We start from the raw sequence: 72,089 nt of genomic DNA, 5'->3' as shown, positions 1-72,089 counted from the left end.
GATAGGTGGACAGTTGGACTGGATGATCTCAGAGGTCTTTTCTAACCTTGGTGGTTCTATGAATATTTGCTGAAACTATTTCCACCACTGTTTTCTGGCCATCATATGCAGCCCAGTCCTGCTGATACTTCCTGTATGGTTTTTCTAAGGCCAACATAGCTGAGATAAAGTTCAGTGCAGAGTTTTCTGAAAAGCTACCTCCATCTCTCCCAGAGTAAAAATAAATAAATAAATAAAATCCTCCAATGGTTGAGTGCCAGGTTCAGCAATACCACTCTAACAAGGTCAAGCAGGCTGCTGCAAGGTCTTCCACAAGGGTCAGCTGAGAACTGCTGCTTCCCTTAAGAAAATCTTCTATCTAGCATTCAATCCAGAAAATCAAGGGTTTGGAGGAGAAAAGCGAAAGGACAAGCTAAGACTCCTTGGTGTTTTATAGTGGAATTATTCTGTAGAGAAGACCAACAACATTCTCCCTCCAGTTATGTATGTAGAGTTTCTATTCATCTTTTCAACCAACCTGACAATGATACTGTAAAGCAAAATGAGAGCTAACACACACAGAACAGGGAGTTGAACAGCTATGAGAAGACTTTCACATCACACATTTGAACATGCATTCCACGAGCATGCACCAAGAAAGGCCAGGAATTAATAATCTTCATTCAAGCTGGCTGTTCTCCAATGAAAGCCACCTGGAAGAATAGTAAAGGAGCAGCCCAGACAGAATATGCAGCATCATACTTGGGAGAACCCTGCTGTCACAAAATGCTGCTTATGGCCTCAGAGTGTCTGCAAGAAATTCAAGTGTTGAATACAAACAGAATTTGATTTCTGATTCACTATATGTGGTTTTGGATGCCATGCTAATACATACTGGAAAAACTTCTTCCCAGAAAGAGTGGTAGTGCATTGGAATGGGCTACCCATGGCTAGTGGAGTCACCATCCCTGGACGTGTTTAAAGAAAAGGATGCACTGAGGGACACATTTTAGATCAGTACCAGACATGGGTTGATGGTTGGACAGCACGATCTTAGTGGTCTTTTTAACCTTAATGAATCTATAATTCTGTAAATGTAGCAGTAAGACTCATGATGGTTGTGGCTTTGAGCTCCTCTATCTGGGAACTTGAGAAAAGCATTGCTTTTGAAGAGTAGATGGGCAAGAGGATGCCCAGAAGAACGGGGTCTCTCAAGCTGTTCTGATGCTGCATCAATATAGAAGGGAGATTTTTTTCCCCACCAATTTGATCTGAGTAGAAATCCAGTAATCTGAAAGGAATCACTGAAGATACATGGTTACTGAATGACAGTGGCTAGTAACAGATACAGAGCATCCTTCTGCGTCCAAGCAACTACGGTTAAAGGTAATAACATTCAATAAAAGATTCTTATAAAAAAAAGACTATTGCTTGTTCTGCATAACCACCATGTGTAGAACAGAAAGAAAAAATAAAAAAAACTGCAACAGAAAGGCTTTGAGGAAATGTCTGGGAAAAGCATATAGAAATATATATTTTAAAAAATGAATTTATACCTGGAGAACAAACTTACATGTTTTGCTCTTGTTCAGCAAGTTATTTTTCTGCAGCATTCCCTCCCCTGCTCTTCACAAGGAGGCCTGTAATTGCAGGGTAGGAATTTTTTTGCTGGGTTTTCTATTCACCAAGGCAAGATACTGTTCAAGCACAGCACCCTGACAGACAAATCTTTTCACTGAAGAGATGAGGAAGAGCAGAAGCTGCTGGTCTTTCCTTTACTCAGTGCTGCACTTTCTGGGGAGGCCAGGAGCAAGCCAGGATCAGAAGAGAGGAGGTGCGGTCATTGCAGGTCATGGGTGTGCTTGGTTTCTGGCTTCCTCCCAGAGTAATACCTTTTCTTGGACGAGAGTTTATTTTGCATTCTGAAAATATCCTCAACAACACCATTTCCTTTTTAGAGTTATTTTTTGCACAGCCCTTTGGGAAATACTGTAGCATGCTGGCCAGCATGTGTGCGTGAGCGCGTGCATGGCTGGTTCTCACTCCACTGCCAGGACAGCCGCAGAGCTTTCCCAACAGCTTCTGATCTCTGCAACCACTGTTAAGTCTTGAATGGTTGCCCAGTGTCTAGGCAGCTGCAGGCATTACAAGTGGTAACAGAGATAACTCCCGGCTTAGCAGGCCTAGGGCAAAACTCTCTTGCCCTCTCACTCAAAACCGTGTTGTTTGTTGGTTGTTTTTTTTCAAACGCTGCATGCAGCTCATTACACTGTAAGTTTAAATCAAGCATAATGATGGAAAGAAGAGGAGCCACACTGCCAGTACCCTGCTGAAGGCCTGCCTTGCTTCTCTGCTTTGCTGTGTGATCATGGAGACCACATACATGAAGAGAAACAGTCCTACTGCAGGAGGCCACAGATATCATGCAGGGAGAGGTGAAGAGCTATGTTCCCATCTGACATCTTTGATAGAGAAGCTGCAGCTCTAATGTCATAACTCCACTCATGCTTAAGCAGATTCAGTTTGCACCAGATGTGATAATTGGATCCAACATCTTTCCATTCCAGTTCAGACACCAGACTTATTAAATAGTTTCAAATCTTCCAGATGACAATAATGTTGGGTCACAAGTGACCACTCCTCCAATTTAGGAAACAGTAGATTGGATAGATGAAGTGGGAAAAATACAATTTCAGAAAACCAGCCTTCAAGGACCACTGCAGAATCCGTGATCCACTGAGCTTTCTGAACTGAAAGCATTCCACAACACGATGCATGTTTTACAGAAAAAGTTTCCACCACCAAGCAGACTGTAAATGCTGTGATTCATTCAGTTCCTATCCTACCTATCTGCATCCACACTGCTGCACAAGGAGCCAGGGAATGGCCATTACATGAAAGTAAGGGTCATGCTTCTACTCATGGACCCTCCTGAAATGGCTGGCATTTCTAAATATCTGAGGAACAGTGAATTCTTCCTTCTTGATATCTATTTCTTTAGCAATTGCTTTACTCATATGCTCAAGTGCACAGTAGAAGGTGGCTTTAATTTAATACTTTCTCACAGCACTCTCAAAGTTTTTCTGACCAGATTTATGTTTCTTCTGTTAAATAAGTGCAACCCACACCTCTAATCGTTGCTTTGTGTTTCAGTAAAGGTTTAGTTCTCCACAAATGTAGGTAATCAGACTATTACATATCTGGTATGATCCAGAGAGCAATGCAATGCTAAATGGCTTAATGATCTGGCAGAAAGCAAGCTTTGCTTAACCATTGTTTTTGCAGGTCTGCTAAAAGTATAATTCACCCACATAACTGGCAGATAAAGTACAGCAGCCAAGTAATTCTGCCCATTCCCACCAGAGTAGTAAAAAAAGCCAAAAATCTGTATGTATTTGTAGATAGCAATGAATTTATCTTCTGTGTTGATACAGGATCTGAATCATGGAGATCAAGGACACTCTACACTGGGTAGATCTCACTAGGGCAATCTGTGGTTGGGCTGGCAGGTGAAGTAGCTACAACCAAACCCTCAGGAAAGAGTAGGTGGCAGAAAATAAAACAACAGCCTTAAAGAGATTGTCTCACACCCTTGCTTTTACACAGTTGTAATCAAGGTAGGGTTGTGTAGGTTCCTCAGACTGACTGTGTACACTATCATGTGAAGTTCTGTCAAAATTGAACTTTATGGAAAGAAGGACATGCCCCACAGCCAGCTTTTAGTGACAGAAGCTTTTACACCCTTTTGAATAATGTATGAGAAAGAAATATGCCAGAGAAAAATAAAACTGCCCTCAGTTTAGTGAAGCTTTTTTCTTACGACTACCACCCACTCAGCTTCAAAGAAATAAACACTGCAAAGTGGACACACAGCCTCCAGTGCCCAGAGACTGATGGGGTGCTCTGGGATGCATAAAACTTCCTGACAAAGAACAGCAGCACCAGCAAACGAGCAAGGTAACAGCAAAAATACACAGAGCTAAGCACTTGTTGTATGTGCTGTTAAGAGAACCAGGGCTGGGGGTTCCCTTGCTGGCACTGATCCAATACTTAGAAAAATGCTGTTGTTAGATGCAACCCCAAGACAGCTGTTAACACCATCCAGCTTCTGGACTTACACGCTGTTGCTAACATCTGCCTCTGAACAGATGACTCTGGTGAATCTACATACTGACCAACTTTCTGTCTCAGACCAATCTGCAGTTACAGTTAACAGTTAACAGAAGCATTAATGTGTCTACTGTGCTAAGAGTTTGCAGAGTTTGCCATAACCAAGGCTCCATACTTCAGATTCTTTCAGGACAGATGATTGATGTTTCCTACCGTGGAAATCACAACAGGAACAAGGCATAACACTGAAGAGAACTTCTCCTCAATTATCTTGTATTCTTGATCTTTGAATAATTCCAATTACCTCTAGATTATCACTAGGAAACTGGGAGTAAGTGAACCTTTTGGGCAGGTAAACAGGTAAACCAACATCCTGGAGAAATGGGAGAAGAGAAATGGAGAAGAGAAGCAATTTTATTTCAGTGTGATCTATTACATCTACAAGCAAATGGAAACTGGACTATTCATCTGTGTTCTTCTTCTGAGCTTTTCAGTTGACAAAGATTATAAGAACAAGAAACAAAATCTTGTACAGCTCAAGATATCCTTGATAAGCATTTTTCTTATCAGCCATTGGGAAAAAAAAAAAAAAAGAAGAAGAAAAAAAAAAGGGCAACCTCATAACACTCTCTAGAGAAGCCTATTTCAGAGAAATAATGGTGCAACCCAGCCATCTTTATTTGCTCCCACACTTGTTGATCAAAGCGATGCTGCTCCCTGTTCTCAGCAGCTTTCTCACTGGAAGGAAAAAGCATCATGGATTTGATGCACACTCTCACAGAATCATAGAACGGCCAGGGTTGGAAGGGACCTCAAGGATCATGAATCTCCAACCCCCCTGCCACATGCAGGGCCACCAACCTTCACGTTTAATACTAGACCAGGCTGCCCAGGGCCCTGTACAATCTGGCCTTGAACATCTCCAGGGAAGGGGCATCCACAACCTCTCTGGGCAGCCTGTTCCAGCACCTCACCATTCTCTCTGAAAAGAATTTCCCCCTGACATCCAACCTAAATCTCCCCTCTCTCAACTTAAAACCATTTCCCCTTGTCTTGCAGTTATCAACCCTTTCAAAGAGTTGATTCCCCTCCTGTTTGTAGGCTCCCTTTAGGTACTGAAATGCTGCAATGAGGTCACCCCACAGCCTTCTTTTCTCTAGGCTGAACAAGCCCAGCTCCCTCAGCCTGTCTTCATAAGGGAGGTGCTCCAGTCCCATGATCATCAACGTATTATTACTTGTTTTGAAGAAAAATTTCCAAATGAAACTTCAGACACTTCCTAAATAAGTTGCGATTCTTTTTTCTCGCATCTGGTTTACACCTGCTTTCATTCCAATAGATTTCAAGCTAAGCCTCCTGGTTATTAACTGGAACAAATTGCTCTCATTACTTTCAGTTTGGTAATCAGAGGAAGATTTCATACCTATAAAAATACATTAGATTGTGGTGATAATACTTTGGGGGGTGGGGGAGGGAAGTGAAGTTAACAAGAAATTCCTGCTAGCTTTAACATGGACACTTTCTCTTGAGCTAATGTGGGAGGATGTTCTCCTCACCTCCATTAGAGTGACTCAAGCCAGCGCTGTCCACGTAAACCACTGATACAGCCCGAGAAAACCTCCTGTCATACTTCCTAGCTTTGCATTAAACAGGTCCTTCTGACAAGGAAAAGTAAAGGAAGGAAGTTTCAGCTCACATACTCTTGATCATAAGTAAATCAAGAGGCAGCTGGGAAGTTATTCTCAGCTGTAGCATTTGCAGAGTATTGTCTTTGATGCAGCACATTACTCTCTGTGACATACTGCCTTCCTGTAAGCAGCTGTGAGTCCTGCCTTCCTAAGGGTGAAGTACACAGACAACAGGTAGCTATTTGAAGCACATATTTCTATGTTTAACTCTGAGGAGGCAACAAAACTTGTGCCTGTGTTGTATTACATAGCCACATGTACAAGTGGAGACCAGAGATTGCTCCTGTGGCAGTCAGGTAGAATTTTGCTGTCAAATTCAGGATGAGCACAATAGGGTTCCTGGAGGCTCCAGCTGCTGTTCCCTGAGCAGCTTAATTGAGCTTCAGGCTCACTGATGCTAAAGGAGTTAAAGGGTCTTGCTGGCCCTCTCTCAGATAATTTTCACATACTTCAGTGAACTGAATGTTGATGCTAATGGACCCAGTAAACATCTGTGTTAGTAGTACAAGGAAGACAGGATGATGCAACCGGGCACAGGGACAGGAGATGCACAATAGCTCTCAGCAAAAAGATGTTAACCAAAATACTTTCATAGAGCACTTCACAAAATCTGTCAAAGTGAGGAACAGTTGCACAGCAGCCAGTGTAATCTCAGACTGCTGAATCAAAATAAAAAAAATTTAAAAAAAGAAAAAAAGGCACATACTGTAAAAAGTACTCTTTGTATTCATCCTTAGGCCAGACAGCTGGGTGGCTGTGGGACAGACCAGATCAGCTTGCTGATCTAGCAAGTCTGCATCTAGCTGACCCACCTCAGCCACAGCTCCCTTAAGGAGGGGAAACCTCTATCTCAGATGCAAGGTCCAAAGTGCAAGGAAGGGACTATTTCTGTTTTGATTTACCTACCACCTGTTGTGTGAGTTAGTCACAATCTGATAATCTAAAGCCTTCAGTAAGTTTAAGAGCATGCTTTGTTCTTATTTGGCACTATATTTAAGAATGTGCTCTGTTCCTGTTTGGTAGTGTTATGCCATTGGGTTATCATTTAAGCTTTACATGTTGTCAGGCTGCCAGCAGTATGCTGTATGTGGGGGATGGTGTTTTCTGCTTAACTGCCATTTGAATAAAATCTTAATTGCAATTGGAAAAAGGTCTGCCTAATTTATCAGGCCAGGTCTGCCCTGAATAACTTCTGAAGCCTGTTTGGAGTTCTGTAATTGGGTAGTTCAACCCAGTTCAGAAACAAAATTACCGCAGTCAAATACATGAAAGCATTTATTTCCAACTGTTCCCAAACTTCTAATTCAAGCCAGAAAATCAAGTGGAGAGCACCATCTATTGGCCTGAAAAGTTCCTGTAATTTTCCTTTGCAAAACTCAGAACTAAAGGTACCTCTGCCATCTGAAGCCCTGGCCTGCCTCATGCAGTTCCCCAGTTTGGCACTGCTATGTGATGCAGCCCTGCAGGCAGCAAGCAGGCAGAAGGGTCATCACACCTATAGGCTTGCACAGAGTAGCTCATTTGCACTCAGGGAAGAGATTTTGGCTTCCATGTATTTGACCCCAAAGGCCTGTGAGGAGAACAGTTCAAATGGTGTGGTCCTAGTGGTTCATTTCTATGTTACTTTTAGGTTCTGCTGATGATATAAGCTTTAATTGGCTTTGTGGCGCAACTAATCCGCTGTTTTCTGGCATTAGACAGCTGCTGAGCACTCACCAAGGGGCCTATCCCAGCAAGCATCACAGACCAGTATAGCAATGACAAACTGCCACCTGGACACTATCTCCATATGGCACTGAGCCAGTTCATCAGCCCTCTGTGTCCTTCTCCACCATGCACACAACAGCATTTTCCTACTAGTCTCAGTACAGAACAGGGAAGTGCAAGCTGTTACATATCAGTATCCATATTTTTGTGACACTCTATGAAAGCTCCATAAGGATGGCTTGCTTTTCCAGAAAGTTTATTTTTGATCCCAGACTTCTGTTTCTAAGAATTCCTACTCCAAACTGTTCAACTTAAGACTACCTCTATTTAGATGCCTAATTTTAGATTGCAAGCATTGGCCTATGAATCTTACTTTTAACTGTGAAACACAATACCCTCCGGAACACTTTTATTAACGCAGGCTAACACTGTTAGCCATGAAAACAGGAAATAAATATGAATTAGTCTTTCACTACATTTTGTCTAATTGCAAATTGAGTTTATTAGATGTGCCATAAAGGCACTAAAATGAAACTAATACTGTCTTGCACCCAGGGAGGCTGTCCCAGGCAAACTGGTGCCATACTCAGCAGCACTGGCACTTTCCCTGCAATAGCTCCATAGAAGTCAAATAGGACAAAAGGACTCCTTCAGCCTCCAGCTCCAACAAGATTAGAAGAACCTGGCTGAGGTACAAACACAACAGGGGTGCAGAGCCCTGCAGCAAAAAGGCACGGCAGGCAGCTTGAGTTCAATGCAACAGCCCAGGTTCAGATGCCGAACACTTCCAGCAGGGCTCGTAACTCCCAAGGCAGTGAGTCAGAGGGATGCTCCATACCACATGCATGTCTCTTTGGAGCACATCCAGCTCCAGTAGTTTTCCAGAGACTTTTTGCAGAAGTTGTACGGAATAAAGTAGGATAAATAAAACGTAAGAGTTATTTTAAAAGCCAATCCATGCTTTGTTTCGGTCAAAACTGAATGTTTCATACATACATTTTAGAGAAAGAAAATCTATTAGGGCTTTTATTTTTATTTTATTTTTATTTTAAAGTGGGGAGATAAATCATGGCTTAATTCTGAGTGGATACAAACATTTAACTTCAGAGCAACAAAAATCTGAAGTAAAACGCTTCAGCTCAAACCACACAGCAGCTCAGAAAGTCAACTGAACAGTGGCAATGGCAACAGCTACAGCCTCATCTCAGGAAAGATCTGCCCAGCAGAGCAAATTTCCTGATCTAAAAATGTAGGGTGGAACAGTACAAAACTAACTGGATTCCAGGATTGGGCTCCTCTTCTCTCACAGCTCATCTTCATAGTCAAAGAATGTATAGTATTCATTCAAAGAGTGTATAGAAAGAGGTGCAGCAGTGCAGACATGGAGAGAAGGTTGGCAGTAAACTGAAACAAGCGCTTAAATAAGTTCCAGCCTATAAGCTCAACTCTACTACTACACATTTCTGTAGTAGGAGATGAATCAGAAACAAAATTTATGGCTGACAAATAGCTTGATCCAATTAGAAGAAACATAAATCAACCTGTCTGTTAATCCCAAAGAGGCAGGTGAGGGGATGTTGGGCAGAAAGCACCCTGTTTCAGCTGCTTAAGTGGAGTTCTCCTGAGAGAAGACAGGCAGATCTGAGGTCTTAGATTCCAGTGCACAGATTGGAAAATAATGAAGCTGGACCACTGCGATTGCTTGGGAGGTGACAGCACTGAAAAACAAAGAGATCTTAGAGCCTGAATTAGGGCAGTGGGAAAGATCAGCTTGCACATACGGCAAGGGGTTGGGTTACATGTAATTGCTCCTGTGAAGAGTGGGTGGTTTGCAAGTGTTATGACAGCTGCAGAGCAGAGGATGTCTCAAATATGAGACAACACAAAGCTGGACCAGAAAGCAGGGAGGCACAAGTCACTGAACTTGCTAATGCAGGGCAAGTACTTGGTCCCAAGGCACTTGTGCTGTGCTGGGACTCCAGAAGCAGTTACTTTTATCAGCACTTAGGCTCGTCCATTCATTCCCTCCTCACAGGGAGGGAATACGCCCATTCACTGCATTGATCTGTGCATTAGCCATATCAGTGGGACCTTCTCACATCTAGCAGCTCTGGACTAGAGGATGGTGGTTTCTGAATATCTGTATTTATTGTTTTAACAGTTTTCATCCTCATCACCTGAAGGCAGAAAAGCTTTGATTGCATGTTCTTAACATGACAGCTTGTTTTGACAATATAATCAGTGTTCAAAGTTTCCTGCAAGTGCACAGTTCATTACAGTATGATTTTAACCTTTAAGTGACTGATACACAACCTCACCTTTAATTTCATCTTTACATTGTTTATCTAGCAATGTATTTGTCAACCAGTTCTGTCCTTAACTTGTCCACATTTTGTATCCCCGCTCAGTTTAGCTCAGGCTGGACAGGCATAATTGCTTTCAGTACAGGAGGCCTCTCATTTTAGTCCTGGGGGAACCTGATTCTAGGCAGGTGTATGGTAACTGTTGAGTCGTAGCCTGAATCACTGATTGAGCACCTGAGGAAAGAACTGAGTCAGCCTGTGAGCACAGGTGGAGGCAGTTCTGTTGTGTGATCAGAAGCCTGGCTGCACTCCGTCCTATACCCCATTTAAGGGCTGACTGCCACTGGGGAAACTTTTTATCTGGAGATCTCTTTCTTGTGAGTTTCCCTTACGAGATTTTCAGAGTTTGGTGAGCAGTCCTTTCTTTCTTCCCTTGTAATATCTCTCTATTGCCCCTTTGTCATTGCACTTCCTGTATCACTATTTCATCATGTTTATCTTTCTGATTGTTACAGCAGGATTCTACAACCATTACCACAAAATGAAAAGAGCTAGATTGTGCCTTCAAGATTTGGAGCCATTTGGAGCATCAGTGTGCTACTTGTCCTGAGCAGAAGTTCAAAATGTGATTCTCCAAAGTGAGAGAAGATACTGCCCTTCCATCAGCCAAGAGGTAAAGGGTCTGTGTATCTGCCCTGCTCTAACACACGTTTCCTTACAAAACTAAGGTTAGATATCTCTGCCCCCACATCCTGAAACAATAGCTTCTGGTTCTGCTGATCTTCCTTCTCCTGGACTCTGTGGAGAGCCATCTTTGATGCAGAGCAAAGCTGTGCCCAATGTATCACAAACTTCCAACTATATCAAGAGATCTAGAGCTGATGTCACAAAAACCCAGCATCTCTCACTCCATGCCTCTCTGCCTTTGTGGAAAGGGCAAGTAGCTGGCACAGCGATTTTCTGCAAAGGGAGGCAAAGAAGTGTAGAGTAAGCCATCACTGCTCACTGATTGGAGAGATCTAGTACTTTCAGCACAGACATTCATGCTATTTGTCCACCTTATCCTTCCATTTAGTTCTCTAAGAGTTTACCTGACTGGAGACTGAGAAATTAAGTCCTTCCACTGTAACTTCATGAGTACAAACTCCTGACTCCTAAGAGCCATGGGAGCATTGTTACTGATTTTTCTCAGGCCATCATTCCACACTTTTCTACTGACAGAATAAAGCCCTCACTTTGTACCCTGCCCCCATTCTTACTAGTGCTCACACGTTCTCCAAATCTACAGCACAATTTGCACGGGAAATTCTTTGGTTTTTTCTCCTTTCCCATAGTAGCACAAAATTGGCATTTGACAATCTTGGTGTTTTTGATGTCAGATATAACTCATGAGATAGACACTGGCTTTACTGATTAATCTTACTTATGCACATGTCTTATTTCTCCCTTATGACTTGCCAAGAGCATTTATTTCTGCTGCACTAGGAACAAAATCTCATCTATGTCTCTGGAGCATTACATATTGCAGACTCTGTCTCTTTGGCCCTCTGCATTAATTTTCTTCAAATGACACCAAGGGGCCAATATGTTAAGTTTGCACTATTGGTCTGACAAAATTTTGGCTTCTATTTATAATCATTTGTGTAACATGCATCAGTTTGGGTTAGCTTAGACCTATTGTGGAGGGAATTGCTCTAGCACAGATCATTCCAAAACTGCTTTCACTTTCTGTACTTGCTGAGGCTTGTATTTTTGATAGAGTGTAAATTGTATCAGGGATACTGACAACTCTGTAATGTAAAATTAGAGGTGTATGCTGGAAGGCTCTATTTTTAACACAAGCTTTTTTCTCTTATTCTTCTTAAGAAGATTTCTTTGTAGAATTAGGTATTGATCCCACCCTATTTATTGGACTTCATTCACAATTGCATGACACCATGGCCTACTGGCATAAGCAGTCTAAAATCATATGAATATTATGAGCAACAGTACAAAAGATGCAACAGGGGCAATTCCAATTACATAGCAGGAGAAAAAATTATGTTCAGTAGAGTCAAACACTGTGGCAGGGCTCTATGAGATGTTCAGGAGTCTCTGTCCCTGGGGATATTCAGTGTTTGACTGGACACAGCCCTGATATAATCATCTGCTTTAAGTGGAGATAACTTTCAGAAGTCTCTTCCAGCCTTGGCTATTCTATGCTATGAGAAGGGTCCCTTAGTTGAATACAGACATAAGTGCATTAGATGCTGTGTAACATCTCTGTTTCTCAAGCATGCTCACTCATCTCACAGGAAGGTCCATCAGATGTCCAATCTTTATAAACATGTCCTGTAATACAGAACAGGGAAGATCCAGCCTCCTATATCTGCAAGTTGCATGCCAATATATATGGCAATTCCCATTCCCAAGAGCCACAGGATATGCACTACACAGAGGTGAGAGAAGAGCATTAGCTCATCTGCAGCGAAAGGCAACATCCTATCAAGTATACTTCTCCATCAGTGCTATATAATGCTGGGCTGAGTGACCAGTGAATACAAGAGCACCCTTCTGCATTATGAGTCCCTACTGCTTCCCTTCCTTCAACAGACGATGTGTTTAGGTACCAGAACAGCCCTGTATCTAGTCACCCCAACACTAACCCCAGCACAGGAGCCAGGCTTGAAGTACTGGCACACTGCACAGGGTCTGGTATTCCCCACCACACAATTGTTCTGGAGTAAAAAAAGTATCAGGATTTATTCAAATTGTACAAAATATGGGATAAAAAACCAGATTTGGCAAATATATTGTATTTAAAGATAATATTCGTTCTTTTTTTTTTCTTTATCATCTGGACGCAAAAGTCTAACATTGCTCCTTATGCAGTATTCTCCAGGATTTAGGAATATTATAGTTGTATGCGACCCATGCGACAGGGCTTCTGATGTTTCTTTAGGCTGACTAAACTAATGAATTTATCTGTCATAAAGTTCTTTGATATTTAGTCTAAAATTTGATGGGTTTTGTTTAATTTTATCATAACATTTCTGGTTATAAATGAATGCTGTCCCAAGATACTCTACAGGGAAAAGGACTGTAAAGCAATGTACCTTTATTCAAAACATTTGAAAAACACCAAGCTTCCATAGCAGAGAACCAAGGTCACTCCTATTCAATAAAAGGAAAAATTCCTTTCTCCCTACATGGTTGACTTTGGATATGCTGAAATAACATAAGATTCCTCTAGCTGCAGGAGCTGGGAGGATGTGCAATCTAACAGATCAGGCTGCTCATCTTGGGGGCTCTTCCAGGAGAATTTACTTGAACGTTCCTGGGAGTAATTTGGAAGCAACAAGATGCAGGAATGTGAAAGAGTTGTGCTGCAGTCCTGAATGGACTGAACATAGACTTATATTTTATTACAGGGCTTAATAGTTCAGTTCAATACGCACAGAAGGAACAGTAATACCTTTTGTATATACCTAATCAAAGGTGTTGCTCTGCTTTGCTATAGCTAAGCAAATGTCAAAATACAAATCAAAGTTCCTACCTCCTAGATATATAATATTGTATCAGGAATTAACATACATCTAAATTGAAAACACAGGACTCTTCAGTAAGGAATCTAGATCTACAGTTCCAGGAGTTGATTACAAGCAACTAAGAAAATAAACTGAAGAGGTAACTGATTAATCCATGCTTGAAAAAGCCCAATAAATTTTTGTAATCTTAACTGCCATAATGAAAAACTCCTCAGCAGAGGCTCTATAGAACCTGGATCTGCTCCAGTGAAATCTATGGAAGGTTGCTTATGGATTTTAACCACCCAAGATCAAATCTAAAAAGATTCATTCACACAAAGAGCCTCACTGAAGCCAAATAACTGGGCTTAATCTAGGCTGCCCTGAGATATTTCATTACAGATGTAACTGATGCTCTTTGAAGATAAGGGGTTACTTAAGTCATTGGACTCTTTTTTGCTTTTGACTGTATCTGCATAAATCTGGAGTAATGACATTGACTTCATAACAACCTCAACCCAGATTTACAGTGATGTCAGCAGGAGTAGCACGCAGGACCTGCTTGATTGCAAATGAGTACTGAACCATTTAATTGAAATGGAATCATAAAGTAACAATTGGGAAGATATTTTCTCAATTGCACTTGAGATTATTTTTAATTTGTGGTTATTTATTAATGTAGCCACTACAGTCTAGGAATTCATATAAATCAGCATAACTTATGTGAGGAACTGACCATGCGTAATTAAATCCAATTGTTGCTTTGTTGTTTTTTTTGTTTTTTTTTCTTTCTGGGAAACCAAGGCCCCTAATTCTATAGGGTAAGCCAGAAAGTCCAGTCTGCTTTGAGAATGTATAGATATCCAGGATTTATAGCACACTGAAATTTTCTTCATCATAAATCCTTCCAACTCAAACACATCAAAAAATGAAGTGTAAGGAAAATTGTTTTTTCTTAGGTAGATTCTCAATGCTTTATTTCAAAAATATTAGAATTTTTTATTAAAAAAATATATTAGAATTATTTATTTAGAATTAGAATTAGAATATTAGAAACAACAAAAAAAGCCAAAATATATATGGGAAGAGAAAATCCTAGGTGTAAAAACTCCATGTACTTAATAAGTCCTTTCTTCTGAGAAGGAGCATTTTTGAGATAACTTTTTTCCATCAGATTCGTAATACCAAAGCATAAGCTAACAGCAAATATGTTAGGGTTATGCCGTACTTTTAAAAGTTATTTAATGTAACATTAAGAAATCACTTGAGTTCCTGGCAAACTCTACTCATTTCTTTATAAATGTTTAAGGCCTTGAGGGCCCATTATCATCATCTAGTCTGATCTTCCACTAAACAGCAAGCCAAGAATTGACTCTCATTAGCAGTGAGTCTCTATATACCCAGGCTGGACACTGAAGACTGCATGGTGCCATTTTGGGATTGTGCTGTTCTTCTATTCCAACTCTACCAAACTAAATTGGTGGAAATTCTTAAAATAAATTTATTTGCTCCGTCATCTTAGGGAATTACACAATATAGAGCTAGGATTTTACAACAGAATAGCCACTTACCTCATAGACAATCTTCACCTTTTTCACCCCACTCCAACTTGCATCTAATACTGTCTACCATTATTACTGCCTCCAGAGACACTTGATGGAGGTATGGTACCTTTTAAACCTCCCAACACATGCAGTTAAACCTCTAGACTAAGGTCCCTCACTGAGGCTCACGTTGGGTCATTATGTCACAGAAGACAATGCAGGGGCGTTATTTCATCAGTGATGTCAGTAGCAAGGACAACTAGCCAGATCCTATTTCATCCTCCAACAGGCTCTTTGCCTCAGATGTTATGGTGTTAGGAGATCCAGGGAAAAATCCAGAATGCCAGCCTTAGATCAGATCACATAGAGGTAGTATCAAACATGTTCTACCACAAGCAAAAACATTAACAAGCCACTGCAATGCAGCAAGATGGAAAATGCTTCCCTATTCTTCCTACAACTGATACTCTGGGCCTAAACTGCAGTCTTGAGCTTCACAATGGTTTGATGAGCCTTTTGGCCTCAAGTTTCTAATTCCAAATTCAGGACCTCGGATCAATATAAAACAGTCCAGCTGAAATTATTTTCTTGGCCTGTTATTTGACCATGTCACATACATTAAATCTGAGCCAAAGACAAATCAAGTTCAGGCTGTGGTTCAGGTTTAGTTTTAGGTCCAACGGATGCCTGTGCTTTGATTAGATAGAACATTAACAAGTAATAACAATATAATAATTGTAAAAAATACAGTCACAGATGAGTCAAAAGAAGAAACGAATCCTCTTGCTGATATTGGCTTAGAATAAAAATGGTATGAAAACTTTTGGATCTTCAGAGACATGGAAAGTGATCCAAAATGCAGCAGGATTTGTTTGGCATCAAGCTTCCAACTCTGTCTTCTTCCTAATGAAAATCAGCATTGTATATACTTCAGCATCTTTCCCTAACTTACATAAACTGACTTCAACCAATTTAAAAAGCAAAACCCTCCCAAACTACCCAACTTGAGGGGCCTCCGTTTTTGTAGTTCCAATATTTTTGCTAAGACATCTACTTCGTGACATTTTAATTATTCTCAGCGCCAGGGCTTTGCAAGTGGAACACGCAGTGTATTCTCCATTCACTCATTCATTAGTTTTAATTAAAGCTTTAATTTTATTTATGCTGTCATGGACTGATTAACAATTTGCAGCACAAACCAGGAAGTCTTAAACAGCACCTTGAGAAATCTTCCTTGGTCTAAACAGAGATCTGCTATAATAAATACAGATCTGCAGGATTATGTTCGCAAGGCAAAAGGAACCACATCAGCAGCTTTCCCAATGCAATTTTCTTGTAGCTCTCTAACAAAACATATCTTAAGGCCTTAGGTGAGAATCACAAATGATGAGGTGTCCAAGGGATACAGCAGAATGAAACTGCAGGCAGACACTGTGCAAGCTCCTTTCTTAGAAGCAGCATATGGCCGAGCTGGCACAGCACGATGCATTAGGAACAGGGGATAAAGTCTCACTTCAGCAGAGACTCAGGACATTTTAAGTGCTGCCAAAAGGACAAAAAGCACTGCCTGGAACTTGTTAAAGAATAAATTCAAACAGCACAAATGACTCTAAACAGGGCCATGATAGCCGTAACTTACACTTTTTATTATTCTTTTAAATTCTTGCCATCCATTTGAAGTGTCTGTAACTTGCACCTTCTGACAGCAGACCTTCTGTCTCTTAGAACCTTCATCATAGTGATCTGAGAGCACCTGGGGCCATCAGCCTGTATGTTATCGCACACTAAAATTCAAATAAGTGAATCTAATGAAAAGAGCCACCTCTGTACCCCTGCATCACCTTGCTCAGCAAAAAATTCTGCTCCCCAGATCTTGCAATAGCCCTTCTCCCAGTCTTCTTATCTGTTCTTTCCTCTCTGCCTCCTGCCCTACTTTTCCTTCATACATCTATTTCTATTCTCAGCTGCTCCCCTCATCTCTGCCTCTCTTGATTCCTCAGCAGTGTTTCACCTCTGCTACATGCATGAAAAAGATAATTTTGCAGCACTTCCTTTCTCTGCAATGTGTGGCTGTGTTCTTCAGCTGAGGCAAAGGGCATGTGAGTGAAGGAGAAGTAAGAAGCATCTCCACTGAACAGCACAGTATGGACAGATTAGCTCCTGGGATCTTCTTATGACACTGCTTCCCTTCTCCATGTGCTACCTTTACTCCTGAGAATAAGGAGCAGGGGCAAAAATATACAATCACAACCATAATCCCTCCCCACTTTAGTGTAATTAACTTGCGGGATTCTTAGCTAGCTGGTCTGTTACTTTAGAAATGTATCTTTCAACTCTATGCTCAAAAAAATACGTGCATTATAGCCACCTAAGTTAAATTCCACTGCTATGGAGTTCTCAGAAAAGTATTCAAATTTTTGCAGTCCTTTCATGGAACTTGCAAAATGCAGTTTGCAGGTATAGAAACAGTCCCACTATGAGTCAGGGAGCTGTGCATTAACTACTCTTTGTACAGCACAGGATCCATGCTGTAACTAGTGAAGGTAAAGGGATAGGAGGTTAGAAGGAAACCCCCTGAGGGACCACAATGTTTCCCATCTACCCACCTTCATTAAGTCAGTCACTGTGATTTTGCTTATAGGTTTGCAATTATGCAGAAGTAAATACAGAGTGAGGCACTGACATTTTATCCTCTGGTCTCTGCTTTGAGTGCAAACCAAAGGCAGCCAGGTAAACCTGTATGAGTGCGTCAGTGTCAAGTGAAGTGAAACAACACAAACCTTCTATCCTTTGGAGCAGCCTTTACGCAGGAATTCAGCAAGGATCTATTTATAGAGGCCCAGCTACTTCCAGGCTCTCTGCATGCAGCTCTCTCAGGAGAGCCCTGCTAAGACAAAGCAGAGCAGTGCAAGCCGAATCTGCCCGCCTCATCATGAAGGTTGAATTTCACTCCGGTCAAGAGCATTCTGGGCAACAAATGAGGCCTCCCATAATGTATTCCAATAAAAACAGAGGCTTTAAAAAGAAATCAGTGTTTTGTTCCCTTCCAAGACACATAAATCGTTGTAAATTGTGCTATTTCAGGAGTCTTGCTGATTTCTTTTAGGCCATGACTCCCTCTAGTGTCAAAGCAGGCACGGTCTCTTTTGGGTCAGTTGAAGAGGTGAAAGACTACAGAGCAGTTTACATCTACATGCTTCTCTTCCTGACACCATCTGACAGCTTAAACATGGACTCAGCACGTACTTAAAACTAATATATATGGGTTTGCTTTTTCAAAAAGTGCTGAGAGCTATAAAAGATAGATAGTGAAGATAAAATGTGAACTAGTGATCCAGCCGCAAGCTCAGGAACATTCTTCTACAGAGCTTGTTTGGGTAGGATGTCACTTGTCATCTTCCTTTGGACAAACATGCTGCCCAGATAAGAAAAAACATGGAGTGTTCCTAAAAATTGGGTGTTCTTAAGAACTTTCATTATACATGAGCCTTAGACCAGTGATGTTTGTTGGTAATATACACACGAAGAAATATATGTAAAAGATGAACAATCTACCTTAGAGTAGTGGGAGAAACCTTGACTTCTGGAATTTGTTCCCATTTGACTTTTCCAACCTAACAATCAACTAGGAGTAGATTTCTGCATTTAATTTCTTAAATGTACCATATCAGGGAGAGCAGGGAGAATAAAAATATTTTATTTCTTTGCAATATAAGAAGTACTGCTGCTTGCCAACTACACAATTATTTTCAAAGGGCTTAAGTTGATATATTGACTTTATTACACTGGCATGGCTCTGAGAGAGATACTTGCCACTCAACTTTCTGGTACAAAGACACACAGATGCTTTATGACTGTGGATGGAATTCCCATTTCTGCCAGTGCTGCCAGCAATTCTGTACCCTCCTGAGAAGTAATGCAGGCCTTAAATCACTTATTATCCATTTTCACCACAACTCTACAGTGTTAACGTTCTGTTTTAAAAACGTGCTTGTGCCTCTGTATAGCATTTTCACCATTAGTGCAGAAACCTCGTAGGATGTTGGCTCAGACCCACAGCTGATAGTTTATCAAGAAAGGAAAGCAAACTAGAGAAGATAAACATATATACACTAAAATCTGCTGCTGCCGTATGTTTGTTCTTTTTTTGAGAATAGTGCTGCCTTTTGGCAGTAGGAAATTCTATACCTGCCTAACTAATCCCTCCAGCATTGTGTTGGGATTTTTATCTTCTAAAAGCAGCCTTGGGCAGGATGAGCATACCCAGCTGATCAGCTTGATCACAGTGGCAGCGTTTCTAGGAACACCCTTGGCACAATTAACTGCTCAGCGATGTTTCAGCTGGAAAATGCAGATGTCTGAAGAGGTACGGGAAAATTTGTTCCCCAGAAATTCAGTCAGGATTTTACAAATATGCATTTTAGGCTTATTTTAAAATCCCATTAGAGCTTTTCCTTCACTGTTTTTAAAGGCCAGGCCCTTATTTAAGTACATGTATATGGTTGGGTTTTTTTTTTTCAAACTATGTTTCAGGCTATTTGAAATGTGGTTTTCATTGCAAAGGGAATTACCCTTTAGACACCTTACCAAGTCAAGTTGTGGATTTTCTATTGTTCACTGTATTTAAATCAAAATGTGATGTCTTGCTAAGCCATCTGTGCTACCTTCTCTCCAAGACACCGGCTTGATACTGGAATTACTGAGTGAGAATGTTCACTGTGTGTCACACAAGAGGTCAGAAAAAGTGATCTAATGATCCCGTCTGGCCTTAAGCTCTATGAATGTATGAATAAATGAAAATATCAGATCTAAGCACTTTGTGACAAGGGATGTCTTTAAATATTTAGCAAAGCTCCGCATCCATAGGGATTCCTCTATAAATATGAGTAGCAGTCGCATGCCTGTGGCTCAGAAATCTCAGATCACTTTAATGCTTGTGATGACAGCTCAAAGATGTTCAAATGCTAGGGTCACATAATTCTGAATATGTAGTGGTTCAAATTACCCTTTTCTTGGCTGGTCAGTCAAGCCTTTCTGCATGATAGCTGTTTTGTAATCAGTTGCACTCCATGTACAGGATTTCCTGAGAACAAAATCCATAAATGTGTCCTGCCACTGTGTACTTCTTTAATCTTCAATTTGGCAAAATTCTTACTGAAATCTGTGAAGGAAAGGTTTAATTAAAAAATCAAGAATGGTGATTTGGCCAAGTATGAGAAGGTCACACCCTTAGCAGCACAACCAGGTCACTAAGGAGCCTGAGAAAATCATCTCCTAAGAGCCAAGGGCTTATACATGGTAGGTTATTACTGGGTACGTTGGGTATACAGGCTGGGTGATGAAGGGATGGAGAGCAGTCCTGTGGAGAAGGACTTGGGATACTGGTGGATGGAAAGTTCAACATAAGCTGGCAACATGCACTTGCAGCCCAGAAAGCCAACAGAATCCTGGAGTACAACAAGAGAAGCAGAACAAGAAGGCCAAGGAAGGTGATTCCGCTCTTCCGCTCCACTCTCATGAGACCCCACCTGCAGTATTGTGTTCATCTCCGGGACTCCCAGCACAGGAATAACATGGAACTGTGTGGATCCAAAAGAGGCTATAGGTTGATCAGAGAATTGGAGTACCTCTCTGTGTTGAGAGGCTAAGAGGGTTGGGGTTGTTCAGCCTGGGTCCAAGGAGACCCAGCAGACTTACAGTACTTGAAAGGGAAAAGCTCAGGAGAGATTCTTTATCAGAGTGTGTAGCGATAGGATAAGGGGTAATAGTTTAAAAATAAAAAGCGTAGATTTAAGTTAGATACAAGGAAGAAACTCTTCACAATGAGTATGGTGAGGGCCTAGCACAGGCTGCCCGCAGGAGCTGTGGATGCACTATTCTTGGAGGTGTTCAAGTCCAGGCTGACTGGGGTCCTGGGCAGCCTGATCTAGGGGGCGGTGTCCCTGCCCATTGCACAGAAGTTGGAACTGGATAGTCCTTAATGTTCTCTCCAACCAGAATTGTTCTTTCATACTGTAATTCCATGTTTCACGTAGAATTCCTATGCCATGACTCTCCAGGTAAGATTTTACAATAGGAAAATGAAAAAAAAATGACAATAAAAATGAAAGCACTGCCTCTTTCCATCTTTTCACTGACAGTATGTTACAGATTTTTTTTTCATTACCCAGTTCAGAATCACATAAACAAATTGCTTCCTTTCGAAGTTGTTATTCTACCCAAGCTTCCTTGGAAGCATACTTGCACTTCCTCACAGACCACCAGAACAGACAGCTGAGCTCTGAGCTATTACTTTACACACTTGGCCAGGATCCTTTCCAGCATTCCTACAAGGCTGATAGAAAGCAAAGAAGTCCACCCAGTTTTAATCTGCCAGCCTTGCTAATTCATGTAAAAGAGTATAATTGCTGAGTATCAAAAGCTGCCAGAACCAGCTCCAGCAAGGATTAAATGTCATCATTAATGCATGCATGCTAAAGAGGGGAAGGTTAGGACTATGTTAACATTTTTTTTAAAAACTAACCAAACAAGCAGAACATGTCCTGCCCAGAAAACCACACTGACAATGATTTGGCAGAGTAGCTGCACTGGAGCAGCAGTCATCTACATGTAGCAAAAAGAAAAAAGAAAGAAAATGAAGGTAAATTACACAGAATGCTTGAATATAATACTGAGAAGCATGGATGCGTGAGACTCTATTAGTGACTGTGTAAAAGGATCAGAAGTCATATGTATATGTATCTGAGAAGATACTTCTGATTCATCAGAGGCTAATTTTCTGTGTGAAAAATGACTACATGGGAGATATCATTTCAAAGACATGCTGTTATATAATACGGATTTTGTATTTTTACAGACTTTTTAGTGAATAGTTCCAGAAAACAGCTCAGGTTGGAAAGAGATTAAAACCATAGATCTTACCCATTTAGGCAGAACTATGCATTAAGGTAAAAGAGAAGAAGAAAGAAATTTAAGTGCATCAAGGATGGGTCACCACAGAATAGTTTTAAAGGCCAATGGAATCTATCCCCATTATGACTTTAATGGAGCCAGGTTGATTTTCAGCTGCTGGAAGATTTGGTTCCATCAGTCTTCAGTCAAATAGCCTACATCTACACCACCTGGGAGATTAACAGTTTGCAACAGATCTGTTGCACAACATAGTTAATATTTAAACATCACTCCCAGTGTACGTGGCATTTCAGATAGACGACATTGAACAGTCTCTGCCTGAAAAGCCTGCCACATTTTAAAGTTATGGTTTCAGAGCCATCAGAATCACCATCAGAAATGCTTTGTTCTGCAAGTACCTGTCTCAAACCAATAGTATTGTTCAATTATAGCCTCTCACTTTTAGACCTAGTATGACCACATTAGAAATCTGTAAATATGTAACAAAATATTCACTTATTTTCCTCTCAAGCTTGGGAAAGAAGAAGCTTTTCATTGGAAAACTCCTCTCCTGGCAAATAAAACAGCTCTCTTTTTTTTTCTTGTTGCAGGACAGTTTATCTTACCTCCTCATTAATCAGTTTCTGGAAAACTGTGCCTACACCTCCGTACAGCAGTTTAGTTTTGACAACAGCTTGATGTTGCTCTGTCCTTAAATGTCCCCCAGTTGCTGCTTTTCTCAATCTGCTGAAAGACTTCACACTCCACATTTTCAGTCATTTCAGCAATTACAAAGCACTATTCTTTGCATTTAGAACATAGCAACAAATGTTAAAAATAAACCTCCTTATTCTAGTCTTTAAGTAGAAAATAAAGGACATTTGGGCATTTGCAGTAGTAGTACAGGAGCTAAGGAAACAAACAAGAGCATATCAACTGACCAGTTTGTTGCTTTTGACCTTTCAGATCTTGACATTACAGAACATAGATGACCAGTTCTGTGCAAGCTCTTCCAGAGCTTGGGAAGAGGAAGAAATAAGGCATGGAAAGATGGGGAAATAATATATTCAGTCAATGGCTTGTAATATTTGTTATGAACAAAGCCAGGCCACTAGCAATTTTCAGTTATTCATTCAAGCTTGGCACCAGTGGGTATTAAAGGAAGAGGTTGAATTTCTCACAGAGCTGGCACATGGAGCACTCGGTAGGATATAATATTTTATGTAGCTGTCAGTGCTAGTGATTTATGTATAAAAGAAACAGAATTCCTAGTCTTGGATCAAGTGCATACGGACCATTTAGGTGTGTTAAATATGTCATAAATTTGTCAAAAATATTTGTTATGTTTGAAATGCTTGAATCAATGAGTACTTGATTTATCAACAGTGTTTCACCACAGAAACCTGGGCTCCATCAGTGCACTGTAGAAACATGGGTTGGGAAAATGTCAGACAACCACTGTCTAGAGGGGCTAGAACTTTCCTAGTACCAGAAACTCCATGGAGCCATCATTGCCAAGACTGCATCCAGTGAAGGGCAGTGAAGATGGCCACAGGGCTGGAGCGTCTCTCCTATGAGGAAAAGCTGAGAGCTGGATTGTCCAGCCTAGAAAAGAAAAGGCTTCATGGGTGATCTTATCCATGTGTACAAAAGCTAAATGAAGTACATAAAGGGTATAAAGAAGACAAAGTCCAAATAAAAAGTCTATTAGATGGTATCTTCTCACCTGTACATCCTAATCTACATCCTTACACTTTCATGTTTGAAACAACATTATGTCTTCATGCACAAATATGAACTTTGCTGCTCCTCTACTGAACAGCTGTGACATTTCTGCATTGTTACAATCCCAACTTTCACAAGCTTCTATATGAAGGTGACCAGGATAAGTGCTAACGGCCTTATGTTGGTTCTGATTGGATATTAGGAATAAATTATTCTCAGGAGTAGTGATGCACTGGCACAGGCTGTACAGGGAGGTGGTGGATTCACTGTCCCTGGAGATGTTCAAGAAACATGGAGATGTGGCACTGATGAACATGGTTAGTGGGCATGGGTGGGGATGGGCTGATGGTTGGACATGATGATGTTAGAGATCTTTTCAAACCTTAGTGATTTCATTATTCTAACCTGTAAGAATAATGATTCCTTTGGATCCAGTATAAACGTATCAACATCACTGGACAAGCTCTCTTTCTACCTTTGGTCTGTAGCAGGTTATCCAAGTTAGATGTGGGAAGAATACAGCATCATCACTCCATCACTTTCACACACTCACTCCATCCCTCAAAAATCCCAAAAATATATATTTTTTGTTTTGTTGTTGTTGTTGTTGTTAATCTGCATTGTTTCAAGACAGTCACTCAATAAAAGATGACCACAGGAATACATGCAGGGGCAACTCAAAGGCAGCTGAAGAAAGCAGTTCTGTGGTTTAACTGAACCACAAATCACCTCCTGGAGTCACAAGTTCAAATCTAGCTGCTCAGTACTCACTCAGCACAGAAATTCCAAACGTACTGCATGCTTGTCCTATCACAGTTGGCTATCGGTTACAACAGCCTAGCAGCAGTTCTGCAGCTCAAAGAGGAGCAGGGCCCAGAACCGTCATGGAGAGAGAGAAGGAAGAGGGAAGAAGGGACAGAAGGCCTAACGACTTCTGGAGAAAGTTTAATTTTGCTTCTGTCACTAGCAAGCAATCAGGGACAATGAAAGCACTGAGACTGAAAGCACGACACAGCCGCCCACCTCGCAACACAACGCCTCGCATGCGCACTCGCGGCAGTGCCGGAGGCGGAAGTGACGCCGCAAAGGAGCGGCGGATGTGATGGCGGATGTGACGGCGGCGGGTGAGGTGGGTGCTGCGCGCCGCAGTACAGCGGGACTTCGCGCTTAGGGGCTGTGGGGAGTCGAGCAGTCGGAGCTTATGGCCTTCCCATCTCACCAGGGGCTCGTTCGCCAGCCGTGAGGGACGGCCGTGTGCCGCGTTCCTGTCGCAGCCACACCGTCCCGGGCTGTTCACGGGAAGGTGGGGTGGTATAACTGTGTGCTAACGTGTGCTAACAGTGTTTGTGCTCAGGGCCTGGCCTGCTATGTGCTTCGGGGCTGATGGAAGAAGAGGGTGAGCAGGAATCCGGCCCCGCGGGCTGCCGTGCTGGGAGGGGATGCTGAGCCCCCCAGCCCAGTCAGCGTCCTCATTGACTGCGCCCTCAGTCACAAAGGTTGTGCCTCCCTGAAGTTGAACTAAGCCCCGTCCTTCACAGAGACACTCCTTCTAAAGGCTCTGAACAATACCAGCACCGAGGTTGCCGTGGTGAGTCTTTCCCTGTTAGTTGTTAGGGCACTGTGTCCTGCTTCAAAGCTGAACTGTCAAACTGAAGCCTGCAGTGGTTCACAGCAGTGCTTTTGCTGGCAAGTTTCCTGGTCTGATTCTCAAACACCTGATCTGTTTTTTCTTGCCTGTTGAGAAGCTTTGTATTGTGATTTTTCTCCAGTAGCTGTCCTTTGACTTCTCCCTCTTATTTTCTTATCTTATGAAAAGGTAAAAAGTTGTATGTCAAGCAGGCATGCTTTTCTAGCTGTACTCTTACCAACAACAAATACGGAAACAAAACCAATTTCCTGATTAGGTTTAACACATCTTTTTGTCTGTGTTCAGCTTGACTGTTTTTTCCATACTGTCCACAGAAAACTTATGTTAGGCTGTTTAAAATACTTACTAAATACTAATGGTTTGCTTTTTATGCTTGAACTCTTTTACTATTTTGAATGCTTGTACTTTTGGTTTAGGGTATTTTATGTCATGTACGATTTTGTTATTTTGTCCTCAGGAGCATGACCGTTCATGCAAGGCTCAGTTCACTCTGATGAGGAGAGTAATAGTTACAAACTTTTTTTTTCTTGATATCATCATTTTCTAGGAGTGTATCATACTGTAGACTTTAAGATGTTTTTGCTACTCTTCCTTTTGATTGTAGAAATAGTGTGGAGAAAGAAACCTTTGGATGGAGGATGCCTCACAGAAAGGTGAACTACCAGGTGTTTTGAAATCACAATTTCACATGAAGATATGTGCTTGTTTTGCTTCTGTTTGGGCACCATCTTCATGAGGAACTTTGCGCATGAATATTGTTATGGTGATGTGGTTCTTACTATTCTTTGTTGCTTTTGAACAGATAATGCCAACAGAAAGCAGCCACCTACCAGACAGTATTCAAGAACAAGACTCCATTACTAGTGTAAGCAATATTTGCCCCCATAATGCTGAAGAATCAGGAACTGAACAAGAAAATGGCATTTATGACAGTGACCTGGGTAATTGTTTTGGAGTTCACAACTCTGACAGCAAGCCATCCACTTCTGTGGCAGTTCCCATGGAGGTGCCCAGAAGAGGACAACCCCTTCTGCATATCAACAGGCAGCAGATTCAGTCCGTTTCATATAGTGCACAGGCTGCTGAGCTCAAAGGTTTAGGAGTTGATGTGTATGACCAGGATGTATTGGAGCGAGGAGTTCTCCAGCAAGTAGATAATGCAATTAATGAAGCTAACAAAGCAACAAAAATAGCTGATGCTGAAAAAGAATATCAGTCAGTGCTGGATGACTTAAGGTAAGTCTTCTGTCCTTGATGTTGTTTTCTGTTACTGGTAATCAAATTATGCTTAATGCCTCATGTTTTTAAAAGCTGAAAGATTAAAGCGTTTCACTATCGGAACAATGAAGCATTGCTCTTATTTGACCTGTTCAGTCATGCATCATGGCTTTAGAGAACTGAGATACAGAGCGCATCTCCTTTTTTCTCCTTTGTTGCCCACCGTACTGCAGTGCTAGTTTGTTTCCTGGGCCGTGTTTAACTGCGTTGTGCTTTGTTGTTCACAGTTACCACAAAAGTATCACTTCTTCAATCCTACATGCTTCATGTGGTTATCTACTTCTACCTTGTTTCAGTAGCTTGTTACATTTATTTTCTGTAACTTGGGTGACTCCATGTTGTCAGGGTACTACAACCAGAAAAACCTTTGTTCTGGTTTGTATAAAGTCCTCAAGAATGCATTTGAATAATAAAATGCTTAATGTGATATATTGATAGTAGAAGACCCTGAGAGATAGGGGCCACATGTCATTGTGTTTTGATCTTAGAACTTTCTGTTTCTAATCTCATTATAGAATTATTGTGTGATATTGTAGAATTACTGTGTGATAAGAGTTATTTATGTGTGCGTTTTTCACTGAGCTGTGTTAGTGTTCTCTTCTAGTTTCTCTTCTAGTCTTCAAGAGTACTGTATGCCTCCATTGTTTGCTTGAACTCTTATGGAGTGCATAGAACTAAGCATATGTATTAGTTTTCCAGTTTGGATGTGGAGAAGTAAAACAATAAGTATGTGTGTAAAACTGGAGCTTGATTTCAGATGTTATGTAGCAGAAGGAAATAATGATTAGATGGTCATTGAGAAGATGAGCATAGCCAATGCAATTTGATTTATCCAGATATTGAAAGAGTGATGCACAGCCCTATCAGTTGATTGATATTTTCTGTAAGAGGTATCCCAGTGTTTTTCTTAACCCTGTATTTTCATCTTCCTGCTTACAATTTTAAAATTAGATTTACATGCAGGGATACAAATTGTGTAGATCTGCAGAAACTTACCTTTATAGAAGGGTAAGCCTGAAAGTTGACTTTGAGAAAATAAGCAGAGATACACATGAGTTGTTAAATGGAGGGACCAGCAAAAGTGCAAATGTGAGTAGTGTGTGATAGTTGATGGTTCTTTAACACTGAATAACTGTAGGTAAGCCTAGGTGAGAAATGTTTTTGAGAAGTTTGTATAGAGTTCATAGCAGAAGCTGCATGATGGGATAACATCTGCGCAAGTTTAAGCAGGAAAAGTAGAAGAAAAAATGCTTGAAGTTAATTCTTTCAGTCCTGTTAAATAAAGCGTTGTGGAAGAAGACAGTAGCAGCCTTTAAGAGACCCTAGGTCCAAGGAAGCAAGGACCAATAGATCAGAGACCTGCAAGAGTATAGTACAGTTTAAAGCAAGAAAAAAGACTGAGAAAGGGGTTGGGATGGTTCAGAAAGGTTTAACGGGAGTGAAGGATTGAATGTGTGAAGATAGCATTGACAGCTGGCAGATCACATCTAGGGAAACAGTGATAGAGTCCAGACTGGAGCTGAGGAGTTCTAAGTGATCAACAATTTCCTCCCTAAGAATTAAATGAACAATGTAATGCACTTCTTTGCATATAAGGGGAATAATAGTTGCTTTGTAAGCAAGAAGAATTTTCTGGGACGTTTTCCTGAAGCTTTGATATGCTAATTTGTATATCCTTGTGAAATATTCTGCTATTTAAATGAAGAAACAGATAAATTGCTTTTGATAGTGGGGTAGTGCCTCCCTGCAAACAAATGCAATAGTGAAAACAAAGGAAATCAGTTTATAGCTATTTTATGTAGAAATGAGAAAAATGGTAGGACATAAGTAAGGAAATTTTAATGTACATATGCTGTTAATTCTTTCAGATAGTTTGATTTCTTGAAACTATATTTATACCTCGTGATCTAAATAAGCATCTGTATATAATGACATCAAACAGTGAACAGTTTTACAAAGTAGAAGCAAACAGTTTCTCATTTAGATTATTGTATGGTATCATAGAATCATGTAAATTGGAAGACACCTGCAAGATCATCAAGTATGAGGTTTAACAAAAGCAAATGTAGAGTCTTGCATCTGGGGAGGAGTAATTGCATGCACCAGTACAGGTTGGGGGATGAGCTGCTGGAGAGGAGCTCTGCAGAGAGGGACCTGGGCGTCCTGGTGGACAACAGGTTGGCCATGGGCCAGCAGTGTGCCCTCGTGGCCAAGAGGGCCAATGGCATTCTGGGGTGCATTAAAAAGAGTGTGGCCAGCAGGTCGAGGGAGGTGATCCTCCCCCTCTACTCTGCCCTGGTAAGGCCTCATCTGGAGTACTGTGTCCAGTTCTGGGCTCCCCAGTACAAAGAAGACAGGGACCTCTTGGAAAGAGTCCAGCGGAGGGCCACAAAAATGGTGAAGGGCTTGGAGCATCTCCCCTATGAAGAAAGGCTGAGGGAACTGGGTCTGTTTAGCCTTGAGAAAAGATGACTGAGAGGGGACCTGATCCAGGTTTATAAATATCTGAGGTGTGGGGGGCAGAGTGGTGAGGCTGGGACTCTTTTCAGTGGTGTGTGGAGACAGGACAAGGGGAAATGGCCGGAAACTGCAGCATAGGAAGTTCCGCACAAATGTGTGAAGGAACTTCTTTACAGTGAGGGTGACGGAGCACTGGAACAGGCTGCCCAGGGAGGTGGTGGAGTCTCCTTCTCTGGAGATGTTCAAGACCTGCCTGGATGCCTACCTGTGCGACCTGGTGTAGGAAACCTGCTTTGGCAGGGGGGTTGGACTCAATGATCTCTGGAGGTCCCTTCCAACCCCTACAATTCTGTGATTCTGTGAAGTTCTGCCTTCAACCTGACCTATAAAGCCCCATCACAAAACTGTGTCCCTCAATGCCACCTTCACGATGTCAGAACAGTGCACAGAGTGAAAAGAGTGAGCTCCAGATCCAACTCCTGAGTCCCAAAATCTGTTTAATAGAAAGTCTTCCCACTGAAGACATATTGAACTGATAAGAATAGTTACAATGCTTGATTATAGCTAGTTCCATGCTGCTTCCATCTTTGATGCTTGTCACTGTAGCCTGTTTTGTGGTGTTTTGCTGTTTGTTTTTTTTTTTTTTAATTGTATTCTGTTTATTTTTAGTAGCAAAATCAGCTACTTCATTCCATTATTGTAAACATCAGGCTTGTGGCTTCTGAATACTAAATAACTGTGGTTTGTTTAGTGTCATTTCCTTTGACGTTTTAATATTAGTAGAACTTTGTTTACAAATATTTATTAATGTTTACATTTTTAAAGTCTTCAATGTTTCTAGTGATGTTTAGTCATAAAGTGCTTATTTAACTCTAGTCCTTTTTAAATCTTACTTTAAACACTGTGGAATTTTTAAATTGTCTGAATTGAGAATGTTCTAATTTTCTTTACTGCAACTGAATAGTACATTGCAATCTTCTTGTTTTTCAGATCATGTACAACATCTCTGAAACAAATAGATAAAATTATTGAGCAACTTTCACCTCAGGCTGCCAACAACAAAGATATAAACAGAAAATTAGATTCTGTAAAACGGCAAAAATACAACAAGGTGATTAGATTACTTTAATTTCTTGCTGACGGTATTTAGCTTATATTTTGGCTTAAGGTCTGGATTATGTGATATAATTGTTGCTTAATTGTATAGAGCAGAGTCAGTCTAAAATTGCTGTTCTTTCCCTTTTAAAATGGTTTAATTTTCTACAAAAAAAAAAAAAAAAAAAAAAAACAACAACAACAAACTGAACTAAAGATGTAAAAGGGGGTGGGGGAGGAGGCTGATGTTGGCTTTTTGTTTGCATGTTTATTTGGGGGTGGAGGGTGTTGACTCTTAAATTTTAGACAAAGCTGTAAAACTTGCTTGGAAGACTGGTTTGCATGAAGTTAACTAAACCCTTCCTGGTAGTATTTCACGAAATGATAAAGCATTGTTAGAGCATGATTTGAGAGTTGGTCTAAATCTCAGCTCTCATGGCCTTCATTTCCCGTATTCCTTTTCCTGATGCTGTTTCACTGCATCTTTCTTGTAGTAATGTGCATCATTGTCTTTTGTGAGCTGTTGTAACTTGCTGGTATGACAGAAGCTGCTCCAGTTTTTTTCCTGCTGTGGTAGTTAGCTAAAGGAGCTGTAGAGCAATCAGGCATCAGTGTAATGTAAGCAATAGACCTGTACATCTGTGAATGGGAAGGAGAAGGGAGAAAAGCAAAACTTCTGATTAGGAATGTAGTTCTTAGATCTTCTCACTGTCTCATGGAAATGCACCTAATAATTTCTGTAATGATTGCCCAACTCAAAAGCTTCCTGTCCACACTTCTGTCCAGTCTCGGGCTTTTTGCCACTGACCCCATTTCAGTTGTTTCTTTTTAGTTATTCTTCTGATCATTTCAGCAACTGGGATAATGTTGTATTCACAGTTTGGCCAACTGAGAGGGAGCAGGAGCAAGCAGTACTGAATAGTGGCCCTGGTCTAGCAACTTACTATTAGGAATAAGTAGCTGGAAATATGGGAAGATATATGACTATCATACTTAAACATGAAGTGTCATCAAGGAATTACATGTTATGTTTTCCTGATATCCCATTACTTGAAATCATGCACGTTAGTAGCAGATGAAGTTCATAACTCATTGGAAATCTGTTGTTAGCCATCTATAATGGCTTTTGAAGTGTAAAAATCAATCTGTATATGAAAATCTAATCTGGAAAAGTGATCTCAATATGCTCAAGATTCTGGTTAAGTCATAGTGTATTTGGAGGCAGGTGCTCTATGTGAAGCTCATCTTGAACTGAATATGGAGAATTGCCTTTTAGTACTTTCCTTTTTGTTGTAGTTAAAAAGAAAAAATGAAAAAGTTGGAATTGCTCCATTATTCAGATAAATGGGAAATTAATAACTGTTAGAGCTGTTTCCTTAGAGCTGTCACACAGGGAGTGTTTTGTAATGTAAATTCTTCAGTAGCAAGGATAATGGTTGGGTAGGAGGTAATACATTGTAATGTACACGAATACACTATGCTTTGTGATGTGAAAGGTGCTATGTAAGGACTTGGGCAGGCAAGAGCACCTTCCTTCACGCACAAAAAAAAGCTGATTGCATCATAAACTTCATTTTTATTATTTACTAAACTATGTGCCTCTGTATGTGGGAAAATACTTTGAAAAAGTAAAGTTACACATGAGGAAAGTTGCACTGCCTGTGTGTTAGTTTTACTGTCTGGAATTTCTTGTCTCATTAGTGAGTATAGCAACACCAAGGGAATTGCAATATTACTGGTAAACACACAGTTGAAGACATTACAGTCAGATAAAAGGGGTTGCAGAAGAGCTAGATGTGAATCATTTTCATTGCAGCAATGAACTATACTTGTTATAATGTCTGTAGTGTTGAATTTTTTCACTTATTTTTCAAAAGCATTTTACTTTGTAGTTTTTGCTGTTAAAGTAGCTGCACCCATTCCTGAATTAGTTATGTACAAACATACATTAAGATGTCTGACTTGTGTTTTTTTCTTCCTTTCTAAGCAAACATTCCAAAACTTCTGGGTGATAAATAAATCCTAATGAATATTGTAATTGCTTTAAATAGATTATTTGCCACTAATTCAGTCTTGCAAATCATGGACTTTTTTTTTTTAATATTCCTCACATATCTCACTAATCCAAGGGCTGCTTTTGGTTGTATCAGCATAGTTATAAAATGACCTTGAAAAATGGGCATGAAAATGCATAATGAGCATGTGAAATGTGTGTATAAATAGTAATGTCTTACTGTGTATTTTTAAGATGATTGTACACATAAATTTATGCATATTTTATGAGTTATCAATCACAGACACTTTGTGACCATTTTGTGCTTTTTAATTAAATGGGATACTTTGAACATTTGAGTATGACTTTCTGGTAGAAAATACTGTAAGTGTTATAGCTTAAGTATTGTTTAAAGGGATAGCAGGATCCTGAAATAGCTTGAAGTTTTAATAATGTACCTAATTGTCATTCAAGGAGCAACAGCTAAAGAAGATCAAAGCAAAGCAGAAACGTCTCCAAGCAGTTCTTGGTGGAACTGAGATTCTTGATAAAGTAAATGAAATTGAATTTGAGGATGATGAAGGTATGTATGGGAGAAGGCTGAAACTTCTGCTCTACTTTGGCGTACTGCCTTTTGTTGTTTGAAGGTAATTTGCAAGATCTTTGCCAATAAGGAAATACATTTCAGTGGCTTGTTTTCAAAGAGAGTGTTAGGAACACTCATTTTCTGCACCTGCAGAATTGCAAATCTTGGCATATTCATGTGGGAAGTTTTAAGAAACGGATGTTAATCCTTGTTCAGCTCAGTAGGGATGACTGATGCACATTAGAGTATTGGGCTTAATAAATTGGAAATCTTAACATTTTTTCACAGCTAATTTGATAATGATGACTAGCATCGTGATTGAATTACATTTTATATGCTGGATGCTATCAGTCAGCATTAACAAAATTGTTTTTTTCTTATTGTTGAAAATTATAGTTAGAAATGTAAGAGGGGAGTACTTTATCAGGCAATACTACGTTAAAACAACAACAAAAAAAGAATAGAAAAAAAAACAGCTTCCAGAGCAACATGTTTGTTCTCTGAGTTTCTTATGCAAATGTTCCACTGTTTTCTTTTTCACTGCCCTCTACAAACTGAGATTGCATTTTGTAACTCCAGGTTAACTGTATTTCACTCGCCATCATTAGGTGTGGTATCCAGAAGGGCAGGTTTGGATCCGTACAATGTTGTCCTCTGCACTGATTCCTCCTCCCTTCCCCCTCATTGTGCTATATCCTTATGCCCTGTGTCCATTGCAGATGTGGATTCTGAATCTCAGAAAGCTTGTGTTCCTCTCCTGGGTCAAGAAACTTTAGTGAGAATGAAAACTTCAGTAAACTTTTCTTAGCGGGAAATCATCTTAAGCTTTTTTTCTTCTAATGAGTTTACGCAGGAAAACTCTGGCACCTAGTGTGATGAAATGTGGCTAGAAAGTGTATGGAGCCCAAGACAGACGAAATGAAGTTGAACAGTTCCTATGGTTTGAGAAACTGATGAGCTGAAGAGGGAGGAGTTTCAAGCCAGATGCATCATCTTTATGCATTAAACATGCTTTAGTGATAAATACGATGCTTTAAATAGCATATAGAGTAGCATACCATGCTGGCAGTTCTGTTGTAGCTACTGTGAAATTTTGGACTTTAGTAATAGATTCTAGGTTGGCATTTCCCTTCAGCTTCTTGAATTCAAGAAATATCCCCCCTCCTTGCTTTCAGATGACAACACAGTTAACACAAATATAATAAGTGTGGTAGCTGTGTATGCAGTTTAACTGTAGTGCTTATCAATGACAGTATGCTGTTTGGTCAATCTGACTTTTAAAATCATAATCCTAATGCTATTGTAGTATTGGAGGGTTTAGGGTTTTTTTAGCTTATGGGAAGAATTTTTTGTCTCTCCTGGTATGCTTAATGGAGACTTCAGATTTCAAGCTTATAAGAAAATCTAAACAATCAGTAATAGAAATAGAAGTGGACATTGTTACTGCTTCTGGGAATTCTGTGCTTTGTTGTAGTGAATATGATGACATATTGAGCTGAAAGTACAGGGAACACATTAGAGTTCATGTGGTGTTAAGGATTATTCTTCTATGTTAGTTTTTGCTGCTGTTGTGTGTTATTCCAGAAGTATTAGCATTCTGAGAGCGTGCATAATGTTTCCTATATGAAATTTTAGAAGTAACTTGAATTTTGAAAAAGACAAGTCTGTTTTGACCTTTTTGTTAGTTCTGCCTTTTTTGACCTTTTCATGTTATGTATGTAATACATAATGTATATGTTAGTTTGCAGTTGTTTTTAAACTTTAAATCTATTTGGTTTTTATGCACAATTTTGTTCCTGTATTGGAGTTATTCAGAACATGTGGAAGGCATTGTGGTTATTCTGTTGTTTTTTTTTTGTTGCAGTGCCTGGTCCATCATCTCTTGGCAGTATGCTTATGCCTGTTCAGGAAACAGAGTGGGAAGAGCTTATTCGTACAGGCCAGATGACCCCGTTTGGAACTAAAATACCTCAGAAGCCAGAGAGGAAAACACGACGACTAATGCTAAATGAAGCATCTGATTTTGAAAAGTATTTAGCAGACCAGGCTAAGCTGTCATCTGAGAGAAAGAAGTTATCCCTTCACAAAAGAGCGAAGAAGAAAGCACAAGCCAAAAATGTTCAGTGCGTAGCTCCCATATCTGCTACAAAGGAAAAAAGAGGTAAAGTTCTGTCAAAAACAGATAAGCGTTTAAAAAAACACTTGAAGAAACTTCAGAAGCATGCCCTTCAGGTTCATTCAAAAGCAGGTATTCCAAAAGAAAAAAAAAATCTTGGGACTACAAAGCTGAAGCCTGGACAAGAAGATGATAGTGGAGAATCTGAGTATGTACCTGATGAGGAACAACTTGAGCCAGCGGCAGTTGAAGAGGAGGAAGAACAGGCATCTTCACATGCTGAAAATGATTCTGATTATGAACTCAGGAATTTGTCAGGGAAGGGAAAATACTCGGTGAGGCGGGATTCTAAAGATGCTGAAAACGACGTTGACTACTTTCCAAGCTCTGAGGAGGAAGAACATACAGTAGGGAAGCGCAAAGTAAAAAGATGGAGAGATGATGGAGATGAAGGCTATTATAAACAGAGACTAAGGTTAGTCCCAGACTTTTTAGTAGCAACATTACCAAATGATATTGCACGTGTAAAAGACAAAATCTGTAATACACGACTAGGAATTGGAATAAGGGGGAGGACACGGTCAGAATGATCATAGCCTTTCTAAGGGAATCAGGCATACTTAATTATTAGGATTCTGTTATTTAATTTTTCTGATCATTTCAAGATCATTCAAAAGTAAGTTATTTCAGTTTTGCATTTGTTTGTTATTTACAGTACTGTGAATATGCCAACAGTAGAGTATATACAAAAATGTATTATGTATTACTTGGCAGCATTGCTGTTTACTTAAGCTGTTTACTTTTGTCTACAGATCCTCATACCTGCCTTTCAAATATATATGACATGTTCTATTTGATAGGCAAAATTACAGAATATACAGACTCCCTCATCAGAGGGAAGGCATTTTCTCACTGTGAGAGATGTCTTTGGTTTGGCTTGGGATGAGATGCTTGGGTTTTGGCTTCAGTGACTAGTCAGGAAAAAATTACTTGAACAAATGTTTATGTACTGTTTTTGTATAAACCATTAGTTAGATGAAATCTCAGGCAAATATATTAATTTGAACATCAATATAAATTGGATTTTGATTTTAAACTCATAAAATTCATACTGGAAAGGAATCATCTGTTCTTTTTTATTATCGAGTAATAACTCTTGCGTAACTTAGATAAGTAGTAAAGACTGGACATCATGTTGCGATTAGTGAAATCTAAAAAGAGCTGCCTTCTGTGACAGTGGTTTTCCTTTCTTTCTGTTCTTATTGACAGTGATGTTCTTATTTAACAAAGATGTGGCAGTGGTAGTAGTTTTCTTGAGCTGTGATGACCTAAGGTTGTAAACTGCATAAGATTTATAAAAAGAATCAGCATCTTCTATTAAATAAACTAGTATAATTAGGTAGAGCAATACAGCTAAGATGTCAAGAACACGTTACTTCTAAAAATGGCACCTGAAGCACCTACTGCTAATCTGTGATTTGTGAAATCTGTATAGCCTGTGCGTTAATGATTTCTCTGTAGCTACAGTGTGCTGTTGAGGTGCTTTATTTTGTTTTGTTTTGTTTTTTTTCTCCTACTGGTATCATTACTGTTGAGCTCCTAACAATAAGATTGTGCAATGTTACTATTGTTATAGCTGTTTGGAAAACATTTTTAAGGGCCATTGAAGTGACATGTAATTTAAGGTCCTTCAAGTGGTTTTTAGCCCTTAGAAAAGCATGGATTCCAAATTGAAAACAGCTTTCCTGGAGTGAAAGGGGCAATGGTTATTAAAGCTATAGAGAAGAGTGACTAATATAGGCAAAAGTCCTAGCATAACACCTGGTTAATAGTGGGGAGACTTAAATTTTGTGTTTTACAGAAATGGAACATTTACAAAATTAAATTACGCTGTATCAAAAAGAGGGGTTAAGAAGTTATATGAATACCCATCTTCAACCTGTGATAAGAACTGCTGTGGAGAAAGAGGCATAGAGATGCTTGTGCTCTAGTTGCAGCATTATTACAGGTAACAAAATGTTAAGTAGGAAGAGGTCAACCTGTCTTTCACGTCTTACACTACTAAGGCAGATCAGGAGCTGGCATTAGGCTTGCAATCTCAGGATGCTGCTTTTCAAGGTTAAGGACTAGTTTATTGCTTCTTGAATAGAAGATTTCAATGAGAGGCTAATCTGAACAATGTCCATAGGGTCAAAAAAGTGTGTTTTTTATTGGGGTACATTAACAGAAATTAATTGTATTTAACCACTCAGATATTTACTGTTTTATTGAATAAAATCATACTTTTCACATGTAAATTAGACCAATATTAAATCATTTTTAATTCAGTGTTTTCATCAAGAGTAATTTATTTTGATTGAAAGTTTTAATATGACTCTCAGTTTAAATTCATTCAAACACGTTTTTTAATAACGTTAAGATTGTGACAATTTATCCTTAGCAAAGTCATATCATAGACTACATTTCTTTTGGTTACTAAAGTTACAATAAAAGCCTAAATGAATTTTAGAAATATCAATAACTGTAATTGCCACCAAAACACTACATCTCTTCAAAATTTCATAGCTACAGTTATTGTGGCTGTTAAGCTGCAGCTGTCCACATTGACGTTTTTATGCTGACACCCTCAGGTAATCTTCATTATGGGAAATGCCATGAGAGAATAAAGTGTAGTGAATTAAGAAACATATTAAGAATGCTGAAGAAATGCTGTCATTTGCTTACATTTATGTCTTGTTTCACATCAGTTATACTTTTGAATGCAAATAAATGAGTGAGATTATGGTATATTTTACCCCTGAGATAGGCAAGGGAAAGTCCTTTAGGATTACTTTAGTATTCTGAACATCTAGTCTTGTGCTTGGTGCTGTATAAAGTCCTACACTCTTGAAGGCTGAAAATGAGTTTCTTTAACATTAAAACTTTTCAGGGATGGGACTTGAAGAGATTGGTCTGTGTCAAGGGGGAAATACGATGATGATGTTAAAGCATGGTAATTAGCTAATTATGGGACTGCTAGAGGAACTGACTATTTCCAAAGAGGAGCTGATGCATCTGTGGTAAACAGGGCAAGCAGGAGAACAGCTGCTCTGCTTTTCTTCTGAAGGCAACTTGTGTCAGTCGGCCTGGTCGCTCACAGCCAGGCGTGGTCAGCGGAAAGTGGAAAGGCCAGAATTCAGCACACCCTTTTAGTAATATCTCTGCTCTTGCATCGCTCTTGCCTTTCTCTTGTTACCATTACTGGAGCAGTGTTGCTGTGCAGACGTGGGGGAAAAAATCTTCTGGCTAATGTAGCAAGGAACACCAGGGTTGTGGGGAGGTAAAGTAAATCAGTGACAGACTGTCAGGTGCTAAATGCTAAGTTGAGGATTCAGTGCAAGGTGGTGTTATCATTATCTCCCACTGTCCTTCATAGTGACTATTCCCAGCTGAACCCAGAGGGCTGGATTAGGTCATCAGTCTCTGGGGTAGTGCTGAAGGTCTCAGAGACTTGATCCCCCTCAACAGCTGTGGTTTCAGTGTATTTTTTGTCATACTCAGCAGTAACTGCCCTGGTCAAGAGCTGTTCCACACTGGCTCTAGTAGGAGTCTAGAGCGGTCACCCTCCTGGTGGAGCAGCCAGGTCACGGCAGAGCTGCTTTCTTTGAAGGCTGTTCAGTGAAACTGCACCTATTTTTAGTTTTTCATACCTAGAATCAGAAAATAGAAGTAAGCTTCATCAATGCAGATTAAAGGCATAGGAAATAAGCCTTTTCTGGCTTCTCAGCAAGAAAGTAACTGCATGATTTTCTTGTTCTACTCTGTCAGGGTTTTGGAGCTGTGGAAGCTGCAGCCCATCCAGTCTTTTTGCATGCTAACAAAAATTCTCCTTTACATGTATTAAAATAGGAAGTGTAAATATAATCAAATAATTTTTTCTCATTATCTGTAGTTAATGCGTTACACTTTTGACATCACTAATACATTATCTGCATGAAGTAATAGCTTGGAAACAAAAAGAAATTTTCTTAATAGCTTTATTAGGGTCACTATTCCCATAGCAGCTGCCAGTATGTGTATGCCTGCTGCTTCAGGGAAAGAATTAAATCTCAGGTTGTGGGAGGTAAGTGCTATATCTGTATTTTCTTGGCTTTTTTGTGTAGTTTGTGGAGTATAGTTTTTTGAATAGCACTTCATTTAGTTGCTGTGAAGGGCTGGGAGGCAAGGCTAGTAAAGCTGCTTCTCACCATGTCTCCCAACCATCAGCCAAGCAGCTGAGTTGCTGGATGTTGTGGCTATCAGCACTCAAAACATGATAAAAAAAAAAAAAGTCAAACCAAAAATAAAGTTAACTAAAAAATAAGTGGCGTTTTTTCTCAAGTTGAATCAGTTTTCATACATGAGCTGTCTTTGAAGCATCTGAATCAGTCAGTCTCTCATTGTATCAGTTATAAATTTAAAAAGGATTAAATATTACCTTTCCTGGAAAACGTTTTCTTAGAGCATCCTAACTGCTCTTTAAAATGACAAATCTGAGACACAAATGAAGATATATTTTGGCTCGCTCACTGAGTACACCTTTCATTCTAAGCTCAAGTGTGTAATCATCTACATCAGTCTTAATTTACTTGCAGAGACTTGTGGTACTAACTGCATTTGTCTCATCTGTTAGGATGTGCCAATTAAATCCATGCATACAGACCATAAAAAGTTAGATCCAAAAAGTAGTGCTGAATGCTTCAGTTTAGCAAATTAGAATAATCTGTAAGGGTTTCTTAGCTGTCTAAAACAGAAAACATATTGTGCTTCAAAAAGGCAAACTATATTAAACACTCAGCTTGGTTCCTGACTGTATTTTAAAAAGAAAAAAAAAAATTGTGCTCATTACTGTTTTGGATTCAGAATTTCTTTCTTGGGTATTGCAATAAGTGGGAAATGGGCTCAGTATCTGAATACAATCTCATATTAAGAAAGATTTAATTGTATGATATATGGCTTTCATTCTGCATTTGTAGGATAAAAATGTACTTTTATCAGTGACCATGGACAGCAGGAAAGTAGATTTCTCAGAAGGTCAGAAACAGATGCTTCTGTTTTGGTGATACAGTGAAGCCTGTGCTTGCCAATTGTTTAGGCACAATAGTGAAATTTAACTCAGACTTGTACGGATTTTTTTATTCTTTGTTTAATATGGTACCCTGTCACTAAGTCAAACTATGAGTTAGTGCTGTTTCTCTCTTGAAAGTTTGACTTACAGAGGAGGGGTCAACTGACCACCTGGCCAGTCTGGTCTAGCAGTGTTTGTCTTCCCTTTGCTTCAGCTATTGGGAATGTTTTCACTTTTCTATCAAAAATAATGAAGTCTTAATACAGCATCTTGCATCAAGTTCACAGCTTTTCAAAACCTGAATGGCTTCTTCAAGCTTTGCATACTGTTACAGTGGTAACAACAACAACTGCTTTTTCTTTCAATTGAATGGGGAAAATCAAAGACCAAAGAGCCTGCAGACCTTGGGGAGATACAGTAGCAGAACTTCAATACTAAGGCTGATGCAATTATGCATATAGAATAACAAATACAAAGTATATCAGAATTTTTCCTTATGGTAACTGGGTTCTGGAATATTAGTTCAAATTCTAGATGCATTGATTTCTAGGTATGTCATGATTTCAAGAGTGATCTAACATCAGTCAAACTAATTGCAGAAACTGTTGGTTAAATTCCTTAAGAGTTATGAGTTTGTGTTAATCTGCAGGAAGTTTTCCTCTTGGTTGTTTCTGAATCACTTTTTCCAACGTACACTAGAGGGCAATCTGCTTCTTCCCAGGGGAGGCTGAAGCTCCAATACTCGCTGCAACGTTCACGCTGGGAGATTGGATTAGGGGCTTTTGTGCAAAATACTGCCTTACTTGTCAATTGTGTTTGATTTGAATTTGATTCCTAAAGTGATCTACCTGTCACTTTAGAAGTTTTGTAAGTTGAAATTGTCTTGATTTTAATGTGATAAGTAGATGTTTTCTATTGGTTTTCTTTCATGTTTCAAGTCTTCTCTTAACTTGGTTGGATAACATAACCAAGTTCTGATGTGTGTTAGTTCCAGTAGTGACACAGTCTGAAGCAGCGACTGTCAGCATTTGTAAATGTGAATCATTCATCTTTCCCTGGAGCTCAGAATAATAACTGACAATTCATACCTGATAGCGCAACATTGTGGTACTGAACAAAAATAAATGCATTTTTATGCTGTGCCTCTGGTACCATCTGCCTTTTTGGTCTTTATTTTTTTTTAGTCTGAGAGCATTATTGTTATTTTACTAATTCAACCATTTAGTAGATTGCTATTCTAAGGTAGAGATTTTCTTACCTGTGTCAGGTTATGTAAAAGTATCTGTGGGAATTATTTCTGTATCCACATTTTGTATTATTTTGTTTGGTTGGGTGTTTTTTGCTGTTTAACAGGGTGATTTCATGTAAGGAATTAAGAACAATCTGAGAGATGACAAACAAATAGTAGCAATTCATCTGTTTTGCATCAGAGAACTAAAGAAAAAACTTGAGGTCAAAATACATTGCTGTGAAGTGGTCTCTATGAACCTGTCTGGTATTCTGCTTTCTTGTTAGTTTTTCAGTGCTTTTTTTGGTTTTGCAGTTATTGTAACTTGCATGTGTTTGGAAATGATGGTCTTTATTAAACAGTACCACAGTTCCATGTTTGTGACTGCTTCCATGAAAGCAAGCTGTAAGTATTTTTTCACTATACTGGTAGAAAGCTGATCTAGAAAGCTACTGCAGCTAGCTTTGTTGCACAAGAAAGAGTATATGATTGTGTATCGAGTGTTGAGAAGCCTTTAAATGAAGTACCTGAAAATATCAGGCTGGGGGGCGTCACTGTGCCACCAGTGTCTGCTGTAAACATCGCTGAGCAAAGATGTGTGGGTCGAGTCTTAAAGACTTAGTGCATGGGTTGTTCTTTAGTGTTTTCTGGATTGTTTTGCCAGGTTTGAAGGTCAATATGTTGTGAGACAGCACCAGTTTTGTGAGCAGTTGTTTGAGAAATTTTAGCAGTGACTTCTATCTCCATTATTTTGCCTAGTTAGGTCAGGATATAAATCAGGGTCATGAAAGTATTTAAATTTTGTTTCTACATCTAATGATATTTGTAAATTTTTGAATAACTTTGTTTCTTTTTCCTGACATGGATAAAATTAGATCCACAGCTTTAAAAGCACTCACTTATCCCACAAGCATAAAACGCATCATGCTTAGCAGGACAGGAAATAAAATGCATTTTGCCTGTCAGCTTCTCAGTGCAGTTTGTCTTCTTTCAAATATTGAAATATGAAAATTATATATGTATTTTCTCTCCCTAAATGTACATTTTTCTTCATGCATATATTTTATGGAAAAAATTGAGCTAAATAACTTTAAACAGAGAGTGAATTTATCACATTTTTTAAAGCAGATCATAAATCCATTTTCCCAGAAGATTTTTCTTTTACTCTGCCATGTAATAGGTGAATGGGAGAGGTAAACTGTTATTACCAGGGAGGAAGTGCAACTGTTCACTCAGCTGCAATGTTTGTTCAGAAACTGCAAGTGTACTGGAAAACTGGTGCATCCCAGTAAGCCTCCTTCGTCTAGTTACTGCAGAACTTCTGGAGTATGGTTTCTCATTAAGCAAATACTGGATAGATGAGTTTTCCAGCATCTCACTAAAGAGGCTCCTTGCAGCTTAATACTGTAGATTTCAGTGCTAGGAGGCTTATATTTGTGGGTGGTTTTTTTTGTTTTTTTTTTTTTTTTTTACCTCAGTCTTCCACTTGCTTTTTTTCATACTATCACTGCTATTTATAGTTCTTTGGAACCTGAACAATTTCAATTTCTGTGTTTTATGTCTCAGACGCTTTTAGATTGCCAGGGCTCATTCTTCAGCCTCATTCAGGCCAGCACCTTTAATTATGAGTATGGAAAAAATATTCAAATAATGATGTCTACAGTGGCTTAAATTGCAGTACATGCTTCATTTGAAAGTGTTCTGTCTGGCTTGGGGAGGACAGGACTGATCACTGGGGAGAGAATAGAGTTTTGGTAGGTAGAGACTTCGATGATAGATATATCTAAGTTATCCGCAAGGAGGCATGCAGTCATTTCATCCTTACAGATGCAGCAATCCCCTTATTAGATGAAATATGTCTGCTTTTGTGTTGTGTGAAGAGCAATTGCATGAGAGCGTTCTTAATCCGTTCTGCAACTTTACCACTGTCTGTAGGGATTTTATCAGGCTCTACACTGTGTTTGGTGTGGCTGCAATGAATGCGGTTTCAGCAGTGAATAACTGCTGAAACCCAAGTTGTCTGTAAAGTGCTTTTGGTAGTTCAGTACTTATTTGTTCAAGTTCTGCAATTGTTTCCTTCGAGGCAGTAACTGTATGGTTTGCTGTTACAAGTACATGGTTTTGTTTGGGTTACTAAAGCAAACACAAGTCCATAATTGTTTTGGATGTTGAAGATCCTCTGGTGCCCTTTCTGTGAGGGAGCACAGGACAAGAACATGATTCTGGATGTAGTCTGTGCAGAGTCCAAATACAGCACTTGGGCTGCATGCCGTGAGTCACCATGATTTCAAAATGTCAAATGTTAACTCTCCTACCGATGACAGCTTAGGGTCTGTAGAGCACATCAGTTCAAAGACAGTGATGTTTCCAACCGAGTCTTCTGTATGCTTGTATGCTACTGAACATTTCTCTAGGTGAAAGGCATTTAGATATTTGTTTAAATTAAGAAAAGTATCTTTATAATACTTAATCTTTATTTCTTTGTTGTTTTGTTTTTGTTTTGTCCTTTTTAAATGAATGTTTGGGAATTTAACGTTGCCGGTTTCTTTTAATAGTGTTAACTGTTAATTACGTTGCATTAGCATTGCTGTCTATAAATAATCATAATTAGCTGTACAATTACAAAAGCTTATGACTGTTCAGAAGCGCGTGCACATTATGTCAAATATTTTGAGCATTTAGATGAATAATTTTCTCCTCCAGTGGATTACCACTTAAATTCATCACATCTAAGAAAATTTATTTATTCTTTACTTCTTGATGAATAATTCAATGTAGTATTCATATAGAATCTTTTCCATGCAATAATTGAATGCTGACTTCTTGTGTCACTTACAGGAAGTGGCAAAAAGAACGTTTGAAGGACAAAGAACATCCTGTGGCTGAGGAACTTTCTGATGAAAGCGACACTGAATTTGAAGAGGGTTTCAAAGTTCCAGGATTTCTCTTCAAAAAGCTTTTTAAGTATGTGTTCTATACTTCATTTTAACATTAGGTTGTTGTGTGCTGTTAATAACGATATTAGTAGTGACAGTGGTGGTGATTTCTAGATGCCTTGTCCTACAGCTTTGGGTACAGTTATTTCTGTTATTAAAAAAAAGAAAAACAAAGAACAAAAAACAACTTCAAAAATCCTACTTGACCAAACCTCAAACAAAGTTGGTTATTGTAAGCACAAAATGCTGTTTTACGAAAATACAATTAGTAAGTATTGTAAATGCATATTAGTTAAACTAAGGGTTGAGAAGCTCTCCTGGTCTCCTTTTGTAAATGTTTTCTTTTATTGCTATGTGCTTTCTTTTAGTTCAGGTGCAGAGTGATATAAAAATGACTTGAGTCTGAAGATGTGGTGTTGGCACTTGGTAATAAATGAAAACAAGGAATCGAAGTGTTTCTGTGATTGAGCTGAGAGTGACTGAAGTTTTCTTCCAGCAAAAAATACAGCCAACTTTTTCTTTGAGCAGCTTTATAAAGTCATATTATAAGATCTTTAAAACATTGCTGGGAAAAACGTTCAGATATGGAGAGTGCATTATTCCTTTAGTATTAATGATGGATTGCAGATTCGGGCAAGACTGCTTTCCATTCCTTTTTTTTTGAGAGTTTTGCTGTGTCCAGTGATACTTCCAAGTAACTCATCTTAATCTCAAAAAGCTGTTTATAAAAGGCATTTTAAACAAGTTAGCTGCTATTTCACCCATAAGTTTTCTCTAACTTCCATGCTTGAATTCATTTTTGTTGGCAACATTTCACTCAAGGAAAACCATCTCCTCTTTCAAAAGCTAACTCTAAAATCTTGTAATTAATCTAGCAGAAAGCTATGGTTTCTTACAGGCTTACATCGTAACCCTTCCAACAGGGCCACTTAGTCTTAACCTCAAAGAAATTATTATTGTTGTCCTGCAGTTCTTCAGAAGGAAAGCACTAGCTCTGAAATGGAAATGAATTACTGACTTAGTTGCCAGGACCATACACAGCCAATATGAGGTCTCCGGTTGTTTATGCGACGGTACTGCAGGAATAATCATCCTGAGAACGGATGTGTGGTCTGAGCAACCCAAAGGGAATCGAAAGAAGGCAGACAATCAGAAATTAATCTTAGAGATATCAGCCTCACTAATGAAGGGTATCCCTGCAAGCATGAGTCAGTTGGCAAGACTTCTTAAGTGGTTAGAAAGATCAATTGAGTTGAATGATTTGTCTGACTTGTAACTTAAATGCTGAAACCTCCAGTGTAGGAAGGCCCATAGTCAATAGTCATTAAACTTTGAGTTCTGAACAAGTTCAGTAGAAAACATGGAAGTATATTGATCCAAGGAGGAGGTGTATTGCACTATTTTGTAAGTGATCTTTCGCATATGTGAATTGAATTCCACAGAGAAGTTAGCTCACAGTAGAAATATTAGACCCTTAAGCTGGTTGTCTGTTTTTAGTTTTGTTTGGGGATTTTCTTTTTTTTTGGTGGGTTAGTTGCTTTTCATTTTTTATTTCTTTGGTTTTGTTTTTTTTCTTGTAAATCTGTTCAAGTGGAAAAATCTGCTTTCTTTATATACTTCTGTCTGCTTTGAGGAATACTCAGCAATATTTGCTTAGTTAGTGCTGCCTTGGACTATAAAACTGTGGTAAACAAGACTGACTTAAAAGCATCTGCAGTTAACCTGAGAAAATTCTGTGTAAGGAGGAAACCATGTCTTCATTTACTTAGAGCTACTCCTGGAAACTATTTTGTAGTTGTTTAATTTGGATTCCTGTGTTTTTGAGGTCAATTCATTGCTAACAAAAAGGCTTTTTACAGACTTCTTGGTATACTGCATTTGAGATACCAGCAGAGAGTATGATGTCTGAACCATTAGTTGTGTTCTTTGATCCCTTTTCTGTAACTACTCAGGCTGTTTGATTGTTTCCTTTCAGTGTTAATCTAAATCCATACAGATCACAACAGAAATTGATTTTTGATAGGACTTGGCAGACACAAGTATCGTTGGTTGTCAGTAGTCCTAAACATTCTTCTCTGTGAGAAATACAATCTTGAAGTGTGCATTTGAGAATACCCCTGAATGAACAATCCCAATTTAAAAAAAAAAAAAGCCTGTTTTGTTCTTTGCTGTGCTTGGCACGCCAGCAATGTGTGCCACCAAGAGAATAGTACCAGTAGCCTTGATCTTCTATGTCACAAGACACAGAAATGCTGAAAAATGTATTTTTTCTGAATTACTGAAATATGTTGGTGTTTCACTTTTTTCTTGTTTTCAATTTCAGCTCTCTTTTCCAAAATGTTTTATTCCTGATGCTGTTGTTATTTCATAGCATTGTAAAAAAAAAAAAAAAAAACAACCATGTTTTAAAATGGTCCAGCAGCCCATACCCACCTTTTTAGCTTGCTGTTGTAGATGTTGTTTTCTGATCAACTTCTTTTAATTGGGATATATTTTACGTTGTTGCTTATGCAATTTCCAGTGAGTGACTGGGAATAGAAGCTAAACTGATGTTCTCACATAACAACGCTCTGCTGCATCTCATCCACTGGAATCATTTCTATTGTTTTGCCTTCCAACGCGGTTTCCCTTGTTGTCTTTTTTCTTCATTGAAAGAGATTAAATTTTACTAAATGAATTTGTGTGAAAAGGAAGCATATTGTGACAGATGTGATCAGTTTTCAGAGTGGAATGTAAAGTCTGCACCACTTAAAAGTCAAACTTTTCCTTCACCTTAAGGTATATCTTCCAATAATGTAATCGATTAGATCCTGCATGTCTTCTGACAATATATGCCTTTGTTAGAGTAGCTTTCCAAGTTATTTTTAACACTTGAAATATACATGAAATAAAATACCCTCTAATTACCATGACTATCAGTTTAATTAGAAATGTTTTAGTATTGCATAAAAAATGAAAGTCGCATGTAATGTTTGAGTGTATCAAAAATGTATGACCTAGTAAATAGAGCACTCATGTAAAACACACATCCAGCATGTTACTGTAACTGGTGTAAGAACCCTGCCAAATGATTAATTCATGAGTACTTTCTGTTACGATCTTTATTATCAAACGTTTGCCATCTTCTTTTTCCTTGTTTTTAGGTACCAGCAGACAGGTGTTAGGTGGCTCTGGGAATTGCACTGCCAGCAGGCAGGAGGGATTCTGGGAGATGAGATGGGATTGGGCAAGACCATCCAGATAATTGCCTTCTTGGCAGGTCTGAGCTACAGCAAGATCAGGACTCGTGGTTCAAATTACAGGCAAGTGCTCCTCTGCAGACTGTCAGTCTGTGGAGCTCAATTAATATTTCATCAGATGTATTGCTGGTGGAGGAGGGTCCTGTGAATTATTAATGACATTTCAATTACAATATTCCTTTAATTCTTTTAGTGGGGGACATCAAAGGAAAAATTTTACGAGACAATGGAGCTGTAGGGCAGGAAAAATTAAACATGTAACACTTTTAATGAATTCCAGGCATTGATGCTTCATTTTGCAGATGAGCCACACTAGATATTTTGGGTCAATACAGTGTCTAAGGTTAGCTTCCACAAATGGATTGTTTACAAACTCAATTACATTAATATCAATAGTTTACACAATATGGAATTTTAAATTAGATGTAATACCTTTAGTTCCATTTATTAAATTTTACATTAAAATATTTGTTCTGGCAAGACACCAGGTGAATGCTTTACAGGAAGTCACAAGTTGATTTGTGATGGAAGTTAAAGTTCCTGATCAGCAGGGAATTACCTATGCCAAAAAAAAGTAGTACTAATAAAAACTGTAACTTACACAGAGGAATTTCCATCTTTGTTACTGTTTAAAAGTGTATTAGAGTAACTGGCTGTTCTTGCAAGAGCTTTCATGCTCTTTCTTCATTACTGAGCAATACTTTGAAATTCTGTCGTTATAGGTGAAATTACTGGAAAGGTACTTGTTGGTGTTCTTGGATTTACAAATGCATGCATGAATGATACTTGAGTTTTCTAGTTCTGGTGGCCTATTTATCTGATGTAAATTATGATATGCAATTAAGCAAACATTGCAGCAGTATACTGAACAAAAAAAAAACTTCATAGTGATCCATTTAAATTATGTACAGCATGTACATGACTTGTAAAATAGTGCATTAAAAAGAAAACATGGAAGACTTATATTCTTCAGTTGATTCCTGATGTAGTCTTTATATAAAAAACTGCTATGCTGTACTGCATCACTCAAGCCAATTGATTTACTTGGTATGACTGCTTCTTCTGTGGCTGCTTCTCTACAGATTACTTTGAGCTGGTATATTTGCTGGTATGTGTTTGCCCTTGTTGGAGGATGACTGAATTCATAGAAATGTTTCAGGATATTCAGGACAGTTCTCTTAGCATTGCTACTTAGTTTCAGCTTAAGATCTAAGATGCTTCTGTGAAACTACAAGGAAACTTTGAAGATGCCAAAATATAAACTCAAGTTGCAACATTCTTTCTGTATATACCATCATGTATTCTGGTTTTTGGTTTTGGTTTGAGTTTTGTTATTGTTGTTTGGTTGGATGTTTTTTGTTTTTGTTTTTGCTTTGGTTTCTGGTGCATTTTTTTTAATAAATCCTCCACAATAGTTATTGCATGGGAAAAAATAAGCTTTATTTTTTTGGTGAAATTTCTTACTTGTCTGTGTGTTTTAAGGCAGAGAGTCAAAGCATCTTGATCTGTGCACAGTCAAGTATTTTCTGCAGGAAAAATGAGGAATGCACTAACTCTAGCTGGATAGCTTCTACTTGGAAGCCATGTTGTTTAGTAAGCAGACCTAAAGTTAGAAGACCTCATGGTCGGTCTGGTTGAGAAGCAGGCATTGTTAAGAGTGGGCATAGTTGTGTTGTCAACCTGAGTGACTTTCAGCTCACCTCTTATTGCCTTGATGTATAGAGGGAGCTTGTGTACTGCAGTGCCAGATTCATACAGCAGCCTTTCCCATAGTGTTTATCAGCTCTCTTTCTGTTAAATGGATATAACTGTGTGTTCCTTACTGTGCAGAAGTGTGAAGGTTGTTGTGTTTGGAAGTGCTTGAGAGTGAAAACAGTAAGGCTATTCTTGAACATTCAAAATATGCAGCTTTATTTTTTGCGACATTTTCTGAAGAAATATTCTTCAAAATAAGTTAGTAGAAATTTCATTTTGTAAACTGATCTGATTCTGAAATTTACAGAGGGGAAAGATCTGTTGTTATATAAGTTGTGATAGAAGAAGCAAATGAGCTTTCACGCCAATGGTCTGTTCGTAAATCTGTATGCTTTGAGTAACCCATCTCTAGCCTGTATTTGCATTGAAACTTGATGAAGAGCTTTTGGGTTCATGAGTTTGTTGCCTTTTCTTCTAAGTACATTATTTTTGTAGCTTTTCTGTGTACCAGGTTATTTTAATAAGACACACAATATAAAGTATTTATTTTATGTTAAAGATTTTGGTTTGGTTTTGTTTCTTGGTTAGGTACCAGGGACTGGGTCCAACAGTGATTGTTTGTCCGGCTACTGTGATGCATCAGTGGGTAAAAGAATTCCACACATGGTGGCCTCCATTTAGGGTTGCCATTCTCCATGAAACTGGTTCTTACACCAACAAAAAGGTAAATATTCATTTTGTAATTCCAGAAACCTGTCTCTTTTCTGCGTTAGCAAAAAAAAAGAAGTGTCCTGTGTTCCATGCCCCTGAATGTTTCTATGTAAGCTTGTACTCTTTGATTCTTTAAAAAGGTCACTAAGTTCATTGTCTTGTATAGATTTGTTAGGTAACCAGACAAAAACAATAACTGGAAGTACACTTATATTATATTATGGAATAGAACTGCCTAAGCAAAGTAAACATTATAACAGGCTTCTCCTTCAGAATGCTTTGCTTGTACTGAAGTCAATAGTAACCTGGCTAAACTGCTTTCAAACCAGACTGCATGTACTTTGGGCTTGCTATGGAGCCCCTGCAATGTTAGCCATGACGCAGCTTATTATGGAATTAAAGTGCATCTTGGTTTTAATGTTAGCGTGTAATTTTTTCTTCAAGTCTAACCATTTAGAGTAGCCAACACAGTGTAATATCTAACCAGTGGTGCTCATGTAATTGTAACTAACTTATGTGATTTGTTCTGAGAAGATTTGAAGCCTTTCTGCTGAAGTTGGGCATATCTGAGGTTTAATCGCTAGGAGTGCTTCTATGTAAGAATGGAAAAGACATTAATTTCTCTTCACTTGGCCAATATGTCAGTTCATATCACCTGGTTTCTCTTAGTGATGATGATACTTTATTGGTTTTGTTCAAGCAGTGTCTTTTCTGTCTTTTGATTTTATTGGCCAATGTTTTAATATGCATGTTTTTATTCCATTTCTTCAGATGAAATCTCAGACAAACCAGACTTGTCCATCCCTGATACCTTGCTTGAACAAAAAAGGGAAAAATTTTATTTTTGTTTTCTCCTGACTGATTTTGGGTACTAAAAGGATTTGCAGGATTCAGCAAAGCATTTTTAAATTTCTCTTTAAATATTTATTGAATTTCTTGTAATAACATTAAAATGATATGGTGCTTAATTGCACTTGATTAAACGTATTGTGAGGTAATCGATGCCATTTTACAGTACATGGCAAAAAAGAAACAGTACGCTCTAATGTGCTAATAGCTTCCTGTTGTTCAATTAACTTGGTATGTCTTCAATCCCTAAAAATCTATTGCTCTCAGTAACATGTTTGTATGTTTTCCTAAATTAAATTGTGTGTGTTTATTTTGGGGTATTTGTTAATTAATGAACTTGACAAACTGGATCAAATTTTTTCCATCTGCGAGCATAGTCAAGATTTCAGGATTTTACTTCCCCTTGTTGTCTCACTAATGCTTTGTCAAGAACTTACAGAATCTTGATGCACCTTAGGCACGTTCAGTACTCTAATTTTGTCCATCTTTTGATAGCTGCAACAGAATGCCTTAAAAAGTGTCACTGCTAATGTCATCATTATCTCATGCACATTTATTCCTTGTTACCTCCTTAAAAAGACCAAGCTTGTGACTTGAATAAATTTAAAAAAAAAAAAAAAAAATCATAGAATCATCTAGGTTGGAAAAGACCTTCAGGATCTTTGAGTCCAACCATCACCCTGACCTACTGAGTCCCATCACTGAATCATTCCCTTAGTACCACACTTCTTAAATACTTCTGAAGTTGTACTTCTCTAGGCAGCCTGTAGCAACGCTTAACTACCCTCTCCATGAAGAAGTTCTTCCTAATATTCAATCTAAACCTCTCCTGGTGCAACTTGGGACTCATTCCTCGTGTTCTGTCACTTGCCACCTTAGAGATGAAATTGACACCCTCATCATTGCAAATACTTTCCCATCCTAGTTGTCTTTATACCTGGAAAAAGAGAGTTTGCTGCTAATGTTTCATCAGAAATCTCACTTGCACACTGAAAATTAGATCACACACAGTGCAGGTCAGATGATTTACTCCCACCTGCAATTTCTTTTCAGTGTGCACTCTTTCCATGAATACGTTGGGGCTGATCTAATCTTGTGATAATTCTGTCTTCTGATTACCTGTGGCTTTACAGGAGACTGCTTTGCACGTGTCAACTTCTTAGTACTCAGGGACCATTCAGCCCTTATGCTCTTCCTAACAAATGAAAATTGTGATTAGACTGTGTAGGATCACAAATGTTATAGTTAATATTAATTTTTGTGGCCAAATGCGAAGACAGTGCACATGTGTGGTCTCAATAATGCACAGACATGCTTGGAATTAAACTGACAGTTCTAGGATTGGCCTATTGTTCTGATAGTGAACTGTGATTGATTATCAAGTGTATGAAATTTGTGCTGGACAATTAGGTGACAATTAGATTGCAAACAGACAGGATCATGGAACTGAAAGTTGCTCTCTATTTTTAGAGTAAGAAAGGTTACTACAGCCTCTGGGCTAACAAAAGGACGGTGGAAGAAGGCTGTTGTCCCCTGAATTAAGTGGACATCAGACAGTGAATATCTTCATGGATTTTGTGAAGTGCTTTACCTTGTAGCAATAGGGCATTGGGTTGCTTATGATTAAATATAGTATTGCAACTCATTCTGTGCAGGTCTGTGGAAGAGGAACAAATGATTTCAGAAAAATGAAGATATATTGATCTTAAAGTTAATGAATGAGGATTACGGAGAAAAAGAGTTTAGTAATGACAGGTGTACCATAAGGCAGTGCAGTATTTTGTGGCTGAAAGAGCTAACAGCTGTCATCAGCTTTCGGCTATCCTCAAGGGAAAGCAAACTGGTAACTGGTACTTTAGATTGTGGAAGGTAGACGCAACAAGAAGTTGGATAGGTTTCCAAGACTTCAGATCTAGTCTGAGGCCATCTGGACGAAATGTAACACTTGATTTTATTCCCTCTCCATTTGTGATAACAGAAGATCGTTTGGTTCTTCTGTGATGATTAATGTGAGTAAATTGGGTGTCGTGGGAAGAATCAGGTTGAAATAGTAGTCCTTCTCCATAAAGTCAGTTTTCAGTTTGAGTGTGGTACTGCAATTGTAGCTGTGTCCTTTGGTGCTGTTTTATGCTATTAACCTCCTGCAGTAGTTTACACTCAAACCTGTTATGGCATAAACTGACTTGAAAATACCAAGAGCTCTGACGCCCCTAATAATGAGAGAAAATAAAATAGTATATCCAGTATAGCATATCAAAAATATTTATTTATAGTTAAGAAAAGGGGACATGGGAAAAAAAAGCCTTCTGTACAGAGAACTTGTGGGGTTTTTTTTTGTTTTTTTTTGTTTTTTTTTTTTCCCAAAACCTGATGATACATGAGCACTTGTATAAAAGTATACAGTCTGAGAGAAAGGATGTACTTCAGTTATCTTGATTTCACATCGCAAATGTGAGAGGAGGCTGTTCTTGAGATTAAGGCTGAATTTTTAATTTGTCAGTGTTTAGCACAAATATCACTGATGTTATTTCTTGGTAATGTGATCCAGTCTGTTAAGCCTTACCTACATATTCATTTATTCTAGTCAGATGTTTGGGAAGATGTAGCCCTCAAAAGCAATCATCCCTTCATGTTGCTTGCACCTGTGGAACCATGTACTTGAAGATGACTTTGCATACTGTTGATTTTTGTCTTCTACCTTCACGCTAGATTACAAAGATTAAAGTTCTTGGCATAACTGATTATAAAGCCTTAATTTTTGCTGTAGACTCTGTTTCTGTGCTAGGTATTCAACTCAGATAAACTTTGTATCATGCCACAACAAATAACATTCCTCTTAAATATGTAGTAAGTGCTCTAGCTCATTTTATTGCAACATTTACATTATTAAACATTGTAATGTGTTCTGTTGAAGCCTCTTCATGGTGCCATTTAGATTGTTTTGTTGGGGGTAGGGAAATATTAGAGGTTTTATAGGCTGAATTTATGGATCTCTGGGCTTAATGGTTGGTTATGAGATAGTGAAAAGACTGCTGAACAGTGCACTTTTGATTGATAAGTGATATAGTTATCCAAGTGACTAGGTATTGTCTTGGTGAGTTCATGTGTGCCTTAAAGGTATGACAAAGTTTAGAGAATTTCATATCTATCACTGGTCTAATTCTTTGAGTCTGGTGCTACATACATATTTCTATTTAAAAATATTAACATTATAATACATAATAATATGGAAGAGTTTATGTTCTCTTAAGTATTTTTTAAAAAGACTACTTTAACAGCTAAAAAGATAAATCTGATTTCTGTATCTGCATCATTCAAAACAATTGTGGTTTTGTAGCTTCAAAAACCAACTTGTAGCTACTGAAAGGTCATCAGCAGGGTGAAAAAGCTTTCTTCAAAGTTTGTCCATAGAATACATCACTGAAACATTTTAGCCTTAAGCAATGGTATTTGCTGAAAATCTTCTAGTCTTTGTACAGTACATGCATCCCAGAGAAGATGAGTCAATGATCAACACAATCAGTGGCATCACCATCTTAGGTGGAAATACTGTCCTTGAATTGTAAAAGCCTGAAATGCTATGCTGAACAAAACTATAATACCAGCCTCATTCCATGTATTTCATTGTTTTTGTATTCATTAGCATGTTTTTAAGTACCAGACTTCAGAATTTCAAAGCTAGTGCACAACTGTCTTATCTTTTGGCATTAGCAGGATTTGTCTCTGAGCTGAATTCAGTCTTGTAAATTCTTTTTTTCAGTTTAACAGATTATGAGCTGAAATATTTCACTGAAATGCATTCCCAAGAAAATAAATATAAAAATAATGCCAACATGTCTGAGTCTAACCGAACAGGAACTGTGAATTAAAGAATACGTGATAAAATAGCATAAATTCTGAAGTGCCACAGCTTAAAAATGGCATGTTCACTGTTAAATCCATTACCATGTTTTAAAAGGCTCTAAATTATTCCAAGGCAACCTCCTAGAAAGTCCTCAGCACAGGAATACAACAGTTAATAGGTGTTGTAGTATAAGCTGTTAAAATTGTGGTGTTGTATTTCTTCGTTGTCAGCAGAAATCCTTGTTTATTAAAAATTTAGCTTGAAGGAAACTTTAATTAATTACAGGTTCAGTAAATCCTGACTAGGATTCTGCTGTGGTGTGTTTACAGTCAATGGCCTTCATGTGCCTGTGTTTCACTTCTGTTCTCCGTGCTACCTGACAGCGTGATTTATGGCTGTTGCTTTCTGCTAGTCCACTGCTTGCCCTCTAGGAGGGATTGGTCTCTTGAGCCTCCATAATAACAGCAGCACTTTCACAAAACATCTTTTAATGACAACAGCATAGCATTCCGTAAGTCAGGCTAATTGCAGACATACCCTATTAATTGCAAAAACTAGGAGAGGTTACATATTTTACAAGCTTTTAATTTGAAATCGCCCGAGATGATTTGTCTTAAGTGTTTGGATAGAGATGTGCGCGATATTCTGTGATAGGCCACTGCTGAGGCTGTAGGACACCGCTGCAGACTGTGGGCAGTGCACCAGGTAGAATTTAGCTTTGGATTTCCCACCTGCCTAGAATTCCCACTGTATATGAAATATATGTTGTTATAAAGATTGCGTATTTTTTTGACAGTAGTGATGTCAACAGTATTTAATGCTGCAGTTGTCTAAAGAGGTGATAATCAGAAAGTAGGAATTCTTGAACAGTTAATTGCAGAAGAGGTATTTTTTAATCTGAGCAAGTTATATCTCTGAGCAAGAAGTTATTGTAGGAAATTTTACAAGACCGTGGAAACACCAGAATCCATGAAGACTTTTTCCTTATTAAGGCACTTCAAAAAATGTTCTTGATGTTTTGGAATTTGTAGATATTTTAGGAATCGTATTATTTTCCTCTTTTGTCTTCACTTTAACTAAATTCTGTGGTGATTCTACCTTAAATATATATATATATTTAAATTACATTAACTGTTTGTTTAATACAGAATTGCCTAAAGTTCTTCATGTTCTGTTTTTACCCATCTGCTAATATGGCATACATGAAATCAATGGTGAAATTTCCTTTCACTTTCCCACTGCAGGCTCGGCATTAGGGATGAATGTGTGCGGCTCTTGGAAAACTACCAAGTAGCTGCTTAGTGTGCCCTAATACTGAATTCCTATGTAAAAAGGCACGAAGGTCATGAAGCTCTTAATACAGAATGAGCTTCAGTTTCCACAGAATTTGAGTTAACTTGGACATCCTCTACCTGAAGACAGGGATTACTTCTGCGTGGAACTTGACTATGGAGAGTAATTTAATACAAAAGTTTAGAATTGATGGTTACCATGTATATGTCTTTCACATGGGCTGGATTGATGGCTTTTTTCGGTATTTGTGGCAGCAACTAAAGACCAAGTCCTACTTTCCTACTTGTTGTATAAGCACAATATGGCAGAGAAAAGATAATAGTCAGGAGACTCCCCTGAGGGGATGGAAAAAAAAAAATTGGTTTTGTTTTCCCTTTCCTATGTGAGCTTCAAGAAACTAATTTATGTCCTGATACACAAAGATATTTAAGCACCTAACTCCAGTTGGTTTCTGTAGCAGCTAAGCACCTTGATGGATTTATCTAAAATCCATGCAAATAAATAAATAACATTCTGTGTTCTTTTCCTTCCTGTATAGTGAAATCACTTTTCAACTAGATTTATACATGAAGGATAAATGCAGGAAAAATTAGATTCTTGAGTACTGTGGTTTCTGTGAACATATTCAATGAAGGTGATAAAGACAGGTCCTGACCTAGATAATTTACAGCTAAAAAGGCTAGTAAAAAACAGGGGAAAGAGTATAGCTTACTAGAGAAGTATGCAATTTGGTGGCTAATAAAAATAAATACATCAAAAATACCTGAAAAGGCTATTAATGAGAAAGTTATGACAAAATTAAGGATTTAGCAAATATTTTGATGTTGTTCTCATTTTTCACTTTTTTATTTTCTTCTAAAGTTCTGTTATATCTTGGATGCAGTACACACAGGTAGGTTTGTAAAGTGCATATAAAAGAATTCAAAGAATCTAATTACTTGGGTGAAATTCCATGTTTGAGTTACAGGTATTGCCTTTGGAAAAAAAAAAAACAAACCTGGATCCTTCTTATCAGGCTTCAAGTCCAGTTCTGTTCTATCACAGTTCCCATGTACTTCAATTTTTTTATAGTTAAGTCACGTCATCAAAGACTTTTCTACGCTGATTTTGTTTGCAAAGAAAATTGTTCTGCTCTTTCAGAACTTTCTGTGTGTGTACCTTTTGCATGTACTTCAGCAAGTCTGAATTTTCAGTCTCATTGTGTTACTGACGCCTTCCCCTTTTGGTTTTTAGGTGAAACTAATACGAGAAATTGCTTCATGCCATGGAATTTTAATTACGTCTTATTCATACATTCGACTGATGCAAGATAACATCCACAGCTATGACTGGCATTATGTGATTTTGGATGAGGGTCACAAAATCCGAAATCCAAATGCTGCAGTCACACTTGCATGCAAGCAGGTATTTTATCAAAAACAAATGGAAGATTATTTTTTGAGGGGTGGGAGTTGCCTTCCAAAATCTAATAGCCTGTATTATACCAACAACCATTAATAAGGAGTAAAAGCATAAATAGCAGCAGTGTGTATTTGACTGTTTAATTTAGTTAATATTTTAAATGAGTCTGCATCAGTATTTATAGGGGTAAGACAGAGAAAATCATCAAACATTGAATTGTGGAGGAATTTACTATTAGGCACAACTGTCAGTTGTTGGTGTTTATTTTCTGCTAAGAGTTTACAGGTGATATCTCACAGAATGTTGGCTCTTTCAGGAGTGTGAGGCCATACATTATTTTAAAATGAGAGTTCATCGGTGGTGAAATTGCAAATCCTCTGAGACAGGGATCGTGTTACTCTATGAGCAATGACAGTGGCTTAATTTTGTTTCTCTTTTTATTAATAGTTCCGCACACCCCATCGCATCATCTTGTCTGGTTCCCCTATGCAAAATAACTTGAAGGAGCTCTGGTCCCTCTTTGACTTTGTATTCCCAGGGAAACTGGGAACACTACCTGTGTTCATGGAGCAATTTTCTGTTCCGATAACCATGGGAGGATACTCCAATGCCTCTCCTGTGCAGGTAAATGCATTCAAAATTTCACTAGAAACTCTTCTGTTGTTTCAAGACTTGATATATTTTTTTTTAAGTGTACTTCTTGCTGTGCGTTCTACGCACAAACAATAGTCACACATCTATGTTTTACTTCTCTGTATGTGGAAAAAAATTCAGTTCAACAAAATGAGACCATTTTTTCTATGTAGGGATAAAAAATAAATACAAATGTTTCTTGTCAAGAAAGTTGGAATCATTATAAGTTTTGTCTGAAATGAAGTAGAGATGTGCAAGTGTGGGGAAAAGACAAATCTTAGATTTTAATGTATTTAAATAGAACTTTCCCATTTGATTTCAAGCCTCAGCAAATTATTTCACATGCTTTGGAGGAATGCTTCAGTCAAAACTGAAAGCTGTTTTCATTTTACAAAACTGAAATAGGTTTCAGAAATCCTGAGAGTATGTAAACTATTTAATTTGAAAGCAGAAATCATTTGGAATGTTATTTTCTGGTTAAGTACTCTTATTAATACTTATAGTTGTGGTTCTCTGACATCTTAAGCACATTTCAAATTAGCTAATAGTTAAACTGTTCAGTAATCTGTAAACTAAAAGTTTCAAACTTAAATATTTGCTTTTAAATATTATTCAAAATATTTTGCACATACACACTTCTAAAGTTTTATTTTCTTTTCAAGCTAAGTACTTCTCTTGTCCAAAGCTTAGTAATTTACTTAATTGGATAGCCAATTTGGTTTTTTTACACATCAATAATTTATTGTATTCTTCATTTTTCTTAAAGCAAAATAAAGGTATTTTTAGCCATTATGTACAGTTAATACCCATCTCACACATCCATTACGCATTATGGAACCATATGTTCCATTTGAGGCTGGAGTGACCTTTAGTTTCTGTGATCATGGGGATTTTCTTGTACCGATTTTTTTTTTTTTTTTTTTTTTTTTAATAGTCTCAAGTGGACACTAATCTTCACTTATTGTCTAGTAACCGCTGTTGCTTCAGGCCTCTTTTTCTTTTTTCTTGATCTTCAGTATGTGTGTTAGCAGTTATTCATGCAGATTTTGGTTCTATGCAAGTTTAAATTCAGATTGTTTTTTGAAAGAAATCTCACTTCTGATCTCTGAAATTCTACTGAGTTAGTCAAGATAAATCAGTGGTATCTCAGGAAAGTTATTTATGTGGTGTTTATTGCAGCTAATGTGAATTTTATTGCAGTTCATGTTGTGTTAAGTTGGTAACTGTAGCATCACATCAATCATAAGCCATCTCACAAATGAGGAGTTTCCTGTTACTAGTTTTTCTTTTTGTGTGTTGCTAGAATATTAAGAATCAAAATGCAATTTTTTACTTTTCTTCCTTTTTCAGGTAAAAACTGCATACAAATGTGCATGTGTGCTACGGGACACCATAAACCCTTACCTGCTGCGAAGAATGAAGGCTGATGTTAAAATGAGCCTTTCACTTCCTGATAAAAATGAACAGGTTTGCTTGTTACTATTGAATCTGTGCCCTCTTCCTTTCCAAAGTTCAGCCTTTTTGTACTGATAGCAGTTGAAAGGCTATTTTAACTATGGATGAGACAGAGAGCTTTTAAGTTGCTTATTCTTGTCCTCTGTTTTCTGAGCATTAAATGGTCTTAATCTTACAGAGTCTGAACATGTACGCTCTTATCTGAACATGTACGCTCTTACAAAGGCTGTTTGAAGTGTGATCGGGCTTGTTTACTACAGTCCTCATAGGTCACAGGTGCACCACAAGTGTTTTAGAATAGTGCATCTCTTGGACATTCAGCACTGTTTCCTGCTGTAAAAGGGTTAACTTGCGCTGCAAGCATTAGAGAAATGTATAACCATGGTTCCTCATGTTGCAAGTTAGCTGGACCTGTAAATTGTAGTAAGTTGCCAAAGCTCTAGCCTTTTGCTCTGGAACTTACTGTTTACACTACAAAGAGATGGGATGTTTTTTAGGAAATGTTTTGACTCAAAGCTGAGGAGGTTGTAAGGATTATTTAAATAAATGAAATTCCTGCAAATGCTTATTACAATTAGATTCTCCTGCCTGTTGGGTTTCAGAGCACTGGGCTTTCTTTTCCTAACTCTTTCCCTTTCTGTCTCCTCCCTCTAAAAGGGAAGCAGTCATGCCAGTAATTCTTTGTAAGACATAAGAAATTAATAGAGCAGATTCAGTTTCTGCTGTGCAGTCCGATGGCCTTTTAAAATCAAATTTTAATTTCTATTTACTTAAGAACCTGGACTGCTTACTCTAAATAATGAAATCATAAGTAGGTTAAACAAGTTTTATTTTTATTATTATCAGTTGGGGCACTATGTAAGTTTGACTTCCATCATAATGTTGAGAGCCTTTCAGGTTGTGAGGAAATGATTTTATTCCATTTTAGCTCATGAAATCATCTGAAGAATCATTAGCCTTATAGTGTGAGCATATAATGACAGTACAAGTTGCGTGTTCCAACATGTCAGTACCTCATGGGAAAACAACAATTTACAACTTGTAAGAAACAAAGCAAACACATGGTGGAAAACGTTCCTTATAAAGTTCTTTTGAGAAAATGCTAATACAGCATGGTTAGCTCAGTAAAGCTAAAAAATGGCAGCACTTCCAAAACTAAAGCAATATGAGAAGAAAAGATAAAAACTGTGTAAGGGCACAGAAAAATGATGAAACTCATCTCAACATTCATGTTCATTCTCTAAAAATTCTCACTAAGTTTAATTTGAAAGATGCTGTACAGAGATTGTTATAATTGAGTATGTCAGACATGTCTGTGAAGCATCGTTGTAGCAAATTCCGTATTGTAAAACTTAAAAACTTGCAAAGTCTGGTGTTTACAAGTTGAGCTGTTTGCTTATTTTGTTTTGGTAGGTCCTCTTTTGTCGTTTGACAGATGAGCAGCGTCGAGTCTATCAAAATTTCATCGACTCTAAGGAAGTCTACCAGATTCTCAATGGAGACATGCAGGTTGGCATTAATTAAGGTTGACAGGAAGAGCTTGATGGATAAAGTCACCGATTGATGTTCACTTTCTTCTCACTGGATTCTAAGCAAAAGAAATGCATTCAATCTCAGTTCTGCTTTTGTGGATGTCTGCTTTTCTTTTCTTTTTTTTCCCCTCCTGTGGAGTGTAGAATTTGGGTCCCTATGTAATGGCATGACGGGACTAAAATATGAAAAACTAGACCATAAATAATGTGTTGGCTCATCTGATTTTCAGTTATGGAAGATGGAGGGATTACTTTCTTTCAAACCAGTTTTTTGTGTGCCAGTTATATCAAATGAATTAATGTCAGTTGTATTAAATGAATAACCGAACAGAACTTTTCTAGCATGATATCAAAAGTGGTCACTTTCAGCACTGTGTGTTTACTTAAGTATGTTGACTCTGTTCTTTGTTGCCATGTATTCCAAAGGGTTTGCCTGCTATCCTCAAAGTCTGTTTGAAACTGCTTGCTAACACAGGGAAACAAAGGGGAGATAGGACGGATGCAATAATTTAATTGAACAAACTTGATGGATTTTTTTGTCTTTTGAATAACAAAAGCTTGACCATGAACAACAACTAGGGGCTGCTTCTGCTAATGTGGAAATTTTCACAGAATTCACTTAACTTTGTCATCAGAAAAGACACAGTAATATATTTTCATTGACCTTCTCCTATACTGATTTTTCCCAAAATGTTACATGAAACAAAAGTATTGGCATCCACTAGTTCTTCTAAAGAGCAAACCACTATTAAAAGCACTCATCTTGTTTATGATTAGGTTAATCCATTGTTATTTCTCATTCACAACACATGTAGATGTAAGTAGTTGTCAAGCAATAAAAAAGATATTTTCTGTTGTTCAGGTTTTCTCAGGACTAGTAGCTTTGAGGAAGATTTGCAACCACCCTGACCTCTTCTCTGGTGGTCCCAAGATTTTGAAGTGCTTACCAGATGCTGACATGGAGGAAGCAGATCAGTTTGGATATTGGAAACGTTCTGGAAAAATGATAGTGGTAGAGTCCTTGCTGAAAATATGGCACAAGCAAGGTCACAGAGTGTTGTTTTTCACTCAGTCAAGGCAGGTAAGATGAGCTCTTTGCTTTTTGTTTTCTTATTAGTAAAACTAAAAAGTGTGATTGTCCTAACAAGACTTGTAATTTAAAACAGTTATTTTTGGTGGCCTTCTTATAAAATTAACATGTTACTGGAGGAAAAAAAAACAAAGTCTAATGTCACTGTAATAATTGAAGACCAGTTTCATAGCTCACAAGCTTTATTTCCAATGTTGTTGACAATGTTGTGGCAACTGTTGCTCAAGTTGAATATACTGAGTCGAAGCTTGTATTAGTTGTAACCATGCAGTACTGGCCTGAAATAGTGGTGATGTATCTATTGCCCCTTCTGCATAATTTCAGGATCAAACTGGTGGTCAGATAACATCTAATCCTAAGAATTGTGTGCTTTGGGCCGGTAGCAGAGTCAGTGACCTTCATTCATTTTCTCTATATATTCATTATTTTGTCTTATGTAGATTCCCTGGAATGCTGAACCTCTTGGTTAAATTGGCTTGAGATCACAGGACATGGTTTCCTATGCCAAGCACAAACATTCCAGTCTTCCATTCAGCAATGAAATAACTACTCTTTAGTTTACTCCAATTACCATAAGTTGATGAATTTTCTGCTAACTTAAGATTCACAAATTGTTTGTTTGACTGGCATTACATTTAGTACCAGAAATTCTCACAACTCCATCTGATGCCTGTTTAGTCTTTAGTAGAAACATCTGGGTTTCATTGTTTTTTTTCCATCACAACAGATGTTGCAGATCCTTGAAGTCTTTGTTCGAGACAGAAACTATTCCTACCTCAGGATGGATGGCACTACAACCATAGCATCCAGACAACCCCTTATAACAAGATACAATGAGGTGAGATGTTTGATCCCATATGCTAATACCTATCATAAAGTATGGTGCCTGAGCTTAGCTTGAATTACTGGTTTTCATTTTTTGTCTGTTTTTAAATACTTTGCATTTCGGAAGTTCAGTCAAATCAAACCACTTTCTTAGTGTGAGAGGGAATATGTCATCATTGTTTAAATAAAAATTTTCTGCTAAGAAAAAAAAACGTTGAAAAGGAAAAGTAAGTTTATTGGGCAACAATAAAGGAAATTTAGATCAAACTACTTGTATTTGTCAAAAGTGATATTAGCTACACAAGGAAATTTAGCTCTCTTTGGATCTTTGCAAATAATAATAATAAAAGAATGCAGGACATAACAAAATTGATCTTGTACTTAGGTAAATCTTCTTTTAGTAAGTTCTGTTCTGTGTTACAGGACAAATCCATATTTATTTTTCTTCTGACAACTCGTGTTGGTGGTATTGGAGTTAATTTGACTGGTGCTGACAGGGTTATTATTTATGATCCTGACTGGAATCCCAGTACAGACACACAGGTGAGTTTGTTCATTGCATTCTGTTCAACAGCTACAGTGAAGTAAAACTGAAGATAGAATGAGATCTGTTTCCTCAGTCTTAAAGCACTGTGTTATTCTTTCTAAGTTGTTGTTGCCAGCAGTGGTCAATTAGGGGACAGTTCCATATTATGATTGCTCTTTTGGAAAAGCTATTGTCAGTGGTTCCCACCACATCCCCTTTATATTGTTATATCTTACCACTCTTCAATAGTGTGGACTCATATAATCAATGTAGCAAAACAAACAGTTGAAATGGCTTGTTTGTTGGTTTTTTTCCTAATAAATAAACATAATAGATGTTTTGCAAGGAAGAATGCAGCTGTTCAGCCACTGAATTGACATGACTGTTCATGGTGGCAATGCAGAGTAAGAAAAGGAGAAAAATTTTGCTTAAGTTGACTTTCACTGGTCATATGTATCTATGTCTTTAGAGAAGCTGCTTTTAATGATGAGACTCTGGGTTACCAGATCCCTTAACAGTACTTGGGGCGTACGTGTTTGAGAGGAATATGTTATTTCTGATGGAAAGAAATCCTGAGATCTGCAAGTATGTGAACCTAGAAAGGTCTGCTTTAGTGGTTGCTTTGACAGTTTTTTATGAAAGTTTTCAGTTTAGAAAAAAGGAGGAAAACTTTATATTAAAGATGACTTCTGAAATAACTCTTTCAGAACAAGTCTGTTTAAAGTATTTACCTTAGGAATGAGTTCTGATTTTAAGATGTTAGTTTTTTCTTTAGATTTTGCATAGGTTTCTTATTACAATTGGTTTCTTGTTTTCCTACATACATATACTTTCTAAATTGTTTTCCTCTCCTCCTGACTTAATTGTTCTAATGCTGCAGAAATACTACAACAATATAGCTAGTTGAACTTGTTAAATGTCTAAACTAGGTTTGATATGCTGGTATTGATAGCTCCCTGTCAAATATATCTAGAAGGCTAATGTCTGGTAACCAAACCTTTTGTGTTCCAGGCTCGTGAACGTGCTTGGAGAATAGGTCAAAAGAAACAAGTGACTGTGTACAGACTTCTCACTGCAGGTACTATTGAAGAGAAGATATACCACAGGTCAGTCAAAACGATTCAAATGATCAAAATGATATAGTCCTGTGCTCAAGAGAATTTTTGCAGCAAACCTGAGACTGTCTAACAATAACATACCTGAGTGTGTGCTCACATAGAATGCAACCCCCTGCCTTCACCATGACAGGCATGCGTAGTTCTAGCTCTAAAACCCACATGCTAAATGTACTTCACTTTGTTTTAGCAGCTGTGTCCAGTATACAAAGATTTCACAGTAAGGGAGAGTATAAGCCTTAGCACAGAAAATGGGCTGCTTATTCAGAAGATGAAACTTGATAAGTCTGAGGTGCAAAGTGAAATCAGCAAGCTTTTTTTATCCTTAGAATATGTAAAGATAAATGCTGCATGAACATATATTTGCTGTGCTTCAAGCCTAGTTTTATTTTATTCCCAAATTGTTCCAAAATTCAAGAATTAAGAACTGACAGTCATATTCATGCTACTTATTCAAAAATGTAGCTGGAGTCTTAAAGTGCTTGCATTTCTGAATAATGAAATATTTTTGTTTGCTTTCCCATTCAGCTTTTTCAGTAGTTAGCTTCACTCACGTGAATTCCAAGTGAACAACATGCGTGGGAATCCTCCTGCTAGGTAGCTATTTGGAACAGGAATATCCTCTTTGAAAATGCAGATGAATGAATGGAAAGTTCTAAATAATGAAATACCAGCACTTACTGAGTGGGTTTTTTTTTCTCTGCTTTACCACACTGATGCAAAGCATCCGCTGTTGGTTGGCTTGCATCCTTCTGGCATGTATGTGTTTGAACAATAGTGACCACATCAAGGAAGTAGGCTCTAAGGGTCAGGACCTGCCATCAGAAATCTATTTTATTTCACGAACAGTGCAATAGACTTAGCACACTTTTCTTCTTGCCTTATGTTTTCCTCTCTGCAAATAATGCAGAAAGCTATGAAGCTGTTAATTCCTTAGAACTCCAGAAGTCTTCTGATGGGTGCACTGCAGTACCTGATGCTGATGTTTGAATGTAGTTTTGACATTTACACATTTTAAAAATACTATTTTTTAAATAGTATTTTTAAATATTTTTTAAATTTTTTTTACTATTTTTCTGTTTAATGCCAGCAGAGCCAAAATGATGATGATAATACTTCTTTAGAACTGATTCCCATTTCTATTTGGGATGTATTTTTAATAATACATTTAATATTTAATAATAATGCTTATGACAATCAAAAATTATGTTGTATGGTAGTGGCATAAAAGTAGATCTACAAATACTAGCAGGCTTTTTTCCTCTCAAATCCTGTTTTCTCTTTTCTCTGATTGCCATCCAATCCTCACCATTACACTATGAGATACCACACTGCCTTTGATTCCTTCAAATATTAAAAATGACATTTTAACATGATCTTGTTTTTCATTTAAACAGCTTTCTGATTGCTACATATGTGAGCTTTTCAATTTTAATGGATAAGAAAAAAAAATGCACTAGCTGTGAAGTTATTTATTGCTTAGTTAACAGATGCCTCACAGGACATTTCAGGATGGTGGTTACCTGTTGTGTAATGGGATTGTTGCAAAACAGTAAATCCCCATGCTTAACAATTTAGTTGGTTGTTTGAAAGTTACCAACTCAAGATTGTCTTTTAGAAACTAGCATCATCTTCCCACTGTTTAATCATTCTGCAGGGTAACATTTGTGCTTACAGTTTTCTGTTTAAGTACTGTAGTCAGTACTTACACATAACTATATGTTGTTTCCTGCATAAATTACTTTTGGTTTGTTTGGTTTTAGACAAATCTTCAAGCAGTTTTTAACAAACAGAGTGCTGAAAGACCCTAAGCAAAGGCGCTTTTTCAAATCCAATGATCTTTATGAGCTATTCACTCTGAGCAGCCCAGATGTGTCTCAAGGGACAGAAACAAGTGCAATTTTTGCAGGTACACTTTTTTCCTAATATTTTAATAGGAAAAAAAATATATGTTTGAAGTGTTTGATAAATTGATACTAACCTTATTCATCCCTCAGGTACTGGTTCAGATGTTCAAGTCCCCAAACACCAATTGAAACGGAAACTTGAGAGGCCAGCTGATGATGATGACACTTTGAAAGATGGTCTGCAACTTAAAAAAAGCAACTCACTGAAGTACAGCAAGTCATCTGGTTCCCACTTAACCAGCCACGTGGCAAATTCTTCTAAAGCAATAGAGACCAGCGAGGAAGCTAAAGGAAATTTGGAAACTTTTGATCAAAAGAGCTATGCAAAAGATATTGCACAAACTGCTACAGACACAAATTCAGTGAATAAAAGCAAGCAAGAAAGCTTGGAAAGAGCTGATATATCTCTGTCCCAATCATTGCCAGGTGATGTAGAGTCTTCAGAGAATGCCACGGTGACTGAAGAAGAACATGAAGTGGCTAATGAAAATGTTGAAAGAGATTTTAGCCTTCTGTGTGGTGCAGCTGGCTCTCAGGAAAAGCAGGTTGATAAAACAGATGATGGGCAATTGGATAATAATCATTATAAACGTACCTCAAAAACAAAGCACAGAGTGGATATGCTATCACATGACAGCCATAAAGAGAAGTCTAGGAAGAAACATCACAAAGATGCCAAGTTTGAAGGGGAGCGTATTCCTCACCTGGTGAAACAAAAGCGCTACCGGAAGGAGGGCAGTGAAGAGAAGGAGTTGGACCCAAAGAAAAATGATGATTATGTCTTGGAGAAGCTCTTCAAGAAAACAGGTAATTTTTGTTATTTGATTTGTGCGACAGTGACAGGCTATTTAAATAGATGTGTGCAAAGCTTACAAATGAGAAAGAGCAGTTTATCTAGTCTGTTACTGTCATGACGTGTTAAAATGTTCATTGTTGAAATAATTCAGGTAGGAGTGTGGTGATTGCCTTCCAGAAACTCCTTTGGATATGAAAGTAGTACAGTGTTTATTTTGGAAATAAATACGTAACCAACCTTCATTTAGGCAAGAGTTCCACTTCTGTTTGTCCTGTCCATAACAATAGAAATGATCAATTTAACCACATAATTGCTAAGTCTTTTGTAAATAATGACCTCATCTGCACACCAAATGTGGTTTACTGTCAAATTGATTGCTCAGCTGACAGAAGGGGGATCTCTTACTAGAAATGACTGTACTGAAGTGCTGAATGTAATCGATCTGAAAGTGAAAAGAAAAAAAAAAAAAAGATTGTGGCATTCATTTAAGATTGCCATTTCAATTAACAGGTGTCCTCCTTCAACTTTTCTTGTGTGCTCTGTTCACTAGGGGTACACAGTGTAATGAAGCATGATGCCATTATGGAAGCTTCCAGTGCAGATTATGTGCTGGTAGAAGCAGAAGCAAACAGAGTGGCGCAAGATGCACTAAGAGCCTTAAAAGTCTCTCGACAGCGATGCTTAGGAGCTGCTTCTGGTGTGCCAACATGGACAGGTGTGAGTGGTCTTTCAGGTGCACCATCAGGAGTAAAGTAAGTTCATTTCTCACACTGCTTATTCAAAAATAGAAGAGTTCCTTAGAATGGTGTGGATTATTTCTTTTTGTACCCAGTATGTTTAGTAACAAGTATCACTTTTTGTTTTTTTTTTTTTAATATTTAATAAGACAAAATGATATGTTTTGAAGCTAGAAAGTAGTCCATTCTGAAGTATAAAAAAGCATTAGAGTTTCACAGTATAGGAGAGAGAGGTTGTGTAGAGCACTCTTGAGAATCCTAGAACACAAACCCAGTCATTGGCTTTGGCGAAAGTATCCTAATATTGAGAGAAATTTCTCATGGAATTAATTCTTTTGCATGTTTAGGAGTCGGTTTGGTCAAAAAAGAAACTCTATGCTGCTTTCTTCACATTCCACTTGTGCATCACCTGTGAAAAAGCGCAAGGTAAGAAAGGCAAGCTAGTATTTCTCTTTTAATAGCTTATATCTATACACACACACACCAAAATATATATATATATAATGAAATGTTCTGACTTATGCAACAGACCTGATTTATACTCATTTATACTCTCTTACCTGTTCTTCATATGATTATGTAGACTTCTGGAATTTTCAGTCACCCAAGAATTCTTCTTTCTTTGATACAGCATCTTATCTAGTCAAATACAGCAAACTGCAGCATGCACCATTTGTCTGTCTCAAAATCAGCAATGCTTTTCTTTCACTTCCTAAGTTCTATAGTATATATTCAAGTTGAGACTAAAAAATACTGCCTCTTTGCTGTGTATTACAAATGTGCTCACATATGTTATTTAAGTCTAAACAACAAGCAGATTTTGTTAAACAGATTCTGTGGATCTCAAAATACATGGTCTGTATGTTCATTTGTAGGATGCAGATACAATGAAGAAGGAAAATGTGAAGAATAGTACCAATGGGCACTTTGATGGAAAATCAGAAACTGGAGAATCATCTAGTGTATTAGATTCTTCATCGTTATTAGCTAAGATGAGGGCGAGAAACCACCTTATTTTACCACAAAGGACAGGGAATGAGGGAGATGAGAATCTTCACCAAGCACCAGCTCCAGCCCCAGGTTCAACAGAATACGATGAATTGCTGGTGGATGTGCGGAACTTCATTGCATTCCAGGCCCGTGTGGATGGTGAGGCTAGTACTCAGGAAATACTGCAGGAGTTTGAGTCCAAACTGCCTGCAGCACAGTCTTGTGTCTTTAGAGAACTCCTACGCAATCTCTGCACCTTTCATAGGAACCCAAATGGTGAAGGTGTCTGGAGGCTGAAGCCAGAATTCCGCTGACCTCTGTCAGGAGAAGGTACCAGTTTGCACTTGGCCAACGCTCTGCTGTCAAAGACTTACTATTTATCTTTTGAAATGAGGAATTTGTGTTTGTGATTTAATAAATGACTTGAGCAGACAGTGATGCAGCACTCACTGCAAGCTTAGTGCTGGCTTCATTTCCAATTTAAGCTATTTGTATGGAAGTGCAACCTACCTCATAGGTGAAGCAATACAAAATATCACCTTTTCTTTAAAAGAAATGATGGGATGAAGAGTATGTGCTGACTTTTTACTGCTGTAAGAGCCATGGATGTTGCCGTGGGCGTTTATTTGATTTCTGTGAAATCCCAAGAACTTTTCTGTTTTCTCTGTGTTACTTAAGAGGTCATTGGGCACACAGTGTAGCATCAAAAAAAAAAAAAGATTGTGATCAACATGAGAGACTCACTTGTACTGACAAGAGTATTGAAATCATTAAGAAGCTTTCATTAGTAGTGAGAATTTGCTTTTAATGTTTCTGCTTTCATTGTTGCTAGCATCTAACAAATACAGTGTGACTTACATTGCTACTTAACTTGGAAAATAATCTATTCCCACAGAGGTTTAATCACAAAAATAAGAAGCCTGACAGTTGATGGAAAACTGATAGAACTATGGAAAAATAATTTACCCTTTAACCATTGATTCAGTCATAGTACTATACACCATGGCCAGTTGCTCAGTGCAGTACTTCTTACCAGTGAGATAACAGTAACTGTTGTGTTTGTCACAGGCTGTGGACTGATGATTGACATCCCATTGGAAATTTGTAAGTCTCACTCTTACTGATTTCTATATAGAAAATTTTCCAGTTCCATGTTAGCACATGGTCTTTTACAAGGATCGAGATTGTCAGAGGAATGATTTTACTGTATTTTGCTGAATATAATCATGTGTTTACACAGTCCTAGTGTGACCTGTAACTTTTGTATATGCTCCTGTCTATTCTGTAGATAGGTAGATGGAGAAAATCTCAGTCTTCCTGCCAGTCAGATAAATTCTAGTAACTGTTTTCTTCCAAGAAGGGAGAATCTGATTATTTGTAGCAAACCCAAGTGCTATGTTAGAGCTTTGGTGTGCTAAATAAAGAAATATTGGGGGGAAAAATGGATAGGTTGTGAGAAAAAAGTGAGAGTCTTGCACATCTTCACAGCAACATTAAGTTACTCTATAACTTGAAGTAGGAACAGTTAGGTGTGCCTAATATCCTCACTGTCTCTAAGCTATTGAAAAAAGGGAAATCTGAGTTCTGTTTTTTTTTTTTATTTGAAGTACAAACACTGGAAGGTGAATGGTGACACAAGAATACAAACTGGGTTACAAACTGCTAAAGAAGAGTGATCTTTAAGTACTTTCAATGGCTTTTTCTTCTGTTCTTATTCTGTATTAAAGGATCTGCGGAGATTTGCAAAAAGTGGTGCTTCACTGTTTAGATAACTAATTAGTTAGCTTTTCACAGACTGGCATTGGAGACAATAGACTGTTGAAGAATCTGCTTTTCTTCCTCATGATATTTGAAGGTGGGCCTGATGCACCTTTTCCTGATACCTTTTTCTAATACCATTGTGTTTATTTATATGCTCTCTTTCTGGAAAAACACGAAACCAGCCATCCATGTTGCAATTGCAGAAATGCTTAGAAAATTGTAGGTCTGTTGATAGGACTTAAAACGGATCAGTAGAAGAATTAATACAATCCTACTGTTCTCTCCAAAGCTATAGAGGATTTCATTTGGGTTTTGGTGTCATCCACAACATGCATCTCTATCCATGCCCCAGGAGCAACTGAGGAATTTGCGTCAGCAAAGCTGCTGTTATCACCTTAGCTATTAGTTCTGGTGTCCTGTTTTATGTACTACTTTCAGTCTTAAAGACATTTTTCCTATACCAAGGAATGTTTGGAGCTTCTTACTGGTGATCTATTGATGTAAATGGACCTGCATGTGCTTTTATAAATCCTTGGATTTTATGGACTTATTAAAAAAAGTAGAAATAAAAATCTGTTCTGGAAGTCTTCCTGAGCTGGGGGGGCGGGGGGAGGATGGAGTGGAGAAGCCGTCTTTACCTTTGTAGTGTAACTGTGACTAAATGATTCTAATGATCTTTAAGTGCAAGTCTGCTTTTCGTGCAACTTCAAATAATGTGCCCTTGCAGCTAGGTTTCCCAGTACTAGTGGATGTTTAAAAGGGTGAATGAATATTAGTATAATATTGAATGTGAGTATATTTTAAAGTATTTTGTCTCAAAAAAATGTGAGAGATTAAAGGTCTACGGACTGACTTATAGATGAAAGTTGTTCTGGGATGGCCAAGACATTTGGCAGTGAAAGAGTTATTTAAGAATAATCCTATTATTATTCTGGAATAGGTGCTGTATCTGACTTTGTTTCTTTACCTGTGTAAAATCAATTCACTTCATATCTTTTAAAAAGATACGAAGCAGTTCCTGACTAATGATTTTGCTGTCAAATACATTTACCTTCAGATGGCTTATAGGCATGCAATATTTTCAAAAGCTTTTATTTCACCCTTTCCATTTCCTAGGCATCCAGTGCTGCAGTGAGTGGTTGTTACTTTGTGTGTGATTACAAAAATAACTTCATGTGGAAGGCTTCTATCTTTTAATTTTTCTTACCTCATCAGGAAGGAGAAAAGGAAAGATCAAAATACAGATGTTAATTTTGTAATCAAGTTAAATCTTATTAAAAAGAGCCATTTCAGCATGAAACAATAAGTGCTTAAATAGAAGGAAAAAAATTGTTGTTTCATACTGTAAATATTTGGGAGGCAGCTCTAGCATTGGTTATTAAGGTGCTTTACACCCCTTCCCATCCTTTTCCTGCCTTATATTCTTCCAAGCATTTATTCTCCTTAGTTCATCCTTTTGCTGAACTCTTGAGCATACTGACTGTACAAAACTTCTTTAGTATAAAAACTAAATTCTGATCTAGAGGCTCTGCTGCAGGTGATAGGTGGTTGATCTTCTGAACCATAATGCCCCACCACAAAAGAAATGTTAGCAATACACTGAATGGACAGATAGGATAGAAACAGTGATTTACAATAAGGGAAAGTATTTTAAAATCCATAAATAAGTGCTCTGGCTCAACCTCTTCTCAGTGGGATACACTGGGAGAACTGAGTCTGCTACAGCTGACAAACATTATCCTGGCAAGTCAAGTGGTACAGAATAGGACTGTTAAATTTGGAAGTCCTGGATTCAGATCATATTCACCCAT

General features: G+C 38.1%; 1 protein-coding gene across 1 annotated transcript; it reads left to right on the top strand.

Moving 5' to 3' along the window:
• Window positions 1–25,861: 25,861 nt before the first annotated feature.
• Window positions 25,862–68,831, top strand: ERCC6 (ERCC excision repair 6, chromatin remodeling factor; the record flags this gene model as incomplete). The annotated part of the gene is made up of 20 exons (XM_079535390.1): window positions 25,862–26,337; window positions 29,830–29,950; window positions 32,402–32,510; window positions 34,378–35,104; window positions 43,782–43,907; window positions 47,023–47,185; window positions 49,409–49,537; window positions 56,744–56,914; window positions 57,359–57,535; window positions 58,895–59,011; window positions 60,413–60,508; window positions 61,394–61,612; window positions 62,349–62,459; window positions 62,870–62,989; window positions 63,984–64,078; window positions 65,851–65,996; window positions 66,085–66,801; window positions 67,341–67,542; window positions 67,875–67,953; window positions 68,403–68,831. 20 exons carry the CDS (start codon window positions 25,862–25,864, stop codon window positions 68,829–68,831), a joined length of 4,530 nt encoding a protein of 1,509 aa, XP_079391516.1.
• Window positions 68,832–72,089: the final 3,258 nt, after the last annotated feature.

The sequence above is a fragment of the Tetrao urogallus genome, assembly GCF_951394365.1.
Source record: "Tetrao urogallus genome assembly, chromosome: 5".
In the NCBI taxonomy this organism is placed as follows: Eukaryota; Metazoa; Chordata; class Aves; order Galliformes; family Phasianidae; genus Tetrao; species Tetrao urogallus.
The sequence above is the reverse complement of the archived record's forward strand: the minus strand, read 5'-3'. Positions and strand labels throughout refer to the sequence as shown.